Source organism: Spermophilus citellus, assembly GCF_964194105.1.
Source record: "Spermophilus citellus genome assembly, chromosome: 6".
Taxonomy (NCBI): Eukaryota; Metazoa; Chordata; class Mammalia; order Rodentia; family Sciuridae; genus Spermophilus; species Spermophilus citellus.
Window position 1 is genome coordinate 143279191 of NC_138187.1, and position 72089 is coordinate 143351279.

The 72089-nt window shown below is 32.5% G+C and overlaps 1 protein-coding gene across 2 annotated transcripts; it reads right to left on the minus strand.

Annotated features, from left to right (window-relative positions):
* Positions 1-23821: 23821 nt before the first annotated feature.
* Positions 23822-48084, minus strand: RGS18 (regulator of G protein signaling 18). 2 transcript variants are annotated; one of them, XM_081297864.1, is made up of 6 exons: positions 47787-48084; positions 47237-47338; positions 46123-46184; positions 29108-29274; positions 27002-27286; positions 23822-24786 (listed from the first exon to the last, which is right to left on the minus strand). In XM_081297864.1, exons 1-5 carry the CDS (start codon positions 47906-47908, stop codon positions 27029-27031), a joined length of 711 nt encoding a protein of 236 aa, XP_081153990.1. In that variant the 5' UTR covers positions 47909-48084; the 3' UTR covers positions 23822-24786; positions 27002-27028. The 2 variants fall into 2 exon arrangements, with proteins under 2 accessions (XP_081153990.1, XP_081153991.1); XM_081297865.1 differs by lacking the exon at positions 47237-47338.
* Positions 48085-72089: the final 24005 nt, after the last annotated feature.

Sequence of the window (72089 nt, forward strand, 5' to 3'; positions counted from 1 at the left end):
AGATATTTAATAGAGGATATTTCTAAACAAACAGTTGAAGGGGTGGCTTGGTTCCTTCTGACACTTTCAGTAAAATGTTAAAAGAGAGAAATGAGTAGAAGAAAGAATTATTAAGCAAAAGGGAGCCAAATTTTAAAGATTTTTAAAAATCTTCAGTTAAAAAAAAAAAAGAAGGCATGTTCTCCAGGGAACTGTGTAGGTGTAGCTAAGCAAAAACACTTGAAGATGAGACTAGTTTGAGTTTGAATCATGGGATTATTGAGCAACCCCAGTAGCAGAGCTATCCATTTGAATTGAAGGGAAGGAGATACCCGTCCGACAGAGCTCAGGTGTGGACAGCAACCACTGAGATTTGAGAGTAACAGTGCCACTACAGTGGGCCTAGAGAGCAGAGCATCAAACTACAGAGTATTACTTTTTTTTTTTAGAGTACTTGGAATTCTTTCTATCTATCTATCTATCTATCTATCTATTTATCTATCTATTTTTATTTCTTATTACTCTTGATCTTTAACATCTCATGAGAATTGCCTTGCTACTTTCAACCTTCTTTCTTCCCTATCTTTTCCTTTTGCAATGGACATACCTATCCTATGCCTGCTTGACAATTATATTTGGGAAGCATATCACTCATTTAGTTTCAATTGTTCATAGCTAGGAAGAAATTTTGCCTCAAGTCCCATCCATATCTTTAGACTTTAGAGTCACTAGAATATGTTGAGATTATTGGGATTTTAGGATGGAATTAATCCATTTTTTCAGGAGGGCAGAGTAGAATACTATGCACTATATGTTTGCATTCTCCTAAGAATCTATGACAAAACCCTAATTCCAAATAGAATAATATCAGGAGATGGGGCCTTTGTGAAGTTAGATGAGATCATGAGGTTAGAGCCCCCATGGTGGGATTTGTGCCCTTATAAGAAGAGAAAGGGGATAAAGCTGATATTTCTTCAGTCACAGTGATAAGATGACCATCTGAGAAGCAGGAAGAATGCCCTTCCCAGACACCAGATCTTCTGTTTCTTTGACCTTGAACATCTCAATTTATGGAAGTATGATGAATATGTGTTGTAAGCCACCAAGTCTATGGTTTTCTTGTTAGAACAGCCTATACTAAGACAATAGTTAATATGTATCTTAAGGTATTAATAAGTTATAGAATTTTATTTTTCTTTCATTTTATGTAAAAAAGACATAGAATGAAAGAAAAATAAGTGGAAAGAAAGATGAATAAAGGAAGGTAAGGATTCTAAATATATTAGAAACAAAGAATAACAATGATCTATGAAATAGATGCTAAGAGCAAAACCTTTGACATTGTAGTAATTAACAGAAGTGGTAGTGATTATGTCTGTCAATCTAAAATAAAGCAATCCAATGAGAGGTCTGCAATTGGAAGGCCTATCCCTAGATCTCATGACCTGGTCTGGTTGGGATGAGTGCTACGTTAACCAACATTCCATATGGCAGATCAATTTCTCCATGTGTACATCTTTCTAAAATAACGTGGCTCTGTCCACTGGCACCTCTCTTTTAGCATTTGATAAAGGACTACGCATACATATTTGCACTTTTACCAGGACTCTGTGCTTTTCATTACCTACATATTTTGTTGAGATTCTACTTTTAGCTATAATTCTGAGGTTATACATTTATAGTAATGTACTTTTGATCTGCATTTTACTTACCACATATAGCCTTCAACACATTTTGTGTTTATTGCTCTTGTGAGTACCGTCTACTATGTCTGTATGTTCACCATGTTTGCCATTGGATATTGAGTTCTCAGTCTTACTGAACTATGATTTTTTTTCTTTTCTTCTTTAAAAAATATATTCTAATTGTTAGTTCTTTAACCCTTATGTGCCAGAAGTTTGTTCCTTATACTTTGACTTGCCTTTTCACTCTTTTGATGATTCTTTTTGATGAACAGAATCTTAACTTACCAAGATGAATTAACTTTAATGTTGCCCAATATATAAATCTTTGGTATAGTTAATACTTTTTGTTCCTGTTTAAAGTATATTTTTATATATTTCTCTATACTAAGATCAAGTTGATATTCTTCTGTATTATTATCTAGGAGTTTTAGTTTTACTTGCCACAGTTGATCTACAAAGAACCTGGAATTATTATTTTTTTAAATATTGCACCTTGAACTTAACATTTTTTCTTTAAAAGGAGATTCATTAAGTACAGGTATGAAGATATGAATGGGGTGAATATACTTTATATACAACCAGAGATGTGAAAAATTGTGCTGTATATGTGTAATATGAATTGTTTTGTATTCTACTGTCATATATAACAAATTAGTATAAAAAATTTTAAAAAATTCCCAGGGGGAAAATAAAGAATGGATTTGAGGTCTTTTTACTCTATAACATTATCACTTGTCTCTACTTGTGTTAATACTGTAATATTTTCCTCATTATACTTTTTCTTGAGTACATATTTGGTAGGACTCTTACAAATAACATTTTTATCAAATAAAATAAAAATAAATTTTTTAAAAATTCAAACTAGTGGGCTGGGGATGTGGCTCAAGCGGTAGCACGCTCGCCTGGCATGCGTGCGGCCCGGGTTCGATCCTCAGCACCACATACCAACAAAGATGTTGTGTCCGCCGAGAACTAAAAAATAAATATTAAAAAAAAAATTCTCTCTCTCTCTCTCCTCTCTCACTCTCTCTTTAAAAAAAATTCAAACTAGTCTTCTTATTTGCAATATTTAATTTTTGTGCATAATTTAATTACTGATATATGTGGATAAAATTTATCCTGTTATTCTTTGCTATTTGCCCCCTTTCCCTTGGTATTTTTCTTTTTATATTTCTGATTGAGTGAAATATATACAATTTTTACAATTTGGTCTTCTACTCCCATTACTATAGTTATGTATTTTTTATAGTTTTGCAGTGATTACACTATAATTATTTTCACGTACAATATCATGTGTTAATGTAGTTATATGATTTCCATTTTGTTGATAATTGGAAACTGAAAATAAGTGCTCATTATAGTTTGCATAGTTGATATGATTTTTGTTTGCCTACGTATTTATCATTTACTTTTGATTTCTACTAACGTATTGATGGTACCAATTATCAGTTTCATGGTGCTCAGTTCCAAATCTACTCATTGATTTCTGCAACTTAAATTTCTTACTCCTTTAGCTTTTTATCCTTCAGATAAAGATGCTTAGAATATATTAAAATGTTAAAAATAATCGTCAGTGTTTATGTACAGTATCTCTATTTTCTGGTCACTTGTTGATATGCTTCTATTGTCTTTTCTCTGATGGTGCTTGATTCTATTAACTTCTTGAGTGTCTTGTTATTATTTTTTTTATTGAGCATTGAAAAGTTTATCCCAAAACTTACCAAGATGAATTAACAGTTGAGATACTGCTTCTAAAGAGGATTTATTTTTGATTCTGATCTAAGGTTAGATGATGAGTAATATCTGATGTTCCTAATTCAGTTTCTGGGATTGAAGCATCTATAATTTAGCACTCTCTTTGTTGTTAGTCAGTTTTGCTTCTGTGGCAGGTGTAGACATTCAGGGTACAAATTCTGTGTAATTGGTTTACTACACCACTTCTCCTTTAGGATCCTGGATTTTGTTTCTGTCCCTTAAAGGACATGAAAAAATACCAGTCAATATTTTGTCATCATACCAGGCTTGAAGTTCATACAAGAAAAGACTAACATTGTCAAATTTATTGCTCTAGAAGTCCTTCATTTTATGGATCTTAATCATATGTGTGTGTATAATTTTTTTCATGTTCTTGTTAAATTTTCCATGTCTACAGGCTGATATATTTTATACTCTTCTCTAAATATTTTCAGAGAAAGCTTTCTGAGTTTCGCAGCCCACCATTACTGTTTGGTGGCCATATTTTGCTTTCTAAGAATCATTTTTAAATTCTTAGAAGAAGCAAACAAGAAAGCTGTTCAAAAATGTTAACATAAGATTAGTGTCAGATTTCTTTTTTGCAACATTAAAATCTAGCAGATGAGCAAGCAATATTACCACAGAACTAAATTTAAGATTAAATAATTATAGGTGTGATTATATAATTTTAGGAGATAAAACTAGAAAAAAACTTAAAACAATAATTAAAATTATAGCAAGATACTAAATGATTTCTAATATGTGGATTATTTTTTTTCATAGAAAAGTAGATTATTTTAATTTTATGAAAGGACTATGTTACAGATAAACAAAACATGCAAAAACAATAAAAATATTTGAAAATGTAACGAATACAAACATTAGTCAAGATTCAAAGCATTATTTACACACACAATGAATATGATTCACCAGTATAAGGCAAAAATTCTCAAGATTGATTTGAATAGAAAAACATGTTTGCACTTGTGCTTATATAAAACATGCTCAAAACAAATACAAAGGAATTTTAACAAAGAGAGATAGAATATACTTTATATATACTAATTTGTAATTACATATGATAGCAATGAGCACATTAAAATTATAAATATTTAAAACTCAAACATTTTTGAAGGTTGACAGTATATAATTTTAACTTGATAGTGAGTATATGCAGTTTTAGGCATGTTACTTTGCTGACTACTTTGCATTAAGTGAAAAAGAATCCACTCTAGGATTTCCTAGAACTATAACCCTAGAAACATTTTCATGCCCCGAGGGCAACTTGATCTTCTGAAATTCAGGAAGGAAGGGTAGTGGGTAAATATTGCGATTATAACATAATTATTTTCCTAAATTTCTGATTCTTCTACTGTTCTCCTCTAGCATTAGTTTCTTTGACTGTAAAATATATACTTCTTTCGGGGTTCTTGAGAGGATCGGGAATATATACCTAAATTATCTGGCTTAATTCTTGGTACATAATAGATGCTAGTTATAGTTTAGAGCTGGAACAAGACCCATGTTAAAGGCTTAGTCCCCAGGTGGGTGCTGTTGGGGAGTGATGGAAACTATAACAGGTGGGGCCTAGTGGGAGATCTTTTGGTAATTGGGGTCATAGCCTTGAAGCAGAGAGTGGGACCACATTCTTCTCTTCTTCTTTTCCCTTTCATGTCCCAGCCACAAGGTGAGTGTCTTTGGCTCTGCCACATGTTTTTGACATAATGTTCTGCCTCATCAGAGTCCCCAGGATAATGGGACCACTGTCTGTGGTCTGAAACCTCTGAGCAGGATGAAGCTTTTCTCTTTATAAGCTGATTATCTCAGCCATTTACCTATGGAAAGCTAACAGTGCTCAAATGATTTTATTACTATTTAATTGTCACTATAATTTGCAGTTCTTATATGGCAATTAATTTATTTTCCTAAATTTTAGGAAACCACTCCTATTCAATACTTACAATTAATCGGTTTTTTTTGAAAATGCAATTACTTTTATAGTTTTATTTGAATTTAATTCATTTAATAAATGAAACTCACTTTTTAAATATTTTTCTTTCTTTTCTAAGATACCCTGTTACATGGTGATTACCCACGTTTACTGGTGAAGAGTAATCAATGTTTTTAATACCAAATGCATTTCTCAATTGGGAAACATTTTTCACCATTTTTTTCATCAATTTTTATTTATAAAAATGGTAGAGATCTAAATGAGATAGAATTCTATCTTATCGAATAATTCCCATGCTCAATATTTCACTTAAATAAGTAGTAGTAACAAAAGTTTTTTATATCATTTCAGATAACTAAAATGTTTGATATATATTAGATTTACAGAGAAACAAATAGTTTTAAGATTCATATGAACACTAAATATTCACTATTGCCTACCTAGATACTACATGTTGATGTTAACTTGTGAGATGAGTACTTACACCCAATAAAAAGAAACTTAAATTTGCAAAATGCTTTCTAACTACAAATAAAATTTTACTGATTTAAAGATTTATTTATAACAGTATTTATAAAGAATAATATAAAATATTAAGAAGTATGTTAAACTTGAATAGATGATGATAAGTCCATGTATTTTTATGAAGAGTAAAATTTATAAATGTGATTTTATAAATATTTTATAGGTTTCATGCACTTCTAAGGAATATGCTCTGGAGACATACAGCCAATTTTCCATTTTAGCTATACACTGCTTATTTAATAGGCACATAACAATTAACATATAGATCTATGGGTTTCTTTTATCCCAGCCTTACAGCATCTAATCTCCCCAATTTGGTGGAATTATATCAGTATCTACCCCAATATTCAAGCCAACAACTAAAGTGTAATCTGTATATTTTTGTGTGTGCTTCTCACAGTGCATTCTAAGGACTTGCCAAGTCTTGTGTCTGTGTCTGATTCTAAGCAATTCTCCAACTCATTTTTTTTTTCACCTTCACTTCAATATGTTAGAATGGCTCACTATCATTTTTTCCTAGGTCACCGTTCAGCATTCTAATGATTTGTTTTTCTTCCTATCTCATTTTTGTCCAAGCTATGCCCCTTAAAACATTACCTATTGACCTTTGTGGGAGAAAAAGAAATCCAATGAACTCATTCTCCTGGTTCACCAAACAATTGTTTTCTTTGAATATTAGAATAAAACTCAAACTTTTTAACATGGTTCATTATTCTAGAAATGTGTGACCCTTGCTTGCACATCTAGTGTCCATTGGCCATTCTTCTCATATACTCTTTTTTTTTGTAACTGCCCTGAATTTTTCTGTTTCTTGAAGGACTCATGTTTTATAATTTTTCCCAGTATTGTGGACTTTCAATAGTCTCAATAACTTTAGTGAGATATAATTCACATATCATATAATTTACTCAAAGTATATACTCAAGTGGCTTTTATTTTATTCATAGAGTTGTAATCATCAACACAATCAATATAAGAACACTTTATTTATCCTCTCAAGAAATCCTCTACCCATTAGCAGTCATTTCTCATCTCTCTTTTGTCTTTCCTACCCTCACAACCCTAGTCACCCACTAATCTAGTTTCTGCCTTAATGATTTGACTATTGTGAACATGTCATATAATGAATTCACACAATATGTGGCCTTATTTCATCTATAATTATCAAGAATCATTCATGTTTTTTGTAGCATGCATTAGTACTCCATTCCTTTTTATTGTCTCATAATATTTCTATGTATGCATATTATCACCTTTTATTTATCCATTTGTAAATTGATGGATTTTGTGGTTGATTCCACCTTTTGTGCACACGTTTTTGTGTAGACATATGTTTTTAATATTTTTGGATGCATAATTTACAGTGGGACTGGTAGGTCATATGGTAACTCTATATTTTACCTTCTGAGAATCTGCCAGACTATTTTCTTCAAAGTGGCTACACCATTTTACATTTCCATCTGCGGTGTATGAGAGTTCCAATCTCTCCACATCCTCGCCAATACTTATTTTTCCCCCCTTTGCGATAGTTTCTTTTCTTCCTGGAATACAATCTTTTTTTTTTTTAACGGTAGACTACTCTTTCTTTTTCTGGAGGACTATGATTCATCCTTCAAATCACTGTTTCAATGTTATTTCCTTGGGAATTTGTCCCTGACATCATCAAAGATCTTTATATTACTGGTTGTCATGGTTCCATGTATTTATCATAATTTATTGTAAATCATACTCTAAAGGTTGGTCATCCCAGTCACCATACAGCCTCTCTGAAACACTGCAGCTCTCGTCTTTACTGCTGAACCTGTTTCTGGATTAATACCAACTACCTAATAGGTGCCCAGAATACTTGCTAAGTGACTCAATGAAAGAAAATCTGAATCAAAAAATTCTTTCTCTTTCTAAAATTCATCAATGATTAAATTCTCTTTACAATCTGTCCCCAAGTCTCTTTCTAGCCTTATGTCCCACAGTATTTCACTTACGAATTCCCGTCTCTACCTTCTACTTTATGTGCCTTTATGATACAAGATATTAGCCATTCTCAGAACATGACAAGTCCTTTCATATGCTGATTTTGTCTTTTTTTTCCTATGCCTGAAATGCTCATTTGCCATCTCTTCCTCTCAGTATAATTCTGCTCCTTCTAAAAGATCCATCTCAATGTTGCCTTGTTTTTGAAAAAGTCTTAAAAGTAAGTGCCATGTATCTCTAGGATTCAAGCAATGATGACACTGATGTCTGCTTTATAATATCCAGGGGATGTTTAAGATAAGTGTCAAATATTTCTTTGTATAAGCATCTGATAGAGGATTTTTTCATGTATTTGTGAAAGCAGTTTAGTTGTGATTACCTCAGTGAAAACAGATTCAAAGGGCAGATATTGTGATCTAGAATAAAGAAGACAGACAGTTTAACAACAATCTACATCTGTCCATAATAGCTAGCATTTTCTTTTTTATTGTTATTTCCAAGCCTTATATCCATAATGAAGGCACTATCTTGTTTGCATCAGTTTGCCCTGGTGCTACTCCGTTACGTAATTTTATTATCCTCTTGGTAGATTTAACGTATAATAGGATCTTGTCTTCACCTTGGGTTTGAAATCTTGTAACTTTTACATCAGAAATATAATTTAATTGGTTATGGAAGTATATAGTAAGCACTGAGAACAAAGAATTACACAAAATGGTCCACAGATAAAAGAGAAGGCAGAAAGAAAACATGATCTCCTCAATTCTGAAGGCAGCAACTGCTCCAACCTCTATTACACAGGAGACTCAGCACACTGTGAGAGCTTACTAAATTTTAGCAATGACAACAAACTCAAGTGCACAGTGTCTATGTTTTATTCATTCTTTGTTTAGTCATTCTTATCATATTTTTATGGCTTAAACAACTTGCTCTTAGATTAAAAATAAATCTTTTTTCTTTGATTGAAAGAGAATTAAGTCTTGATTTTTTTTCAGCAATTTGTGCCTATTAGCATATTTGAAATAAAAGAGAACTGTGTGTTGCTTCCTTTGATATTGTATAAGGTAATTAGATTATTTGCTAAGAAATTACTTTTCCGAATTAACTCTCTTTGTGGTTATTATTTTTCCCTTCGGCAGGACTTAACTGATTTAATGTGCTTCCAGTACCTTTGGCAACTGGGTAAAAATGCCATGGTGGATGAGTCAATGTTTGCATAAGTAGAATTTTAGAAATTTTAAGAACAGATATGTGAATTTCTGGAATTGTAATTCTAGGGAAAACCCTCATTTTAAATTAACATCACTATTTATATTGTGCTGTACTTCTCCTGTTACTTTTCTAAACTAAGAGTAGGATGTCATGTGAATGGGGGCATTACCAGAATAATGTTGATCGTGTCTGTAGAAAAGTTGAATTAGAATAGCTACTATGTGCTCAGCCATCTTGTTCTTCTTTTGCCTTCACTTGTCCCCACCCTCAAGACACTGAAGCTGTAAGTGTATGCTTTTTAAAACTTCAAATTAATGTAGACATCTAAAAATTTGTTAGAATAAACTGCCATCACTATAGCTTCTATACCAAGCCTTGTTGACCCGACTGGTTTTTGTATACAAAGTCCTTTCACAACTGTGAAAGAAAAAACAAAGTGTTTAATCCCTTTATGTTTCTAAAAATATGTATTATTTTTGTGGGAATGGTAGCCATGCTGAACCCAGAGCCAGCACAATCTGTGCCTACCCCAGCTTTGAGATGCCAATGGACGCTGCTTGAGTTGTCCCTGAGCAACTGATGTTGCAGAAGCATCCAGATGTTTATATGAATTAAGTATAATCTTGCCTTCAGTAGTAAAAGCATTGAAAATCTGATGGTATCTGGGTCTCTTCCTCAGAGCTGTTATGACCTAAAATTATGGTCTTAGTATTGTCATCTGTGGATTAACAACTTGGCTTCCAGGAGGACATGCCTATGAAAATATAGATATTTACCTGTGCCTGTTATGGACTTGAACTATTCAGCATATTGCAAATTATATTATGCATGTTCATAAGAGATTTTGTGGGTTTGGGTGGGAGTAAGAAACAGTGCTTAGTGCTATTTACCTTCTCACTTTGACACATTTTTTAACTGCCAAGCAAAGGTGTGGGTGACATTTGAAATATGGTTAACTGATTTGGAAGGAATTTTTTTTTACATAATTCTCAAGGCTTTTAAAAGTATGAGTGGGCTTTGCATAGCAGGTGGTGAATGACAGCTGTTGGGCAGAATATGAATGAGAATATCAGACACCTCCACATTATAAAAGTTTCAAAAACAAAATATGTTGGGTCTGATCTATACCAATACATATGAACTTATTGATGACTTCATTTTCTTTCTGTTTTTTAAAGTTCAAGTTATGTTTTTGTCATTTTAATTTAATATAAAGTTAAAATTATTTAAATATTTAATAGTTTGAATTTAAAACCCTAAATATAAGTCTTTCCATCAATGATATAATTATAGCATTAAAAATTTTAATTCAATGTGGTTTTTAAGACAGAAGAGAGGATTTTGAATCTTCTCACCACAAAGAAAGGATATTTAAGGTGATGAATATGCTAATTGCTCTAACTTGATCATTATACAGTGTATACCTGCATTGGACATCATATTGTGCTCTATAAACATGTACAATTATTAGGTTTTAATCACAAGTGAAAATGAAGTCACTGCAAAAATTAACTTAATAGAAAAATTTTAAAACACCAAACTTGGTAATTTTTACTTGTCCTTATGAATGAAAGTAACAGGGAACAGGCATTGTACTTGAAAACCTCTAAATCTAAAGTTTGGATCTGACTTCTGAGCTCATTTCAACAACTCTTAAGTTGTTAATACGGAGTTTAATATCTAAAAAAATTTTAACAGAAATTCTTGAAAAATCGATGTCTGCTTTTCAGCTCAAAAATTCATTCATTCTCTCATTGAGAATTTTTTCAGTTTTTCTTGTGACTTATATACTCTGATGAATGCCAAGATAAAAGAAACCGTGTTAAAGTATGCAATGAGTCTTTTACCTTGGAAAAGCTATAGGATGCAATGTAAATAGCTATGAACACGTGCAGAGGACAATTGCCTCATAATGTTATCAATGCAGTCTTATAATTTAGAGTACTCTCAAGTGTCAGTTGTTAAAGTGTAGAAAGGGAAAGATTCCTATGATGTAGCTTGAAGAATGGCTAATATTTTAACAAAAGAAAAATTCTCAAAGCATGATATACCCATATTTTGGGGCAATGAGAAGTACTGAGTATCTATAAACAGGGAACAATATTCATTTCAGAATCAAAGAGTTTCAAGAGAGAATAGCATTGACATAGGATATGGAAAGAATATGAGAGTTCCACCTGTACATAACAAAGATCAAATCCAAAATTTAAAAATATAAACATAAAAACTTCTGTCTATAAGTACTTTTAAAACTTTTGATCATATTGAATATTGAATAAACATTAATTTGATAAATATGTTTTTATTCCTCAATTAGATGCAGTAGGAATAATTATTTTTATTTTATAGATGAGAAAACTGTTAAAGATAACAGTGGGATAAATCTGACCTAACTTTCCTATGTGCATATATGAATATACGACAGTGACTCTTACCTTTATGTATATCCACATGGCACTAATTTTAAAAACCTAGTTGAGTTTGGTGGCACATTCCTCTAATTCCAGCAGGCTGGGAGCCTGAGGCAGGAGGATCCCAAATTCTAAGCCAGCCTCAGCAATTTCGCAAGACCCTGTTTTAAAATTAAAAAATAAAATAAAAAGGGCTAGGGATGTGGCTCAGTGGTTGAGTGCCTATGAGATCAATTCCTGATTAAAAAAAAATAATGAACAAGCAACAACAACAACATAAAAACCCTGTAAGTAAATAGCAGAAAGATCAGTAGAGTAGAAGGAAGGGAACAGGAAAGGATGGAGAGGAGGAGAAGAAGAAAAAAAAAGACAATCAACCACTTTAGCAAATTTATATAACTAATATAACTTCCAAGTTTGGGATGTGAGATTTAAAATCAGCTTCATTTGAGTTTCTATGCTGGTAACTACTGTGCATTGTTACATGCTCCAAGAAGATAAGTCAAATACCTTACTATATACAGGATAGAAGCTATAGTTGTCATTAAATAACTGAAGTCCAGAGAAAAGAAGCCAATTGAGAGAAATGATGCACCAAAGGCAGTGTCAGAACTGTCACAAGAATGACTTGTCACCCATCTGAGGTTGCCATTCCACCAGTTAGTTACAGCCGAACTCTGGCAAGGGGACTATAAGCTAGACAGGCAATCAGGACAAGCATCATCTCTAAAAAATATTCCACACTGTATCCATTAAAAGAGTTGATGTACATGTAAGAGCTTAAGTCACTCTTCCTGTTTCCTAATGGGTTCTTCTTCTCTAGCCTATTCAATCTACCCTTAATCTATGGTTTAGAATCCATCTAGTGTACATGTAAATACATTTATTGTGACCTGTGACTTTCAAAAGACAATACTAGCAAAGATGAACAGAATCCACATTTTGACTTAAAAAACTAGATACTGTTGTACCAATACATATCTATAAAAATACATATGTATAGTAATATGAAATTATTATACAAATGAGATATTCCCATACACATATATGCTAGTATCTCAATATGTACATCTTAAGACATCACCTCACAATTCAGATGTGCATAATTTTATCTCAGTTACCAATAATGTTGTACAGCATGTATAGAACTTTACTGACTGGCCCAAACACATTATACACTCATTAGAAATGTGTATTTTGTTTTAGATAGGCTACTCAATGAATTATATGATCAAGAAAATCTTTTTATTCCTACATAGCCCAAATGGACAGATGAAATATTAACCAGCATAGCACCTTCTGAATCCCACTTTAGCACCTTGAAAACAAAAAAACAAAACAGTATTTCAGCAAATGTTTCTAAGTAAGTATAGTCTTTGTGTTCATTCATACAACCAATATTCAGATTTTTCCAGTATGAGTCAGGCACTATGATAGACTTTTCATAACACAATTAAGAGCCTTAAACAGTGCTTTGCTTAAAAATGAACTGCAAGTAAGATGATGACCCCATAAGATTATATGGCCCAGTGACATGGTGACCATCTTAGTTAAAGTGAACTCTATGATCTCATGACAAAGAAATCACCTAACAACGCAGTTATTAGAACATTTTCCCATAGTTACAAGATGCATAGCTGTATGTTAAGTCATTTAATTGTCATTTATTTTAAAATTGTAAAATTTAAATTCCAGTACCAGACTAAGCTACCAGAGTCCATGTAACAGTTCTCTGGGGGAAAAGATGTCTGTCCAAAAAGGAGGGTGGTGCTTCATTAGGAGGAAGTCCAACTTCTGCATTTGTACTTTTCTTCTCTCTGTTGAACAAGCAGATATAGTGCCTATAGTTGCAGCATATTGTGATCTCGAGGACAAATGACAGATGAGACGAAAATAAAACAAAAGGATAAAAGGAACCCAGACCACAGATATCAGATTGAGCTACCAGTCCTGCCCAGGCCTGCTTATTATATAAGAAAAAATGAAGCTGGTATTTTCTTAAGCCACTGTTAGTTTTTGACTGATGGATTTGTCACACAGAAAGTTGCCAGGCAGGGGTGACTACAGAGGCAGGTTGTTTCCTATTTTGCCAAACCATGTTCGTGTTCTTAAGGAACACAAAAATTTTATGGAAAGATAAAAGAGAAAGCAGCTAGAGTAATAAAGCTAAGATAGTATTGCTGTAATTATTATTGGCATGGCTTCATATACATGCTCTATTAAATTTGTTTTAGTTGTACATGGACACAATAACTTTATTTATTTATTTTTATGTAGTGCTAAGGATTGAACCTAGAGCCTCACACATGTGAGGCAAAGCACTCTACCATTGAGCCACAACTCCAGCCCCACACATGCTTTTTTCTGTGTGATTCTTTTCACAAGTTTCTGGGTTTCAGAGTGCCAACTTGGCAGAATTCACTTGCCCTTCTATTGACTTTCAGTCTTTCTTCACTCATCCTTTAACAATGTGTGGCCTAGTAGGTGGGAGAAAATTTAGGTCACAGGATGAAGAAGAAAACTTTCAACATTTTGGAGAGAACAGGCTTTTACATGAAAGATGTTCACTTCCTAAATTTGAATCTGTTTATATTTGTTCTCAGAAGTCAAAGAATTATTTAACATAATTTTAATATATATAAAATAGTTGTTTAGAAATTCAAATACTTCATGTCATGCATGCTACTTATATAATAGCTTTTAGTATGCATCAATCTACAAATCACAGTGGCAGTAGATGTTTCTAGAAATGTCAAATGCTTTCTGGTTTAGATTCGCTCTGTAACACCAATAGCTGCTTCTAATTGACATTTTACTATTTTGCTTCAAGCTAAAGGCAGATGGCCGTATATATATGTATGATATAAAGACCAAATGTTTTGCCAATGTCCTTTCTGAAATCAAATCATAATAAGGTTGCACTGGACTTCTGAAAAGGTGTGTGTCTGTACTTCAGTTGTAGTGTTTTCTTTTTCCTCTGACAATTGCAACTCAACTCAAGTATCTTATTTTTTAAAGTATATAAAAAAGCAATTAGAAATAAGAATGCTAATATTACAATTGTCCCTTTTGAAGGTCTGTAGGAATTGGTGGTAGAGCAATAATAGAGTGATTATTAGACATATTCTAGTCTGACATCTGTCTCTGGTAACTCTAAATCTGAATATTAAAGCTGAGATCAAATATAAAGTTGTATTTTAATTTATAATACCACTTCAAATTATGAGACCATAATCATCTGTGAGCCTAGTAACTGTCCACATTGAGGTCAAAATAATACTTATAAAATATGCCATCTTATTCATTTTTAAGGACTAGTTTTCTAGTATGTTTGACAAAAGGAAGAATTTGGTTTGATGAAGTAACTAAAATATTTTCAATAAATAGGACACTATGGCAATATATTAAGAGGAAGGAGATTCTATAAGTAAGATCATCAAAATGGCTTTGTTAATACCAATCCTCTTTTACATTTGCAAAGTGAGCCTCCTTCAAGAAGCTTAATATCTTTGTACTGTTTCATAGTACCTCTATGAAAAATGAAACAGATCACTTCTCTAAAAATGTCAGAGCAAAAAGAATTTTCTCTATGGGAATAAATGACCTAACAATGAATAAATAACCAAAAGAAAAAAATCTATTGCTACTTTCTCTGTCTCAAAGTATATAGTCAGATCAATGGCCTCACTGAACTTTGCACTAGTCTGAAATAATTTGATATATTGGATCAATAGTGGGCATAACATTTTCAAAGAGAGTTGTCAATGAATGGGCATGGTGGCACATGCCTGCAATCCCAGCTAGTCAGTAAGGCTGAGACAGGAAGATCGCAAGACTGAGGCCTCACCTGGGAAATTTAGCAATATCCTGTCTTAAGATAAAAGAAATTTAAAAGGACTTCCTCCCAGAGAAATTGCTTGTAAATGAAAGACCCTGAAAAAAAAAGCTGTCTATCATTTCTAATTTATTGGTTCATGTATTCTCAGTCCTTCTTATGTATGTATGTATGATCATGTAATACTTGTTGAATAGTCTTAAATACTTGAATTACTATCAAATAACTATACAAATATCTTAAAAGAGGTACACATAGATTTTTGGAATTTTAAAGAAATTCTTTTTGGTTGTTGCTGTTGTATAATAAGTTACCACAAGCTTAGTAGTGGGTTTGGAATCTTGGCAAGGTTCAAATAGGTTCTCTGCTCACAATCTCACCAGGCTGGAATGAAGGTATGACTGAGGTTATGTAAACCTGAAAGTGGACAACCCCATCACAGTTTGCTACATAAAAAACCTAACCAAGAGAGAAATTACCCATGATATGCATAGGTTATGCCCACATTCATAGGTAAAGGGTACCAGAGAGAAAGAATCTTGAGACACATGGAGGCCATTTTAGAATTCTGTATAGCACAAGAAAGAGGAACACACACAGTAAGGAGGAATTGAACAACTCATTTGAATATTGCTACTGTTTCTTTCTTTTATCTCCTATTAGGAAGAGGGATGAGGAAAAGGATTAAAATTTCCTTTTGACCTGAATGTAGTTCAGCTATCTGGAAATTGACCTTTTTTTCAAAGAATAGTATAACATGCATTGAGTGAATATTGCATGTTATCCTTAATTTATTTTTAGGTCTTGTAATTCTACAGAAATTGTAAGACAGGTAATATTTTTATAGACTGTCATTAAAACACATTACTTCTCTTACAATGTAGATCCTCTTTATAATTGAAAAAAGTGAGGCACAAAAATATTAAGTTGCTTATCAAGGTCAAAATGCTGGTGAGTGTTGCCAGTAGGATCATAGACTCAACATATTACATACTCAATAAATGTTATTAATTTGAGTATTGTTTAGGATTATTAGAACAGGAAATTTTACAGGAAACCCTAGAGGACATGAATACATACATATACTCAGGACTGTTGCTGTTTTAGGTTAGAACTGAACTAGATTTGTATCTATCTTGAGGGAACATAAAATTAAATTGAGAAAGAACTAATTCAAAGTGCCTTCTCTTTAGCAACGCAGTCTCATGCTGTCCAACTTCTCAGTGTACTGAGTAGGGAAACACAGAAGAAAAAAATAGACAAAATATTATAATGATAATGAAAACCAAATCAGAATTGCCAATCACCATTCCTGGAATCTCCATTATGTTTCAAAAAGCTAGCAGATGAAAAGCATTCAACTTGGGTTTCATGTAGTGGCATAACTAGAATTTGACCAAATAGAAATGACACCAAAATCATACAAGTAGATTCTCTGTCTCAAAAACCTGATTTTGACTTTTCAACATGAATGTGGGTCATGTCCTCTCCATACTTTAAGGACCCATTGTGAGGTAGATACAGTTACTTTTTTTCTGATTCCCATCACCCTGTTCTCTACCTCCAAGAATTTATTGTCATCTAATACTCTTTTATCACCTGGGCAGAAATGACAACGTCTAATGAAGAGCTAGGAATCAGACTCTAAGTCAGGGTTACTGTAGAGAGTGGAGGTGGGTATGCAAAGACTTGCAGCAGGCAGAGATGTTGCAGAAAGTTTAACATGCAAGATGCAAATGCTGTCAGAAGAGATGTGGGACTGGAGCAGAGCAGGGATGTCGACGTGATTTTTTTATCTGTTACAAAAATTCAGACAAGTGGATAATAGGATCACATCCCCGAATTCATATCCTGTAGAGCCCATCATTAAATTTGAAGAAATTTCAAGAAGATTTGAGAAAAGATGATTTCTTTATCAAGAAAAAAGAAAATTCTTGGTTACTTTGATTTGAAAGGAACCAGATAGATATCAGTTGAGCAATCCCTACAAAGATTCTACTTCTATGACACTTTGATTAAAATAAGTTGGTTTTAAGTTAAAGAAGCATTACATCAATGGATGCAATCTAGAGTATTCTGAATAAGAAGGCAAGTTCAATATGGTTCAAATAGGTAAGTTTGACATTGGTATAGAGTCAACAAAAAATCTGTTGGCTAATAGAGTTAAAAAACACTAGCATAATTTTGGTGAGATACAGAGATAATCAGCCTATATACATATACTTGACTTGATTAATAAAACTGTATACAGGATTGTTAGTGGTAGATGAACTTGGCACTGCTAAACATATTCTAAAACCAATGACTGTATTAACGAGGCAGTACAAAATATTGTTTATTATTAGAGTTTCTTAATATCCTACAGAACTCCCTCTTCATGTCTCTCAGGAGAGTATATTAGTTGACATCCTCAAATAAAAAGTTTGTTGTAATCGTTGAGACATTTCCTATAATAATCTTAGCATTGAGGTTGAACATAAAAGCTTAAAGTATGAATATTTTATATTATTTTAATATTCCATGTGCATACCTTATGCAAATTAACTTTCTTATAGCCTCATACTGACCTTTACTTCATTGAAGGAAATTAAATTGTACATTGAATCTGCTTAGGCTCTTTCAGAATGTACTTTCCCCTCTATAATGGTGAGGCTTAATAGAAAGAAGGCTTTAGTATTCTGAGTTATCAATTTTTCTATATAATGAAATAAAAATATAGATAATTGGTAAAATATTAAAATACTAAATATTTTGTTTACTAAGGATGAAAATGAAATACCAATGTTTGAAATATTACAATATGGCAGAAATTTAAATGTCTACTACAATTATCTCTTAATATTTTAAGATATAATTATCTTAATTATCTCTTAATATTTTAAGGATATAAGGGGTTATTTCCTTGTATATTTGACATTTTTCTCTGGCTTCTTAAAATTGGTGAAACAAATATTATAATGCAGATAGTTTGATTCAGTAAATATTTAAAATCCTAAATTTTTACTTCTGATAATATATTCATATATTCAGAAATAAAAATACCTTGCATATCTAGAAATGAAATAAATGTATTTTTCTGCATGTAGTTACAAAAAAATAAACGATTTTCCATTTTATCTGAGGATGGTTTTATTTTTTATATCTTTGATGATTTCTGAGGGAATTAAGACTGTAGGTTGTATATTTTCTGATCATAATTTTGATAAAATTCAAAAACATGACTTTATCATGATTGGTAGCACCAGTCTCATATACTGAAGAATAAGAAAAATAACTTTGGTTTTCCCAAGCATCATTTATTTTAAATTCACATTGCATCTTATTTTCAAAACTCTGAAATCATATTTCATGGACTGTACTTCTTTTATCTAAACATCCTGATTCAATTTTCATATTAAAATGTTTTTGAATGTAACATCATGCATGCAACCAAAAATAGAAGTTTGATGTTTAATTTTGCACCCAGAAATACTTTTGTTTGTAAGATAGGTTCAAAAGAAAACTCATCTATAAAAAGAGAGTTTATAGATTAATGTCAATAAACTATACTTAGTTTAGGAAGATGAAGACAAACAAACCAAATCTGAAATAAATAAGCCAAGTCCATGGGATCACATGGATATGAATATAGACTTCTTCACTGATTCCAAAATGAAAAAGACCCAAATGATTCTTTCAGAAATTTTAGCTTTAAGATAAGTAAAAGAGCCAGGCACAGTGGTGCACACCTATCATCCCCGCAGCTCAAGGGCTGAAGCAGGAGGATCCTGACTTCAAAGCCAGCCTCAGCAAAAGTGAGGTGCTAAGCAACTCAGTGAGACCCTGTCTCTAAATAAAATACAAAAAATAGGGCTGGGGATGTGGCTCAGTGGTTGAGAACCCCAGAGTTTAATCACCTATACTAAAAAGAAAAAAAAAAGTAAAAGAATAATAACACATGAAGTACTAAGGTTGTTGAATCGAGGGACTGTAAAACAAAAAGACTCATACAACATATTAGATAATGCAGGAATTTATTGTCATTCAAAGAACTTTTTATTGGAATAAATTTTCTACTTCTCCAGAATCCTCTAGTATTTTTTAGTCTCAGTCTAAATTTCCTTCTGTATGAATCACTGTTATGATTTTTTTGGTAATCCTTTATTTTATGTAGTATAATTAGAATTTTAATAAGGAGGACTTTCAATAATAGCTTGGGAATGTATGATCATGATTTTATCTCTTATCTGAACATTTTTGTTGTTGATATCATCTGGTCAAAATCATCTAAACCATCACTTATCATTTGAAGAGATTTCACCAAACAATCCATTTTGCATCTTGCCAAAGACTCAGCCATATGACATGGAAGAAAAAAAATTAACTTCTTTGATTAAACATAATTAACATTTTCATTAGTGTTAGTCATTCCAGTATTTATCTTATGGATTAATTAGAATATTACAAATGAGAAATTATTAGGTACTCTTTAATATGTGGATATATGTACCATATATGAAACATTAACAAGAGGCAATGAGACATTTTATGAAAGAAAATAATAAGCAGTTTAAGTTTTACAAAAACGATTTAACAAAATATATACAAATTAAGGTAGCTTACATTTAAAAATGAATTTAAGAAAATCATTTATTTTAATATATTGAACATATCTTTGGCATATAAACCAAAGAAAGATCACCTTAAATTTTTTAAATTGAATATTTATTAAATAAAATATGTGATTTTAATACAAACCAGTGGAGTATCTTAATCTTCCAAAAATCTGGAAGTCTAGAATTATGTTCACAGAATCAGGACTTCCAGATTTTTGGAAGAATTTAGATAATTAATTTTAGTCACATACCTATGTAATTAACTTCCTATTTTTCAGAAAATTAAATTTTCTGATTTCTCATTGTTCTACAAAGATTGCCATTCAATTAAATAATGATTTATTATTTTCTAAATAAAACTATGCATATATACATATATTTGTTGGCATGTATAAACATGGTTTTGGGTTTGATCCTTAGCACTGCATAAAAGTAAATTAAAGATATTGTGTCCATCTACAAGTAAAACAAAAAATAAAAATAAAAAAATGTTTATTTCTGGTGTGTTTGATTTCATGGAAAGAATAAATTTTGTCTTATTGTGTCACCCCAAACATTTACCTAATGAATTTTTTTATGAGAATAGTGATACTATGTGATGGGAAAAAATGCACTCTACCCACTAGATAGAATAATTATAACAATTATGAATTATTATCTTTAAAAGTCAAATTATTTGTGTTTGGTGGGTTTGTGTATGTGTTTGGGTGTATAGTACCCTGAAAATTTCTTTCATTTAAAAATTTTTTGCAAAATAGCCATCTGGAGAAAAGAAGAAATGGACAAAAAGCAGAAGAGAAGAAACTAAACTGAAGTAATTACTAAAAAGAAATTCATTTCATGGGACTAAACTGAAAGACCTCCATTTCCTTCATGATCATGTGGCTTATTGGAGAATGTGTTTATTACTGTATATATCACAGTATACAGATATTCAAATAATACAAATGAATAGAATTTTATGGGTTGGATAGTGATTTGAATAAATTTATTTATTCCATAGTTTCAATTATCATATATTTGATTTTATAGTTGATGTTCATTTGTCACCATCTCTTAATGTTCTGTTTTTCAATTTTACATTAAAAAATTTACTTCCAAAGCCTCCATGTTAACTAATTTTCTCTGAATAAAACCTAAATACATTTCTGGGAGTTCCTACTTTAAGGGAGCTTTAAATGAGGGTGATGCCTATTTATTTATTCTATGAAATCAGTGCAAATTTCCAAGTATTGACTTTTTGAATCAGGTTTCTTTTTTTTTCTTTTTTTTTATTGGTTGTTCACAACATTACAAAGCTCTTGACATATCATATTTCATACATTAGATTCAAGTAGGTTATGAACTCCCATTTTTACCCTGTATACAGATTGCAGCATCACATCAGTTACACATCCACTGTTTTACATATTGCTATACTAGTGTCTGTTGTATTCTGCTGCCTTTCCTATCCTCTACTATCCCCCATCCCCTCCCCTCCCATCTTCTCTCTCTACCCCATCTACTGTAATTCATTTCTTTCCTTGTTTTTCTTCCCACTCCCCTCACAACCTCTTATATGTAATTTTGTATAACAATGAGGGTCTCCTTCCATTTCCATGCAATTTCCCTTTTCTCTCCCTTTCTCTCCCACCTCATGTCTCTGTTTAATGTTAAACTTTTCCTCCTGCTCTTCCTCCCTGCTCTGTTGTAAGTTGCTCTCATTATATCAAAGAAGACATTTGGCATTTGTTTTTTAGGGATTGGCTAGTTTCACTTAGCATACTCTGCTCTAATGCCATCCATTTCCCTGCAAATTCTATGATTTTGTCGTTTTTTAGTGCTGCGTAATACTCCATTGTGTATAAATGCCACATTTTTTTTTTATCCATTCATCTATTGAAGGGCATCTGGGTTGGTTCCACAATCTAGCTATTGTGAATTGTGCTGCTATGAACATTGATGTGGCAGTATCCCTGTAGTACACTCTTTTAAGGTCTTCAGGGAATAGTCCGAGAAGGGCAATAGCTGGGTCAAATGGTGGTTCCATTCCCAGCTTTCCCAGGAATCTCCATACTGCTTTCCAAATTGGCCGCACCAATTTGCAGTCCCACCAGCAATGTACAAGAGTACCCTTTTCCCCACATCCTCGCCAGCACTTGTTGTTGTTTGACTTCCTAATGGCTGCCAACCTTACTGGAGTGAGATGGTATCTTAGGGTGGTTTTGATTTGCATTTCTCTGACTGCTAGAGATGGTGAGCATTTTTTCATGTACTTGTTGATTGATTGTATATCCTCCTCTGAGAAGTGTCTGTTGAGGTCCTCGGCCCATTTGTTGATTGGGTTATTTGTTATCTTATTGTTTAATTTTTTGAGTTCTTTGTATACTCTGGATATTAGGGCTCTATCTGAACTGTGAGGAGTAAAAATCTGTTCCCATGATGTAGGCTCCCTATTTACCTCTCTTATTTTTGAATCAGGTTTCAATGGAAACCCAGTGAGTCCATACTTGACCCCATTATGTAGACTACACTGAGACATACTCTGATGATGGGACAGCAGACACTGGCACTTGACTACATTGTGTCAAAACTGCCTTGCCGTTCTTTAGACCCAGGTAAGGCAAGATGCATCTGGATGTTTAGCTTGTGATACTGAAATTATTGTTTCATGAATTTACTCATATAGGTATTCCATTGGGTATAGTATACTTAATGATAAATTACACTGTTTTGTTCATCTTTGAGTTTCTGCTATTCTGTTGAATAAAACAGAGGTGAAGCATGACAAATGCTTTTGAACTATGGGGAATCTGTATGATTCAATAAGAATAAATGAGGTATAAGGTATGCTAAGCTACAGGTGGCTAAGTAAGTGTGTTCCTGATTTCATTTATATTGCTTTGATCTCATTTGAGTTCATGTATAAATGTTACAATTTCTTCACATGCAACAACAGTTTGGTGTTGAGAAAATAATTGTTGGATTTCACAGGTTGATGACAAAATTTCCATCTACTTCCTTGCTCTAGTTAAAAATAGAGTCTAGAAGCAGAATTGTGACATTTTTTGATAGGTCGGAATTTAACAGTGATTCAGTCTTTATTTTCCCCCACAATTTTTGCTTGTTTGTTACATTTAAGAAATCAGAGATAAAGCTATAAGTGGACTATCTAAAAATTAGTAGGTTTTTTTGTAAGTTTCTGATATTTAAAATATTTTCTTTTAAAAGTTTCATTTCTGCTGCAGAAAATTTAATTAGTAAGTAAAACACCATATAAGCATGTGTATTTACTGTGAAATGATTTTATCCTTTAAAATCAGAGCTTGTAAAGAATTTTATATTTTTCAGATGCAATATTTTACTACTAATGCTGCTACTTTTTTCAGCATTTTTTATAAACTTTTAAAGATTTTTTTTTCTAAAATATTATGAGTTTTAAAAGGCACAACCAATAAAATGAAATGAACCAAACCAAATCAAACCAAAGAAAAAACAAAATTTAGGTAAAATGCATTGATTGATACATGTGCATATGCTTTGAATTCTGTTTTGTTTTATTATGGAAAGTGCCCAAAGATTTTGCAACTTAGTGAGTCTCTTGTGTATGTCTTTCTCAAACAAGTAAAATTAGCTACCTAATTCCTAGCAAAGAAAGGTGAGTGATGGTCCACGTGATCAGTCATAGGTGGATTTGCTCTCTGAGGTAAAGATGAAGGATGATTGGTTCAAAGCATGGCTTTCATATGGCTGTGAGTTCAAACTATCAAAAACTCTAGTCTTTCTGGAAAAAGAAAAGTTTCTTTCTCTTTTCCTTTTTCTCTATCACTCCTGTTAGATTTACTTCTGAGCATCCAGTGATGATCAGTACCAAATAAAATTGTTCATTAAATATTTGTCCATTCATTAAATATGTTGCAGAAAATTTATTTTAACATATTACCTTTTATTTTTATGGTTCAGTTAACATAGTTGAACAATATTGTGGAATAAATTTGTGTGGTTATATATTTTTTCCTAAGATAGATAATAATTACAAAGTCAGGACACTAAATATAAGACCAGTAAATATAGCACAATGAAAATAAAATTGATGTGTTTAAACTTAGTTAGCAGCATAGCTAAGTGTGAGCATTTTGGAGATATATATCTTCAATATGATTTGTTCTTTTTTCTCCTAAGGAAGGACTGCTTTGTAAAAATTAAATTGTTAAGATTTTTCTTTGTGAATTTAGAAAAATATTTAAACTTTTAAAATGTTTTTGTAGTTTTTCATTTAGTTAAAATATCATGATTTACTTTTCTATGCACTGCAAAATTATAAAAGTTTTTATGAAAGTAATAGTTATCCTCATACTTTGTTCAAGGAAATCTTATTATTCTCAAAGAACATTTGTTTGATGTGTAACCAAGGCAAAAATTATAATTAAAATGTGATACTTAAATACAGGAAATGATTTCCATAATCTCATCCACACACTGAAGTCAATTAATCTATATTTGGCACTTTACAAATATTTCAAAATTTAATCATCATAAGAACATTGTAAAAGTTTTATTCTAATATTAAAAATGAATTGTGAAGTGTAGAATATTTAAGTAACTTTCCCAACATATATTTGATAAGTAAGCGGAGCTAGAATTAAATTTAGTGAGTCTCTTTGTATGTCTTTTGCCTCATGTTAAAGCCTTTACTCTGGCCTTGCAATGTACTACCATCCTCATAATGCTTCATTTTGTAGTTTTGTAGTATTTAATGTAAAAGTCACTTATTGAGCTTCTATTATGTACAACACTTGGTAATCTGGTAGGCAAAACTTGAAATCCACAAGCAAGGTAGTAGAATGATCTAATTCAATCCACCTCTGTCTTCTAATGTCTTTAAAGACATTGTGTTAAATTGATTTGACTGCAAAAAGAAAAAAAGAAAAAGAAAAAAATCAAGTTATTTTTCCTTTTATGTATTTGTAAGTTTTCTATAAAAGTGTCCCTTTTTCTTAGAGTAGCACCCATTCCAATTTTTATTCTGCAGTTTTCCTTCATCAGTCATAGTTTTTGACTCTCTTTTCTGCTTGTGCACCAATCGGAAGGTTCTTTGGAGAATATTCATTACAATACTTAAAATCAGTAAATGTGGGGACCATACAGAGCACAAGAAATAAGAAAATTTGAGTCCTTCTATAAAAGATTGTAGAGGGCAAGGGTCTGTGCAGTTATATGAATTTCTGAGGATCAGACATCCAGTTAAGAAGTTTAGCCTTGAGCTTCTAGAGTCTCAGTTCATACATCTTCACTGTTCTTTCAGCCAGAGCTCAGTGCTGTCTATGTTTTTACTTGGCTTTTTTTTACTAGTTCCATTATTGACTCTTTTTTTTTCTGTATTTGTTCATGTTATTCCCTTCAGAGATCAAAGCTCTTTGAAGTCAGGCATTAACTGTATCAAGAAATCCTGGTACATTTTGGAAGCACCTCATTGAATATTTCATAATTCAATCAAGAAATCGGACAGTTTTGAAATAGATTACAAATGGAAAAGCTAATAACAAATGTTCATGATTCCAGGACAAAGCTATTAAAATCAGTCCATGATTTTCATGATAAAATCAGAAAGCTTGTATGAAATCTTAATTCAGTACATGAAACAATCAAATTTCATGAAAAGAGACTGCCACAAAAAAATGAAAATACAAATCAGCCAAAGAAAATTTAAAATTATTTTCCTAGATGATGCTTGCAATGTATGATTTTTGTTTTTATATTGACAACAATATAAAGAATTGAGTTATTATTAGAGTGAACATTAGTGACACAATATCTCAATATTTTCCATATTAATATCATCCTAAAATAAAAAGATGTGGTTATTTCTTATTTGATAACAGGAAAGATAATCAACAATTAGCTAGAACTTTTACTGGCTAAATAAAAAATAAACTGTATGAAGAAATTTAAAATGTTTATTATTTTGGATAGCCAAAAGTTTTTATATTTTACACTTCAATTAAAATGATAACATTTGCCAAAGCCAAATGTTTATCTTTAAATACAGACATTTATGGACCATGTAATACACATTTAAAATTAAATATTTCTGTAATATATGTATACTTATTAGATAATATTATTTGAATTATATAGTATTAAATGAAAATTATAATAAGAATGTTATCAAAGGGAGAACATGCTTTGAAGATGAGAGAGGGTGACAGATGCCTGAGTCTTAAGCTCATTGCTTCTTTGCCTCTTCTAATTTCTTATTTCAACCCAACTTCAAAAGTCTGAACCTGAAACCTATTTACTCCTGAGAAAATTGTCCTCTGCTCATCATTCAAACCATTGATTGCCTCCTGTTTCAATAGTAAGTTCATTTAACAGGCAAGGATATAGTCTACTCAGTCCCAATCTGGACATATGCATCATATGATTAATTTTTAATTTCTTTATCCATTTTTTTCTCCATAATCTGAATATCTTTCTGTGACCAGAAAAAAAAAAATGCACCGTCTAACTGGGAGAGTCTAGGCCCACTTAGGAATGAACCCAACTCTGGATCTCATTCTCACTTATCAACCTAGCTTATATTTAACCTGGAAGTTCTCTGCATATCAACATGTCTTCGCAGAAGGCCCTATTGTGGGCTTAATCCTAGAAGTAATCTATGGTTTTTCTTGAGCTTCCTGTCCTCTCACAATACAAGAACTAGATTATTTCACTCTATTACTAAGAGAAAGAAAATATTCATTATTATGGAAAAATGCTCTCCAAATATATGGATATGTAAGTACTATGTTGTAAGCATCTTGAAAAAAAAATCTAAACTAGATATTTGGTGAAACTCTTAATAATTTTGCTAAACCTTAGCCTTTACTTAACTTCACAGTCTTGTAAAACATTGCTCCTATGTCTTTGTTCCCTTTTAACTAAAAAGAAAAATTTTCTGGTTATGAATGGGGTGATATAAAATGGAAAGTTTTACAGAATATATTGAAAGATACATCATACATTTTTAAATATAAAAGCTTTGATTTATATTTTTTAAATTCTTTCATGTGGTACATTTTAAAATATAGAATAATTTCTTAATGCAAACATATTATATCTTAGAAGCTGAGATACAAGTTTACCATCAAAATGAGATCAATCAATTTTCCTTATAGCCAAATGGCAACATCTGATTTCACATCCTGGAATTCATTATAGGTAAATGAGCGTGATCGTCTCCTAAGATTTGTTGGTCTCCGAGGTCTTCCTTCTATCAATTCTAAATAGATGTCAGATTTCAGAAAACGCGTGTAGCTGTCTTGTTCCATGAGCTGATATACTCTGCTTTGTGCAGCATCAAAACTGTGGAGGGTAGGTTGGGTGATGCTCTTAGTAATGACTTCTTTGGTGTGAAAATCAAGGTTAACCTGGACAAGCAGGAAAAAAAGTGCAATTACAGTCACTTTACTTAAGCAAACACCTAGATTGATGCAAAGTTAGAGCAGGCCTAGCAAGATTGGATGCATGCGTGGTTTTCCTCAGGGGGCATGGGGTGATTTATTCTGGCCTGGAATTCCATTTGGCTCTTCTGTCTATGCTCCTCACCCTTCTTACTTTCTAATTTAGAAAAATGCAATATTGCAATGGATGTAGCATACACAGTGTTGGTTGAACTCGCTGACTTTTTAAAGTGGGGAACTAAACTACATAGACAACATTGAGTGATGGAAAACAGGGATGTTAGGGAATATCTAGAATTTTAATGAGACTTCTGTTGATCCCATTGCTTATTTCGTTACGTTATGACATTTCCTACAAACAAATGTATGCTGAAGTATAGACGTTTCTTAAAGACAAAAATCCTTTAAGACCTTTTATTATAGTACCATTGATATACCTGGTCTGGTGGTGGTGAGTTTTCAAGTAGGAAATCAGTGTTTTTTCCTCCTGTGTAACAAGATACCATTAGCTACCCTCCTCTCTGCTTTGAGATATGTATAAATTTGGCCTCAGGGAAGACAAAATAATATACTGAAACACAAAAAAAGATTGAAAAATACTAAAACAAGGAAAATAACCATCATTTCTAATGGTGTAACATCCACATAGAAAATGCTACTCCATGGGTAATGTTATGATTTGGATCTTATATGGTTCCCCAAAGCCCATATAATAAAGGCTTGGTTGACAGCGTATAGTGTCATTGGGAAGTGCTGGAACCTCTAAAATATGAGGCCTAGTTGGAGAAAGTTAGATTAGTGGGTGTGCCCTTGAAATAGATATAGGAACCCTGGCCCCTTTTCTTTCTCTTTTTGCTTCCTGGCTGCCATAGTTGAACAGTGTCCCCTGCCATGCATCTCCACCATGGTATTCTGCCTTGCCACAGAAGAAACAGGGTCAAGCAACCACAGGCAGAAACCTCTGAAGTGATAATTCAAAATAGACTTTTTTTTCCTTTCAGTTGATTTCTCTTAGCTGTTTGTCACAGCAACTTCTAGAAAGCTGATTAATTAAGACAGTATTAATGTACAAACAAAACTTTTAACAGCGACAGACCACCAATTCCACCATCTAAATAAAGAATCACCATTTATCGAATACAATAGAAATTGTAGAGAAATTTATAAATATAAACTCTAATTAATATGATAATATTGGCTAATCTCATAGCCATTTTAGCTATTGAATCACAGTTACCTATTGAGTTTGCAGTCAAAGAAAACCATGTTTTGTTTTGTTTTGTTTCCCATTTGATCCATTGCCAAATGTGTTTTACATCATCTATTGGGATATTTTCTTTTAGCTTATTTTAAAACAGAGTTGTAATTCTTTGGGGCAAACAAAACTTTATATAAATAGATAACATTAAAATGGTACATGTTATAAACACTTCTTGGATTTTCTTGTTTTGTCACTGTTAGAAATCTTTAGTTTCTATGAGGTGCTGCTTGTGTTAAAGTGATTAACATGAATGCGTGAAGAAATCACCAAGTTGCAGTTAATTGTATTCATTCTTAGTCTACATGAAAATAACTGAGGAGGGACTTAACTTTACCCTCTCTTCCATGATAATATCTTACAATGTGTTCTATTTACATACAGGAATCTTTATAGACTATATTAATAACCACTTTTGCTTCAACAAAAATTTTGAACTTTCCAATAAAATGTATGGGGAAACCATACATTTTTCTCAAAAAATTTTCAAGCAGTTGTAAAGTTTTCCAGTCATCTTTACTATACTATACCTCTTGGGGAGCATCACTCTGTATAAATTTCTCATATATTGCTTTTGCTTTAAGTGTAATTTGTTGAGGTTCCTTGTTTTTCTTGAAATCTTCACAGGCTATCCAAAATTCGATATTTTCTTCACTGAATTCAGTCTTAAGAAATCTGGTAAAAGCATCCAGTCCATCTACCAAAAATACATATAAATATATATATTATGACTACAAAATGTCAATGTGGGGAATATGTGCTACTTGACATTAAAACAGAAGTACAAACACTAATAGAAATACTGCACCTTCCCTGTAATGCCACAGAGCAGCACACATCTGGTGCAATTTATGAGGGATATTCTATAATTTAACTGCAAAAGTGAAAGCTTCATTCCTGTTGAAATAAGGCTAGTATCATACTTAGATCTAAGTCCTTAGACCTAAGAGTTAGGGGAACCTCTACTGTGCACTTAATTTATGTCTGTTTTTATTTGTGCCTCTCCCAGAGTGTGAGACAAGAAGCCTTTCACTTGGAGCCCATCTTGCAGGGCTCTAGACTGTGTTTCTGGTTCTCGGGACCTTAGAATTCTCTGTACAGTTTGCTAGGTTTCCAGGATTTGCATGACCCCCCTATTCCCAAGACCATCCACAAAAACACACTGACTCATTGTTGAGTCAAAATAGCTGGTGGAAGCATCTACTCAAAAGTGCAGGGAGGCCTCTTTACAGCGGGGAACTAAATTACCCTGGATGGAAACATAGTTCACCATGCTTAATCTTTGCAACTGTGAAAGGGCTCAAGACTTTAAATTCAAATATAACCCTTCAAATGATTTACAAAGTATCTTTGTCTAAGTAAAAGGATAAAATGAATATTTAAGCAGTTTTTGGCTTGATCTCTAACTCTTAAGCATTTAGACCTAGTATGAGGCTTTGGTTTTTTTTTTTTTTTTTCTTTTTACCTGAGTCCCATAAATGTTAGGGGGAGGTTTTAAGTCTTGTGGAAGACTGCTTGGGCTCAAGTTCATATTTAGACATTCACCATATGGCCCTGAGTGAATTACTTTTTCTTGTACTCTAGTTTCTCAATATTTACAATTAAGACAACAACAATGACATCTTCCTGATAGGGCTGTTGAGAGGGTTAATTGTGGTAAAATATGCCAAGGCCTTAGTATACAGACTGGTACATAGTAAGGACTTGATAAGGATTTCAGTGGTGGTGGTGAGGATGGTGATAACATTCTTGATGATCAATTATTGAAAGCTCAGTCAGATAAAATCATGTTACATAGATTTAAAATAAAAATGTGGCAGACTCAGCCATAAGAGTGTCTGACTTCAAACTAGTGTTCATTTAACTATTTTCGAAATTCTATTTTTTTTATTACCTCTAGGTGTTTTTAAAAGTCTTTTTTTTTCATTTTAAGAAAGTAATAGATTTACATGTACTTATAGGAAATAATAGAGAACTCATGTACCTTTTATCCAGCTTCCACCATTAAGAACTTGCAAAAATATAATCACAATTAGGATAATGACATTAATTGATAAAATCAAGGTTATTTCATGTTGCTCTTTTTAAGTCATATTACTGTCTCTCCCCCCCCCCCCAGCTCCTTTTTTACCCCAGGAAAATATGTATAGACTATTTATATTAATAATCACTTTTACTTCAACAAAGTCTTGAACTTTCCAATAGAATGTATGGGGAAACCAATTCAATAAAGACAGATTCTCTCAAAAAATTTTCAAGCAGTTATAAAGGACATCTGTGTTATTTGGAGTTTGTTGTTGCTCCTGCTGCTGTTGTTTTTATATATAAAACTGCTACATAAATTTATGTACAGGTTTTTAAGTGTAAACATAAGTCATCATTTCTCTTGGATAAGTTCCAAGAAAGTGAAGTTTGTTGATTATATGGTGGAAGCATTGTAGAAACATTAAAGGAGGGAAAATATGTGTTTTTGTGGACTTCCAATTAAACTTCCCCAGAGGAAATCATATTTGAGTTGGGTTTAAGTCATTTTTAGCAATATTCAGACTTATTCTCAGTAATGTGATTCTCTAATTGTGGCCTATTTCTGTTCCTACTACCACAGGTAAGTTTTTGCACAGGAAAACGTCATGAATTCTACTTGGACTTCTAACTTGTTGTTGTACTGACTCCCTTTTTAAAAAATTAATTTTCTGTTGGTGCATCATAATTATACACAACCCTGGGATTCATTGTGATGTGTTCATAAATGCATGTAGCACAATTTGGTCGATTTCATTCCCCAGTACTTTCCTTTTCCTCCCTCCATCCCTGCTCCTCATCTCCACACTCTACTCCTCTACTTTGACCACTTCTTCTTGAAATACTCCTCTTTGCATGATTCTAGGGTTCCATATGTCCAAGTTCACACTGTTCACTTTTCTGTGCAATTATCTGTATAGGTTTAATTTTGCTACATATCCCATTGAATGCAGGCATCTCCTTTTCTCTACTCTTCTATCGTCCCCTTCTCTTTGCCATCCTCCTGTCTTTGGGCATTTTTTTTCCTTTAATCACTACTATACTTTAAACATATTGTCGACACCTGCAGGCTAAATGAGGTATTACAAACAATTTTGAAAAATAGTTTTTTCTGAGTTAAATTTTGATATCTTTAAAAGATCTCTCATTACAAGAAATATTCAAAAGAAACATCTCTTCATCTCAAAATTCCTCTAGCTACTGAAACATCTTTTCTCCTTATAAATATAAAGTCTTCTATTAGTTTTCTATGCTTGGTGTCTTAATCTTCTCGGCCTCATTTAATCTTAATCTTCCCAACACATTGATATGTGGTTCTTATTCAACACTCTACTTAAATTATTTTTTGCCAAATTTCCTCAACATTATATTCATTAAACATTTTTTTCCAGTCCATATGTTATTTCTTCTCTCTGAAACAGCATCTGTGGTAGAGATTAATCTGAAATTCTCTTCCATGGCTCCTACACTCCTGAGTTTTGTCTTACACCTCTGTCTGTTATTTGTCTGAATCCTTCTCAGTTTATCCTTCTTCGTCATTTCCTTAAATTCATTTTTCTGTTAAATCACTTTAACACTCAAATATAATCAACATACTGACAGTTCTCAGAACTCACTTCCAATCTCTTTCCTGTACTGCAAGCTTATCTGTACTAATATATGGTAAGCATCTCCACTAAATTTCACACAAAAATAGTCATGTGATAGCTGAATTCATCATCTTCCCTCAGAACTTTTTCTCCATATCTTTCCCATTCAATGACACCATCCACTCAAGAATTTAAACCAGATAGAACCCTGGCACTCATTCATCATCATCAAGGCTAACATTTTTTTTTTCTCATCTCAAACCCATTCATAATCAAATTTTGTCAATTTCCCTCTCATGTCCTCCATCAGTCTTTTTATTTGTATGATATCTGTAACTACTTCATGCAGACCAGAATTATCTCTCATGTCAATTACTATAAGAACCTCCTGATTGATAACTCTCCCAACCCTCCCAGCTTGTTATTCAGAGTCTAGTCAAACTTCTCTTTCCATCATACGAATTCCATGATGATTCATCACTGGTCAAAGTTTTTTAGTAGTGCCCTTCATCTTTTTCTACTTTTCCCCCAACACTCAAAGCTCCAGTCACAGAGAAAGACTCAGTTTGATGTGGGTGCCATGTTCCTGCATCTCTTTGAGTTTAGCCCCTGCTATGAACTCTTCATCACTTCCGACTCCAACTTCACCACTCTCTAATCCACACTGTCCTTTCAGGTTTAAATCAGAGTTTATCTTGTTTGGAAAAATTTCTCCAATCCCTCAAGAATAAGTTGAGCGTCCTTTAATTGTGACTTCCTAGTATGCTAGATAACACTTAAGATATCATACTGTATTGCCTGTTTTTTCTTCTGCTACATTGTGAAATTCATGAGATGAAGACCACAGTTTTATTTTCCACAAAATCTCTAGTCCCCACAGGAATAAATCACTCAATAATTGTTTGATAAAAGATGTAAAATATAATTGGATTGATAACATATCATTTAAAATAAAGCTAGTTAAAAAAACAGTTTTAGGATATGTTTTCATTTTAAATAAAAATGTTAGAAATATAATATTTATAAGAAAAACTTGACGATGAGATCCAGTTATTGTAAGAAAGCAAAAAGAAATGTGAAACTAAAGAATCTTGTTCTATTGTAAGTTCGGAAACATATATGTAATGAAACAATATACCAGTTTATTAAGGAAGTCAACCCTTTATCTGATGTTGCTAAACATTTAATTAATATTCTAATTTTATGCTTAACAAGCAAGATTTTTCTTATGATTTGGCTTCTTCTTTGGGTATATATAGAGAAATGGCTATTAGTGAGAGCTTTATTTCTGAATCTATATTACTAAGTTGTAACCCAGCTCATGAGTTTTGCCAGTATAAACTTTCTACTAAGAGTCGGGTCCTTTTAGTCATACAATCAACATGACACCACAAATTTTGGGAGCCTTCAAAGTTTGATGTCAGTCCATGTGGCTTCAGACAGGCTGGCAAAGTTTTCTGGAGGTACACAGCTTCCCCCTGGATATCACTGTGGGTTATTCAAGCATTTCTTTACTGCTATAATGTTTTCTTCACTTAGGTCAACTAGCTTATAAATAAGTTTTCATCTTGATCTCTCCACTGAACCATTCATTCATGTATTGAAAACCAAATTTATTGCATACTGTATTTCGGACACTGTTCTACAGAACAGCAATTTTAAAGGCTGATAAATGCTTAGATGTTTAATCTATAGAGTGTTATCTTAAATAGAAAAAAATATTACTATTAAACTATACAGGAAGACCATTACAGAGTAACAAAAACAAGACTTTCCCCTTGATGATAAATAGCTATAAAACTAGGCCAAAATAAATAGTAAGATGTTAGATGCAACCCCCATCTACATCAATGATGACTTTACACTTAAATGGACTCATGTCAATTACGAGTCAGAGATTAAAAGACTAAGTTGAAAACTAAAACCAGACTGTATATTGGCTACAAGAAACATTAAATATAAATCAGGAAGATGAACAAAAGTGATTAAAAAATACACAATTCAGAGATTAAGCATAAGAATACAAAATCTGAATAAAAAAACTTATATGGTCTTAGAAGGTAACTGTTAAATAAATACTATTCCCATTTCATAATTATAAAATGGTCAGTCATTACTAGCATATAAAAATGCTTAATATGAACTCAATTCAGAGTTTCAAAATATATAAAGAAAACTGATAGTTATTAAAGAAATAGAAAAAATACAATTATAGGTGTAGGTTTTAGTTTTGCACCCTAATTCATTGGTAGAACACATCTACAGAATACGAATTACAATATAAAAAACTTAAATGTATTAATTGACAGTTGACAATTATAAAACACTCTAACAAACACATCTTTTCAAGTGCACAGAAGATTATCCAAGATACTCTACATTCTAGAATGTAAAATGAGTTTAAATAAATTGAATTTCAAAAGTTTGATGTCTTCAAGACTTTTCCCTACTAGGAGGTTTGAATTAAAAATCGACACTAGTAATACAGCAAGAAGAGCCCCTCAATACTTGGTAATCAAACAACATACTTATAAATAATGCACAGATTAAGAAGTCCTGAGGGAAATTAGAAAATATTTACAATTGAATTAGGGTGGAAGTACAACATAAAAGTTTGTCAGATGCAACTTAATCAGTAATTAGAGTGAAATCATGTACAAGTAAAAGAAACTGGGTATCAAAATCAAGATCCAAATTTCTACTTTAAGAAGCTTGAAAAACAGCAAATGGATCTCACATTGAGCAGAAAGAAAAAAAAAACAATATTAAAACAAGAACAAATGTCTATAGCATAAAAAGAAAATGAACGATGCCCAAAGTGTTTCTTTGGAAACAATAAGAACCTTGGAAAGTCAATATTATACTAGGAAGAAATCATGGATCTTACAAGTATTGCAGAGATAGCAAGTGAATATCATGAATAACTTTATGCTAATACATGTAATTTATGTGACAGAGGGAAATATCTAAAAAATGATAAAACCTACCCAAAATGACACTGAAAACTTGGAAAATCTGATAGTTTTAACTAAATTATTAAATTGATTTTATAATCAAATATCCTCCCCTGAAAAAAACTTTGGATCCCGGTTAAGTGAATTTTATAAGACTACTGAAAAAAAAATTCTAATTTTACATATCATATGGAAAACAGAAAGATTGATACTTCCATTTCATCTTATGAGGGCAGCATAACTCTTAGACCTAAAGGTTATACCCATTATACCCATTTCACCCAAGACAAAATTAAAAAAATTAAGAGAAAAGAAAAAGGAAATTACATAGCAATATTTCTCCTGATGATAGATGCAAAGTTTCTGAAAAATATTTTAAAAATAAATCCAACAATTTATAAAAGAGAAAACAAACATTCTGGAATTATGGCTGAAAAAATTGTAAAATGAAGTTCTAGCTTTCTGTGCCTGCACTACTCATTGTCACTTCTGTTTCTTACACTTGCTGGTCTCAAGAACCGTTCCTCATGATCTGTGATTATTTCTCACATAAAAAGTTCCATACAGATTAAGTAAGAAGAAGGAATCTCTGTTGGTAGCAAGATAGCAATAACTTAGTGGTTTTGCATCTTTAACAGGGATAAAGATTCTGAGAGCTAAGTGCTATCTATGTGTATCACTTCATTTAATTTCAACAGGTCCCTGCAATATATCTTATATGCACATAGATAGGGGAGGAGACTGAGCTTCAGTTGCTCTAGATCTCATTTCTAAAGCAAAACAAAACAAAAAATTATAGAAGTATGTCTTACTTAGGAAGAGAGTATTTCTTAAGGAAGACAGAAAAATTTCCCTAAAACCCACCATCTGTAACAACATTACCTGACCCTGTTGAAGGTACTTTGCAGATGTGACTGTAGTTAAGGACCTTGAAATGAGGAGATTATCCAGGCAGATTCAATCTAATCATGAGTTCTTAAAAGAAGAGGAAGTCAGAAGAGTGGGTCAGAGAGATACCACATGAGAAGGAGCTAGCTGGCTATTGCTGACTTTTGAGATACAAGAAGATGGTCACGAACTAAAGCATGTGGTAAAATCTAGAAGGTGGGGCTGGCCCTAAATTCACAGTTGCAAGAGAATGGAGATCTCGGTCTAAAACTGTAAAGAACTTGATTCTGCCAGTGACCCAAACAAGCACAAAACAGATTGTCCCTTAGGCCCTCCAGAGAGGATGGGAACCTGTTGACATCCTGATTTCATTCTGACAATACCCATACTGGACTTCTGTGCTACAGAAAATGTAAGATAATAAATTTTGACTTAATTACTGAGGTTGTGGTAATTAATTGTTTATAGCAGCAACAGAAAACGAAGGCAATTGTCAAATTTTGTTTTAAATATTACTTTTGATTACTCTTATACATAGAATTTGTCCTCCTTGTCATAAACAATTGGTTTTCTTTTCATTTTTAATGTTATAAGTGATCTTTAATTTAATTTAATTTTATTTTGTGTGTGTATGGTGCTGAGGTTTGAACCCAGGACCTAGCACATGCTAGGCAAGTGCTCTACCACTGAGCTATATCCCCACATCCTATAAATTATCTTTTTGAATAATTAGAGTTCTGGGAGTTCATGTGCAAGACAACAGCAGTCAGAAAGAGCTATGGTACCTCACACATCCCTAAGCATTAGAGTATGGGATGACTGCCCACTACTGCAAGAGAGTGGCCTAGGGCTACCAGTCTCTCTCTTCCATGGGAGTTTTCATTGGGGCAAGGGAGGTTTTGCTATTTCTTTTCCTCAGTAAATTGACCCTAATTATTAGATGTTAGTAGTTCGATGTTAGTGAAGAGATTATAAAGGACAGATCAGGCTCAGCAAGAATTTGAGAAGGCATTTTCTGCATCTATAGTGGTTAGATGCAGGTAAGATAATTTCTACTTAAGTACAGCCATTCTATGGTGCTCTTGGCGCTAAGGGGTTGTGGAGAGAGTTGGCAAACCCTGACCACTGAGAAGCAAGCGTGCTCTGCTTATTTCTTGGAGCTCAGTGGGTGTATTATTTTCAAGACATTTCTCACCCTGAGCAGTGTGCTTTTCTCACAATAAATAGGGAAATAACAATGGACAACAAAGTATTGTGATACATAGCAGATTTTCTCCAAATACTGAAAAATATATGTTTCACAGTAAAGTAAATGATCTGTCTCTGGTTTTAGCATTTTTAGGCCAAAATAGCTGCCAAAGAGAACAACAGGGAGTCAGATGTGCTGGTGGTTTCTTGGCTTATTTGCACTTAAGCATCCATAGGGATTGTTGTTCTTTAGTGTGTACTCCTTTGATTTTCCTCCCATAATTCCTTTCACCACCTGCATCTCAGTGCTTGAACTTAAAAAAAAAAAAAAATTCTTATCATTACTATTGTCCAAGAATATGCTCCTTTAATTTTTGAATACCAAATTCCAATGTCCTCTCAAGACTTCAGGTGAAATTGGTGCATTAGGCTGATGTCTTGAATAGGCTGAATGAGCCTCATTCAGCTATTGATTAACAGCAGCTTGATGATTCCTTCCTTTTCTATTTATGTAACTAAAAAAAAAAACAACAGTTTTTTTTTTGTTGTTGTTGTTTGTTTTGTTGTTGTTGTTTGATTGTCTAACCTCCGGTTTTACTTTTTCATCTTTGTCTTTTCTATAATGATCCTGGAAGGAAACAAAGGAAACTAAGGCCAAACATGCTTTTCAACCTCTCAGCTGAAATTGAAGTAGAATTTGAAATGTGGGACACAGTTAGGTCTGTAAAAGCAAAAGCAACACTCTGTACACCAACTGACTTGAACCAACTTCGGGTAGTTAGCTCCAGTCTCTGGCTACAACTTAAAAAAAAAAAAAAAATTCTTCTGAGAAATTTTCCCTTGATGAATATTTAGCGGGATGCAAAATAGCTGCTCAGCCCTGTATTTCCTTCCTCTTTTAAATTTCTAAAATGAGTATTCTTTTTCCCAAAAATTGATATCCATGTTTTATTGGATTGTATTCTTTATATATATATATATATATATATATATATATATATATATATATATATATATATATATATATTCTCAATTTGTATCTAATAACTAATTTCAGAACTGTTTCTTTATATTTTCCAGTAGAATTCTGAAATGTCTTAGTTCTTATTACAGGGTCAGTATCCTGGCATGCTTTGCTTGGTAGTTGCTATAAACTAGTTTCCTATAGAGAATTTCTTGACTCAATATTAGGAAACACTTGGAGACAAGACCACAAGAGATTATGAGAACATTTTCAGATAACACTAATTAAAAAAACCCCACAAAGTATTCATATGGAAATGTGCCCTCTGCTGATAATAAAAAGCATGTCACTAGGGGGTTATAGTGTAACATCTAACTGCAACTAGATCTGTTGCAGGTCGGCTCTAGTTTGGAAAAAGGGAAACTAAATATCTTCTTTGGTTTATGAACAAAGTTGCACTGATCTCAGTATAGGATAAACTTTTAAAATTTCAATTAATTTATCCATATGTCATGTATAAGCATAGATAGAACAGTTTAAATATTATTTATAAAGTGAGTTGATAAAGAATGGTCATGATTTCAGAAGAATACAACCATTATTTTTTTAATTAAAAGATTTAAAAAATTATAATAAAATGGTTTGTAATGATATCTAAAAGGAACTGTCCTTATGCCGAACAACTGAAATTGTGACTTACTTATTAAAAATAACTTCTTTTATGCTTTTATTTATGAATATTTTTATAAAAGTTTTTACGAGTCACCTAATGTGAACCTGAGGACTGTGAATAATGAATGGCATTATATTAATTAAAATTATGATGCCAAGAAACTCATCGTTTGCTGAATTCTTCATACATTGCTTGTATGACTTTTTTGTGGCACAATTCTATTAACTTTTCACATCAACCATATGAAGAAGCACTACTATACTCGTTTTTATAAGTGTTCAGAAACTTAAGTGTTTTAAATATTACAGCTAGCGAAAGATAGCAGAGAGGATTGAACCCAAGTTTATCTTTCTTAAAATGGTAAGGCCTTGACCTCTAAAGCACCACACAGATAACAAAGCCTCTACTGTTGAGGAATATGAAAAGAAAGGGGCAAGATGAGCACATCTGTATGTACTAAGGACTGAGGAAAGGCATTTGCAAGGGTGACTTATTCTATCTGGAGCAGGAGAATAAAATCACCTTGCGTGGAATTCAAATAGACGTCTTCCAGAAAACAACATAAACATTATTTTAAATATAGTCCTTCACTAGTTCACAAAGCTGGAGTGTTGACTCTATACCAGCTGCTCCTCTCTGGAATATTATGCAAAAGCCCTTTGTTACCATGGTTAGTTTTGCATTTCATACAGACTTCATACAGTTCAAAATGAAGTCAAAGTGCTCAAATCAAGAAAAAGTGTTGTGTATGCTATGAAAGCTCTTGATGAATTAACCAACATGAATGGATTTTGTTGGCATAATATGAATATAATAGAGAGGAATAAATCCTCATTCAAGAAATGAGTGAATGATGAATGAGAAAGGAGTTCATGTATTTAAAATGTTAAGCAAATTACTTTTTAAACAGAGGATGCAACCTTGTACACAATTATTCTAGCACATTAGTTACTTCCTGTTTCTCTTACTGCGTTAAGTCAGGTCACAATGGAACCATTTCTGACACAGAGGCAGTAACTTACTAAACAGTCCTTCAGAATGCAGCAGTGGGGAATGCAGCTGCCAAGAGGGCTTGATAGAACCTGGGATTAGAATTCACACTGGAAGAAGCTGGCTCAATGTGTTCTACAAATATGAAATGCTTGTAATTGCATGCTTCTAAATTGAAACTCTGGCATCTGTTGGAATATTTTTATGATGCCAAGAAACCAACTGAAACAAAAAGTCAAGAAACTCTGAAGTTGAAAATCCAAGAGCAGTATAATATCCTAAGTATGAGGTTGTGTTGTTTCTCCTTTAACCTTTGGTTTCATAGCTCCAAACTACCATAGAATATGTGGCTTATGTTTTATTTGTATGACCCATTTGCCATTTAGACTGGAATTTATTAATTTTTATTCTTTAGGTAGATGAAGAAACTGTTTGCTGTGGGTCAGCTTGAGTGAGAAATTTAACTTTGTAGAACACTGGAATCCCTTATCTTAAAGAAAATTGTGAACCAAAAATTGGGAAGAGTAACCTGAAAAGACGTAAAGTAGAAACTATGAAGAGAAGTACCCATTTCCTTCAGAAGTACCCATTTCCTGCATTTCCTTACAGGCCTTAATCAAAGCAATAATAAGTATTTTTTTTGCAGTATAATCAGTTTTTATTTTTAAATCAAGGGAGTATAAGACTTAAATATTCTATTACTATATTTACATATTATGAATTGTCCTCAGGAATGTACTTAGTGGGTCCACAATTCAAAGTGCCAAAAGTCCAAATAAATAGTCATTAATAAAAACGTTGAACACCATTATTTACAATGACTGGGAAAAAACAGGTGCATAAGGAGTTCTATACTAATGCAAAGATTTCTTACTGACAGAGATTCCTCTTTTAGGAAACAACACCCTCTTTCTACTCCTCAATCACCACCATGGGAGGTGGCTAGAAATCTATATCTATACATCAGTTGCACTTCCATATTTTAGGCATGCACCTACCAAACCCTGCAAAACTTCTTATAGGGCTTCAAATCAACTAAAATTCAAACTATAACCTGTTTTCTTCACGTATGTCTTCTCCTACAATTCTGTTTGTCATTTACAATAGGAAGCATTATCTTCCTACTAACATGGAGTTAAAATCCAGAGAAGTGGGGCTTATCTTGTTTCTTTTTCTCTTGTACCTTCATCTTTTCACCCTACAATATATGCATGTTAAAAAAAAGCAAGTTCATCTATTTTTCTTTCAAAAAGGTCCTTACCTGAGGATAGCTTTTATATTTGTTAGAACTTTGTAGGAAGTTCATAGTAGTCTATCTTTCTATCTATCAAATTTCATTTTCTTACACAGTCTCCTGAAGTTTGACTCCAACTTGATTTTCCAATGTTATTGTTCACTATTCTCTGCTTTAGTATAAATGATCTTCTTGCTTTTCCAGAATACATAAAAATCTCTTATTTTTCATACCCTTCTCACTCTTCCTTTTCTACTTAGGAATGACCTTTTCTTCTGCCTGTTGAATTCTTGAATACATTGATTTAATTCCACTTAATGGTTTCTAAAGCCTACAAGATAAATTGAAAATGCTACAGCATTTTAAAAATCATTTTGCCAATTGCTCTTAAAGTTGTGTTTTATTCAGCAGTATTATGTGCTTTCAAAGGTGTTTTACATGGATCCCTCGAAATATGCTTCTACAAATAAACACACATGTATGTGTACAATATACATATATAGTATTTTACTTTCATTAATTTCTTTCATATGTTCACAGTGATAATTTTTACTTTTATGAAGTCAATCAATAAGAAAACCAATGAAGACTGAAATTGAAATCAATGATTAAGAATGGCAGATAAAATCTGATCTGACAATAGTTTTTGATACATTAGTACTTCTTCCTTAAATAAAATTTAGAAAGTACTATATATTTATACATATAGATTTAAATTATAGATTTTTATGATTCATTTTGCATTTTCATACAAATTTACCAATAAATAAGGATGTGGAAAGAACTTATCCTAATAGCTATGAGGAAATGAATGAGGAGAAGTTACTCATGGACTTCATTATGTTAAAATTTATTATATAACATATTTCAGTTCATATTTTTATTTATTTTTATTTATTTATTTTTGTTTATTTGTTTTTGTGGTGCTGGAATTGAACCCAGGGGCCAGCACATGCCAGGAAAGTGCTCTATCTCTGAATTATATACCCTGTCTTTTGAGTCCATTTTTTAAAGTAAAAAAAAAAAAATTAGTATAGATTTAGACTTATAGAAAATTATAAAGATAATACAGGATTGCCATATACCCTACAATTTCCCCATTATTAACATCTTACATTGAGTTACAATTAATGATGGTGCATGAGTTATAATTAATGAATCAATTTTGATATATTAACATTAGCTGAAGTTCATATTGCATTCAGATTTCCTTGGGTTCTCTCTCTCTCTCTCTCTCTCTCTCTCTCTCTCTCTCTCTGTGTGTGTGTGTGTGTGTGTGTGTGTTTAAATTAAGAATAGATAAACTGTGTGAATGACATTTGAAGAGAATAGTAGAATTATCAAAATACCTCTATAGATAATACCTAAATTTCTGTGAAATATAACAAAAATCAGTGATTTTTCTGTTTTGATCTCATGGGTCCTGTCTGTCACCCTAAGTTACTCTTCCTTTTTCAAATTATGTTTCTCAATAAAGAATTACTTTGTTTTTAATTCCCCAAATAAATTACACTGTTTAATGCCTCCTGCCTGTATTAGCTCTCTGCTTGGATGGTCTCTTTCTCTCTGTCCAGCTAGTGAATGTTGATGAATCCCCTAAATCCTAGGCTAAGAGGCATCTATTCTGTGTTCCTGTTCCTAAAGCTGCTGATAACTAGTCTATAAGATTTTAATTTCAACTGCTTTTGTGCAACTAAATACTCAAATTTCCATTGTATTTTGTTTGAGGTATAACTTAGTTTCCTGTTTGACTAAGTTTAATACAAGTTCTGTTTCCTGTAGATACGACATATAGATTTTGAGAAATGTACCCATATTAACTGAAGGGATAGAATATAAAATTTAATAGACCAAAGTATTGAAATGTGTATGTACATGTATATGAATATAGAACCTCTCTCTTTTTTAAAGAAATGTGCATATATATTTCTTTCTATGAAGTCAGTAGAAATGAACTAAATTTAACCATTGCTATCAAGATTTAGGTGATTATTTTAAGACTTATAATTTAATATTACAATTAGCATTCCAATGAGAAATATTAATTCAGTAAAATAATACTAATAACAATATTTTGTGAATTCCATATAATTATTTAGCACTTTGATCATAACAGATGGTATTAATGTCTAAATTTTTCAGTGCTGTTTTTATTCACATTTTCTCATTTTGGTTTAAGTTGGTGATAGTTACTATTCTTTAATATTTCTATCAGAAGAGAAAAGAGAAAGAGAATATCAGTCAGGTTTAATTTTGTCCATTTGATTTTGACTTCTTATAAAGAATAATTACAGAATTCCAGGTGAGGATTTTTTTGTAAGACTAATAACCTTGCTGAATATTTCTTCACTTTGGATAATTAGAACATGCTAGAGTTGTTATATAAGAAGTTAAAATAATAAATCCAGTTTATATACTACTTTCAATTGAAATTTTAACCCTCTAACTTGTGACTATCTAGGTGAGAATATACTGGAAATAGAACAAGCTTTTGAAATGTGTTGATAATTATTATTTTTCATAATAGCAGGGATCATTGACATTTATGTAGTGTCTAACATTTATTGGTTTCCTATTCATCATCTCATTTAATCCTGACAGAAATCCATTTCTATTGAAACTAAAAACATTATCTCTATTTATAGTTGAGGAAGCTGAAAGAGTGATTAGGGAGCTTAAATAAGATTATATAATCATTCATGTTGCAGAAGAGATCACAAACTCGAATCTCAAAGGAACTCTGAAATAGCATTTTCCTACAAACAAGTTCAGTTTTATTATGTGAGCACTTAATATTTTCCAGGTTACATACTGCATTTGGGATCCACTGATACAAAAATAAATGCGCCTTTTAATAAATAGTCAAATTAGAAAAAAAAGATAAAGAAAAATAATTTCACTTTTTTATCTTTTTTCCCTTTCTCTCAGTGTTTGACTAGAAAAGAAGATGAAAATAAAACAAAACAGGTTTTTGGAAGCATGAATTATAAAGGAAAGTTTGATACAGATTGCTATGAGGAATAGATTGGATCTGATAGCAACAGAGTTAGCAAGATAGAGAGGATGGCGCCATTCTTAATAGCCAAGATATGGAATCGGTGTAGGTTTCTGTCAAGGGATGAATGGATAAAAAAACTGACTCATGGACAAGGTGGAATATTATGCTTCCATGAAATAGAATGGAATCATTTTATGTGCAGCAATATGGATGGAACTAGATGACATTATGTTAAATAAGTCAGGTACAAAGGCAAGTACTACATATTATAAAAGCTACATAAATTTATTTTATTAATGTAGAGAATAGAATAGTGGTTACAAGAGACTGGAAAGAGTAAGATAAGGAGATGTTAGTAATAAATAGAAGAAAGAAATATGTAGGTTTCCAACACAAAGCAATGATTAATGTTTAATATTCTGCTTATGCTAATGACCCTAATTTGATCATAATATTGTATACATGTATAAAAATAACACACTGTACTACATAAACATGTAGACTTATTATGTATCAATTTAAAATGATAAAAAGAAAAGACAGTGAAAATGGAATAGGTTTGCCATATAATTGGCAAGAATTTTAATAGCTAAGCAATTATAAATTATGAGTAAAAGTAAGTAATCGAAGAAACCTGCTTAAGTTACTCTTCCCCAAAACAGGAATTGATACTAGTTTAAAGTGAAATAAGGAGGAAGGAGTATCATGTTATATTTTTATCAGCACAAACTTCCTTTCTTACCACTGCTCTCCATTCTCAGTGGCTACATCTTCACCAAAATTCAAGCCTTGATTTCTCCACCTATATTTTCTTTCTCTGAGCAAATATTACAAGTCAGAGGCAGGTATCTGATTTATCAGAAGAGGGAAAGTTTTCAGGAATAGTGTGCAGAAGTAGAATTCTGATGTTAGTAAATACAGGGGGAAATGAACAGATCACCAGCAGCTAATGAAGAGTTGGACAATTAAGGAGATAAATACAGAAAACGAGAACAAAGTAGGTGTTTCATTAACTTGTTGACTTACATACAAGTACTCTACTCCCAGCTTCCCTGGGAAAGCTTCTTCCAGCAAACACAGAATGTGAAAACCACAGGGCATTTCTCTAAGTACTAGTCAGAGAAGCTGGCTAGCAGCGCCTTGGGATGGACTGGGAAAGAGCTGGGAAGTGACTGTGTTTCAGATACAGAATAAAATAAGGAACAGGAAAATGTGAGGTGCAAACAAATCCTGTGGGTTTGAGGAAGTGTAGATATTTGGTAATGATGAAGGGTTGCAGGTTCAGATGACCAGTTTAGTACTGAGAATAATAAACCCTGTGGCTTCCCATTGCCTACTCAATACATATTTTCAGTTTTGCTATTTGAAAGAAATCATGAACTGAATAAATGACAAGTTTGTTTGCCTGCTACCTAATGTAAACTGATTCTAGAGTATCAATCAGGCAGGCTGCCCTCTAGCCCTGGCTTTACAGTGTTGTTGGAGAGTCAGACAGGGACTCAGTCTTGTCCTCATCCTCCACCTAATACACAGAGCTCTGTCTTCAATACAGACCTGATTCTCAATTTTTCTACAAAATTCTGCTTTAAAAATATATGATTAATATGACATGCAGAGAAAAGAATATACAAAATAATTGTTCAAAGCTATTTTCATTAGTTCCCTGAACATCTGTCAAAAGAACTTCTCTTAAGTTTTTGATCATTTAACAATGAAAATAACATAGATAATTTGTTAATCATATATTAAATGAAACTGAAGATCTCCTCCAAAAATCAGAAAATTAAAAATTTTGAAATTGCTGACAATAAAAAGAAATAATTAATATTTCAATAAGCAATTCTTAATAAAATGAGAAAATTTTAAAAATGCTTTCTATTAGCTGACTATTCTGTTATTTAGTTACTTTTGCTGATCTGAAAATTAGATTACTATAAATTACCAATTATATCAAATTTTTATGACAGCTTGTTTTGTATAATTACATGCATCCTCTATTTAATTTTCCATTAAGGAATAAAGTGTTTGGTGAAGATATCACTAACCTCTATGGGATAGCAGTTTGTCAAATGATTCACCCCATTTCACTGCTTCTTCAGGGGAGACTCTGTTCAAGAGAAACAAAATGTTTTATAATGCAGTGTGCACAAAGTCTGTTTACGAATCTGTTTGAACATATGCTTGTATTACTGCTCTTTTCAGTTATATTTTTCACAGGGTTTCCCTTTGATTTTTATATAATGAAAGTTCCATTTACATTAGACACTTCAAAAACATTCGTCAATTCTCTTCTGGAATTTGCCTATTGAGCAGTGGGGTAAAATGACATTACAGATTTTTCTCATGGATGTGTGAATTGTTTCATTTTTTTTAAGGAAAAATTATTTTTAATTAAGTTGAAAAGTTCATGCGCACACACGCGCACACACACAGAAATGAGGTCAACTATCTTTTTTATTTATAAATTCATAAATAGATGAACTTAAACTAAGAATATCTTTCAAACTCTCTTTTTTTTTAACTGCGATTTCCTTGAAGCTTTAACCACAATATGCTACAAAACCTTTTTCTTAACAGAGACAGGAAGTTTGACTAATGAACTTTCAGAGCAACAAGAAATAAAAGCCATCTTTAATACAAAAAAAAATATTTTAGAGATGTTGAAAATATAGACAGTAGAATTTTTTGTTTTTGCATCTTGATTGTCATATTTAAGTTTGGAAGAATTTGTATTAAACTAGTTAAAAGGCTATTCCACTTTATTTAAATTAAACACATAAAATTATAAAACATCCCTATGTATATACTGCTTGCTGTTATATGAAGAATATTTTTTAAACTGCTGATAAAGATAAATAGCTCTTTTCTATGATAATATTGCATTGTGAAAACATATTAATGATATGTCATCAGTTTATAAAAAGTAAAATATGTCCTTTAAAACTGCCAGGCATATAAATTATAAAATTTAATTATTTAATTCAAGTTATAAAAGTGGCTTAATTTTAGAGATATTTCAAATTTCTTGAAACAATTTCTCTATTTTTCCTTATACTACCATGTAATTTCCAATAAAATAGAAATCCCTAATTTCCTTTCTTAAAGCTTTAATTATGGAATAAACAAAATCCCCTCCACCCAATAATGAAAGTTATTCACCTCAATTCTTTGGACAAGGCCCCAAATCTACTGGAATGGGTCTCTTCATGTGAGTCAAGTTTCTGTACAAGAAGACTTAGCCTATTTCTTTTTTCCTTGGCTCTGTAAAAAAGGCAGTAGCTTCAGGACAATTTAGATGACAGGCAAAAATCTTCTTCTGACTACCAACAAATCTGGAATTAGTAAATACCCACTCACAGTCCTCCCTCCCCATACATGCTCTCAGAAATCCTATTTAATTACTATATTTCTGGAGGAATTAGGATAGCATATATTAAATATGTTCCTCTTTTACCTGCATGACAGACACACATTTGAGATTATATTTCAATACAGATTATTCTAGTTCTTCTTGTGTGGCTAATATTCCTACATCTTTTAAATTGAAAACTCTTTAGGTTTAACAGTTGTTTAATCCAAGTAAGAAAATATTTTTCTTTAATTGTGACAGAACAATCAATACATTTTCAACCAGATATTTTAAAAACAAATGCTAACAAATATTCATTAACCATGATTTTAAAAGTATAACATTGAAAATAATTTTTACCTGGTTTTGGCCTCTTTGCTTGCTTCTTCTTTTCCTAGACCACCATGTATTAACTTGAAAAAAGCTTTTTCTTTTGTTTCACACATATTTAATTGAGAAAACAAGACAAATGATGTTTCCATGTTCCCTCTAAAATGAAGAGATGTCTAGTATCTTACCATCCTTCTGTAGTTCACTGGTGAGTGCTAGTCTGTAGTTATGCATGGTAGAATACAAAACTGTCTCAACTCTTTCAGCAGGGCTTCCAAAAAAGAAAGAAAAGGGAAACAGACAAAAGAAAAAAAAGTTCAGAGCTGTGTTTCTACCTCTTTAAAAATGTAGAACTGAGGAACTGAAGTATAATTCTGTCCTGAGCTGTTGAGGGAAATGATACCACACATTTACAAAATGACGCTGGACTCCAAGATAAAGATGGTATTACCACAGAGTAACTTCTCTTTTGAGTTTGTGCAACCAGAATGATGCTTTAATAGACACAAATGGAGCTGTCATTTCCACCAGGAACTTTCTAAAGGGTTCTTTAATATATATTAAAAGCATTGTGGAAAGTGTAGGAAACATTTGAAGATATTTCCCCTCATCTTAAAAATATAATTTTATTTATTTTTATTATATTGAGTTAATTAAATTACATTTAATTCACATAGTCTATGTAGTCTTAATTTTATTTGCTTAACATAGTACATCCAAATAAGACTGTGGATTCAAATTTTATGGTTGAAAGGGAGAACAGAAAGCACTTACTTCAATAATTTTTAAACACAGGTCCACAGAATAATTTCAGATGTGTTTGAATTTTTACCACTAACTGATAGAATGGAAAACATATGGATTTTTTTCCTTAAAACTCTTAATCTTTTTAATATAAAGGATTTTATATTAAAAATAAAAAATTCATTGTAGTTAAAATATTCTTTTTAATGAAAAAGCATAACTGAAAATGACAGTTTGTGTGTTGGTATATTTTAAACCCTTATTCAAAAATAAATGTTGTCAATAGCAAATTAGTTGAGTTCTCCTTCTTTCATTGTTGCATGAAATTTAAAGATCGAGAGATACTGATCTAATTCATGATAAGAAAAAAAAGAAACCAAAGATCACAGACTTTAAGTGACTTATTCCTGCAAAGTCCCAAAGAAAGGTCAGTGAAAGATCTGGAATTATCAAGCCTTTGATCACCAATAGCATGTGCTTTAGTTTTTCCAAGAGCTTTTGATCTTTAATGGTGAAAACTTTAATTCAATCAAAAAAATCACTTGTTGCATGATGTTTAGCAGTTAGCTCACTATAATAAAAAGGTACCAAGTTCTTTAAAAAAAGTTTAAAAAATCAACTTACATAAATGCAAAATACAAAATTTTATGTTTAATCTTTTTGAATTATTGATTTATCAAGACAATTGTTATCAGCTATAATAACTAGGTGTTCAAAAACATTTACTGATTTGAAAATATAACATACTTATTACAGAGTCATACATACAGCCTCATGGTTCACTGACTTACTTTGAATATATTTTAAAATTCTTCACCTTGATTTAAAATTGGCTGTTAAAAATATTACATATGCTGGCATTTTATGGCAAATTAGTAGAACTGTATGTTGAAAAGGCATACTCCATTTCCACCCTGACATATTCATGTATTGATTAGCATTCCCTGGTTCCTATGTGAATGACAGAGAGAGAAAAATCATGGGAACATGAACATCATCTAATCCTAAGGACTTTTTTTGAGTTACTATATCCACAGGAGTGAGATACATAAACTTAGTAAATTATTCTTTGTGATATCCATTGACCATGCTGAGGAGATAGCCCAGGGGTGGAGAGCTTACCTAGTGTGCTTTAGGCCCCAGGTTCAATCCCCAGAACCACACAAACACACCCTAAATGATCTGTTGAGATTTTGTACAAAATGTGCTATCTGCACAATGATAGAACTATGAAGAAAGAAATTTAGAAAATATAAGCACCAGTAAAACATTCAAAGGCCTGTGTAAAGGTCTAAAACAGAATCAGGAAGGATATGTAGTTCTAACTCTATGTGGAAAAGAGGGAGCTCAAGTACCAGAGGTAGTCAAATGGTGACTTCAGCTAATAATTATTCTTTTAGGAATTATTATTTCTGGAATATGATAAAGCAGAGTCTTTTTTTTTAATTTGCCTTAATATTTCCTTTCTAGCTCTCTTTTGATCTCTTTTGATTTGGTTTCACTTTCCTTCGCCTAAAAGCCTTTCTTTATCATTTTCTGTTCTTGAGTTCTACTGACAACAGATTTTCTCAGCTTTGGATTTTCTGAATTGTGTAGGTGTGCAAAGTGGAGGGACCAAATCAAGCTCTTTAACATATGTATTAAGGATATAATCTTAATTACTTCCTGTCTTCTACTGGTTTTGAAATTAGTTTGTTCTTCCTGTTCTGGGGCCTTCAGTTATAACATTAGATTACTTAGGATCTTTCTTTTTGTTTCAACAAAGGTACTCAATGATATAACTTTTCTCTAAGTAAGTTATAGTATACTGTGCCTCATGCTGTACCAGAGATACTGATGTGTTATATCTCTGTTCTCATTTGCTTTTAGACACTTTTATTTTTACTCTGATTTCTTCTGTGATTCGTTGCTCATTCCAAAAATATTTAATCTCCAGGTATCAAATTCTGAAGAATAGTTTTGTCTAATACAGCAATGTTAGTTGGAACCCATTATCTTTCATGGCTTGGGATTATTCCAAGGCCAACTGACTTTTAGGGTCTGGGCTAAGAAATCAGTTGAAGTCCTAATTGGCTTACCTCAAAATATAGCTTGCTGTTTTTCTCTTGTGGTTTTAAAATTCTATCCTTTTCTATATATTAGGTGTTTTAATTATAATGTGTCCGAAGAGGATCAATTTTGATCTTGTTTATTTAGGATTCTGAAAGCATCCAGTATTTGGATTTCCATATCATTCTTAAGGTTTGGAAAATTTTGGGATATTACTTTGTTAGAAAGTTTGTAGTTTGTATTTAGGTCTTGAAATTCTGCTCATGGTCTCTTAACATCTTCTCTTTGTTGTCTTTGAGACCCAAGAATCTGTGGTCTAGTCTATTGGTGATGCTTTCAACTGATTATTTATTTATTTATTAAATCTTTTATTTCTAAGATTTCTGTTTGGTTCTTTTCAAGAATCTCTTTCTCTTTCTTGGAATGTTCTTTTACTTCCTATATATAGTCTCTCTTAGTTTATTTCTTAGCTCTTCCTTTAATATTTTAATTATCAACTTTCTAACTTCTTTCTCTGGCATTTTCTCCACTGTGGTATCAATGGGGTCAGTTGTGATGTGAACAATTTGGAGTGGCTTGTTCCATTGATTTTTCATATCACTAATATCCTTACCCAGCTTTGGGGATGATTCTCTCCTTTTCTTTTACATAAGAGACTTTTTAGTGAGCTGCTCTTTTCATAACATGTGTCCTGGATTAGGTGATTATCTTGGTGTCAATATTTTCACTCAATTTGTACTTGCTACTATGTTCAGACTCTAACACCATATTGAGAGGAGATAATAAATTCCAGTAATTATAGTCCCTTCAGAAAATGCCTTATACTAATAAATCTTTTTTTAAAAAAATACTAACAATGCTCTTCAGCAGCCCACTAATCTATTTTTGCTAATCAGAGTTTTGAAATAGGGTTTCTATTTTCTGGGTTTTCAGTTATTGTGCAGTTTTAAAATTCTCAACTCTGACGCAAAGTGGTCAAAGTATGCAGAATTTCACTATAGGGATCTCTCGTGGCTGGAAAGCTCAGGTGTACCTGCCTCTTCTAGGCATGTCAGATCATGTGCTGGGTTGAGAAGATGGGAATGTATTAGCCTATCCTCCACCCCTTCTAGATTTGGATCACTAGATTTGGTTTGAATTTAACTGTTCTCTGTCCCCAACCCCCATGTCAGACTGGCTCCTAATCCCAGAGTTTGGATTGCCTGTTTTAAGTAAAATCTTTGTTCTTCTCGGTTTTGTAGACTCAATTTTCAGGTGCTGAATTGTTGTTCTGATTACTCTTGGAGAACTGCTATGATAGTGTGGCTTCCTTTGAACATCTTATTCCATTCTGCAAAGGGACAGACTACATGGATTAAAAGAATTTTTAAAATATAGTTAATTAAGAGTAAAGAAGTTGGGATATGAAGGCAAAAGGAGGGTTCGAATATTCAAAAAAAAAAAGAAGAATGTAGAGACAAGGACATGGGTCATGCATGGAGGCCTAAAAGAGGGAAAAAGTGAAGAAGTAGAACAGAAATATTTTTTATTTCCTATTAGAGGGAAAGGTGAGAAAGGTAAGAGTAATTAAACAAGCGAACAAGTTGAGTGGAACGACACCAACCCCTGCCCATAGCAAACGATAAAACTAAAAATTAAAAAATAATAGAAGAAAACCCAAATTTTTAAAAAAATGTCTCTTTTAGAAAAACAGAAAGAAATACTAAAAGGTCAGTAAGAGGGAAAAATGCTAAAATAGGGGAATAAAACAACTTAGAAATATGTGTAGATGTTTATACATGAATTAATCTGCAAGTATAACCCAAATGACTAAAGAAATTAATAATAATAAGGAGAAATTCTTAGTTAAAACTGCATAAAATTTTCCCAGATGTGAAAAGTTGAGCATTTACATCATATTGCAGACTGTTCTGTCCTTTACTTGTTGAGCTATGAACTTCTTAGAGACAGCCAGATTGGGTAAAATTAAACCCAACCTTCTTTTGTGATTTTTGCCATGACATTTGTATAGTATATTGAGGGTGTAGCAGATTGAATAGCTTCTATGCTCAACAGTACATGGGGGATGGGACTCAAAGTACCTGCTATTGGAATTTTGTTCCATTGTCTTAGATTGCTGCTCTTCCTGGTTGAAAATAGTACAGAGATCTATTTGTGAGGTTCTAACTGCTGGGGGTAAGTTTGAAACAGAACTTTGGGCCTTTGTTTTGGGTATCTACTCTGGAGCATATTAATCTCTACACTTTTATGGCTGAATAGATGTTCATCTCAGCTGGATGTCTGGATTACTAGCATCTCCCCAGAATTCTATTCCTAGGGCAGGGTGACAGACTACTCTGGGTGGATGGTACATGGCATGTTTTCTGTAGCCCACCCACCACTCAAATATAAATTTCCAATTCTGCCCGAGAATATTACTTGCTCACCTGATCAATCTTCCCCGATATCTCTCATCTGGTCTTTTGTACCACAAAGCTCAAAAGAACACTCTCCTGTCTCCAGTGTAATCACACCTGTCAGAACAATTTCCCTGAGCCTTTCCCACCGGTTGCTTGAGTGCTGCAGGGCTCAAAGGAAGAGCATATTATAATCTCCTCTGTACCTCTGTCTTGTCCTCCTGGATCCACTATTCTTCATAACTATTTTGGGATCCTGATTTTCAAAGTGCACTTTAGGTCACACAGTAAGCACTCATTGTAACACAGTGAAAGGATTTGTTAAGGAATCTTGGGTTCCCATAGGAATGAGATTTGGCATAAAATCCTTGAGTTGGATCTCCACCTCAGCTCTTCACTCAGAAGTTCAGAAAGATGGAATAACCAATAAAAAAACAAAAATAGAATGAACCGGACATAACTTTCCTGTGTTCATATATGAATTACACAGCCATTGTAACTTCACATCATGTACAACCAGAAGAATGGGAAATTATACTCCGTGTATGTATGATATGACAAAATACACTCTACTGTCATGTATAACTCAAAAAAGCAAATAAAAAATTAAAATAAATAAATAAATAGATCTTTCCTCCTTTAAAAAAAAAAGATGGAAAACATGTGGACTAAATTTGTCCACTGTATTTCTGATTCCCTTTGTGTTGCCCCTAGCTTCATGGTGACACTGTGATCCCTGCTGGGCTCTAGTATATTTCCTTATATCTCCATTCACTGCTCTAGTATCTGAGTTTCTATGAAATCTCTTGACAGACAGATAATGATGTTTATTGGTTTTCTTCAGATCCCCCCATCTTCATTAAGTCATATACCTGTTGTTCAAAACCCAAACAGTAGAGCAAGTGAGAAGTACCTCCTTCCCCTCCTCTGTCACCTTGCAACTGTAAGAAAGCAAATTCTTAAAGTGGAAGGAAGGACATAGAGATGAGTGAAGTTATATTTAATTGGAAGTTCTTTAGTCTAGAAATTTGATTACAAGTATAGATAAACTTGAGGTGTTACACCTGGATTGGTCATTGCTTCTAGTCTTTTATGGTGAATGAAGCTCAGATATAAATTTTTCCTACATTTAAATATTGCCTATCTTCTTCCAGTAGAAAGACCTAGAGCAATAGTGATGAGAGCAAGATTGTCATCTTGAAATGTCACTTCTCACTCAAAGCCACCTAGTTTCAGTGGAGACATCATTGCTTCCAGGTTTCAGATACTTGCAAATTGAGCCTGGGAAATCTTTCATGTTAGTTAGCAAGAAAGCTATCAAAGACTAATGGAGTCAATTTAAAATTATTCAACAGCCAAATTTGTGAATCTTTTATTAACCAAAATGAGTCTATTTAAGCATCAATAATTTTAATGATTATGATGGATTAAGCAGATTAAACTTATATCCATGGGTACATTATGATATTAAAAAACTGTCCATTTCCAGAGGATTATAGAAATTAATTCATTGTTATGAAAATTGGTTAATAAAGGGGAAAATTGAGCTAGTATTCTGCATTTCCTATTCATTTTACCATGGATAACAAAACAGTAAATGAGAGGAAATATTTCTTTATAAAAGTATTCTAATAATCCAATAAAAATGAAATTAAAGGGCTGGGGTTGTGACTTAGAAGTAAAGAGTTTGCTTAGCATGTGTGAGGCCCTGGGTTTGATCCTCAGCACCACATAATAAATAAAAATTAAATAAATGTATTTTGTCCACCTACAGCTAAAAAAAGAAATTAAAGCATTAGAATATTACTGTTTTGTAACCCCCAATAAATGATTAGACACAGGGATTAAGCTTCAATAGTTACCAAGATCACTGAGAAACCAAGCAACATTGTGTTTTTCCTATAACTTTAGTTTACCTTACTTATAATTTACCAAACAGAACAATTTAAATTCTAATCCACTTTCTAATTTACCAAACAGAACAATTTAAATTCTAATCCACTTTCTGTACCCAGCCACCAATTATCAGGACAACAGAGGACGGAGGAACATCTTGAGTTGTACCATGAATGTTCAGTCTCCAAGATCCAGCCTATGGGGACAACTATAGTTCATTTCTTCAACAGATGAATTTTAAGAAAAAGAAAGCAACTGAAATAAGAATGAACTAGAACTCTCTCTCTCTCTGTAGATTTAATGAAAAAAAAAAAAGCCTGTAAACCACTTTTGTCTTGTCTAATGTCTATTGAGTTCTACCTGAAAGTCTGAGCTTTTAAATTTTTTTAGTAAGCCCATCTTCTGCTACATATTTAGTAGTCCAAATTAACATTATATTTTACTAGCTATTTTGAGAGTTAATTGTATAAACAGCATGAGATAAGGGAACTTGAAACAAAGCTACATGCTGGAAAACTAATCATATCTCCCTTTGTACAATTATCCCAATACTATTCTCAGCCATAGTAATTTGGCTATTTTTTAACCCAGCAACACAATGCAAATACTGAATTACATGTGGTTTTACCAAATTTCTAATAAACCAAATAATTTAATTAAATTGAGATATCTTCCTGAAGTACAATTGTGATTTTAAAAATCAAATAATTGCTAATATCAGTAATGACAGTTTTAGCAATAATATTTGGTAATAATAAATAATAATAAAATCAAATGCAAATCAATTTTATTGACTAATAAAGAGGTGAAAAGATCAAGCAAATTTCTAACATTACACTGTGAAATTGTTAAATATGTTTTGATGGGGAAATTCTTAGGCAGAGAATCAGCAAAGCACATCTTATTTTTGACACTTGCATTATTCAATACAAAAGCATGCTTGTCACAGGCATAGATACACTTGACACATCATCAGATTCCAAGACTCAGATTCCTCAGACTCCAAGAGACCTCACTGGAGCCATTTAAAATATTTGTAAGGAGAAGCAGAACAGGTAGCATCTGCTTAACAGTGGCATATCCTGGTTGAAAAAATGCCCTTATTGGGAAGGGTGGAGCTGACTATCTGCTGTTACAGAGCTAACTCAAAGTGTTACGCAAGATGCTTCTTTAGCTCCAAAAGCTAGAAGAGGAAATGACCATGAGGGCCCTCAGACTTGTCTCTGCTCATTACCTAAAGCTAAGTAAAATCAAAGGCTTCATTTACCTTCTGTGCCTATCTTTTCAGTCTTATTTCTCAACCTGTCTCTTTTATCCTTTTAACTCCAATTACACATTATTCTTGCTGTTCTTACAGTAGGTCATGCTGTTTTTCAATACCAGCTCTTTATAATGCTAAGAAAAGTACCCAGACTTTGAAATTGGGGAGAAGATGACTGTTCTGCCTGGTGAATCTTTTGGAGTCATTTTTCCTTTTCATAATCTTTGAGGTATATCACAACTCTATAAATTGCCAAACACTGACAGTAATTCACATAAATATTGTATAGTCTTCATGATAATGAGGAACCGAATGTGGAATCCAATGAGGATGTATTTGATTATTGTCTTGTGCATATTGGTCAATTTTTTATCTATTTATAAACTCATTTCAATATTTCTGATGACCAGTATGTGTGTGTATGTGTGTGTTTAGATTCTCTCGAATCACAGTGTACTTCATTAATGAATTAAATAAAATTTTATAAATATTCATTTTACATTTTCAGGGAGTTATGGGTTTTACCTTTTAAAACTACCCTTAAAATAATTTTCCCCTTCCTTCTAGATGATCCCATCATTGTGTACACTTTTAAATAGTGATTAATCTTTAATATTCAGCAAAAGCAATGAGTTATCTTTGCAATCATTAACTGGCATAGGTAGGCAAAACTGGCAGCCAATCACACATTCTATTCCATTGTTCAAGTATGTTTTTGATCATAACAATTGTTAGATTCTGCTATATTAATTTTATCACCTGTAGTGCTTTGCTTTGTCTTATTCTTATTTTGATTCTAACTTCAGACTAACTGGAACACACAGCGCTTTGCAGCAACACATGAAGATTTTATTACACATTGTAATGCAAATGAAATGTTGAGAGTCACAGATCAAACATAAGATGTGAAGAATTACTATAAAGTTAACACCTTTGTAACTATTATTCATGTCAAAGGAATTGTATTTTGCCAGCCACTCATGTGTCTAACTACAATGAGAAATCCTCAATCTCCCCATAGGTAACTATTATCCTGAATTTCATAACCATCAATTCATTTTATTTGTTTTAGAACCCAGATATACTGCCTTTGATATTATATTTATCCTTCCCCCTATTTAACTTCATATGACTTTTATGTCTCTTTAAATAGGTCCCCCATCATTTTCCTTCTTTCTCTTACAATTTAACTGTTGAAAACTGAGCTATTGTTTTGTCTATAGTCTGGATCTTGCTGGTTACACTTTCATGGTGCACTAATTTTAATTGATATTTGCAGGTAATAGTATATCAACTATGACAAATATTTCAGGAATTAAAGGTATACTATCTATACTCATTGTAATTGATCATATATACAAACAAATAATTTATTAATTATTTTCTTCCACATCCAATGACTTGTTCAAAAGTGTATTCAAAACATATATAACAGCCCAAATAATTTTCATTTCTTTTATGTATTGCAAAATATATTTTAATTTTTTATGTAGTTGTTACATTCAAAACTTTATTCAACATCTATAAGGAGATATAAAAACTTTACCTTTGTAAAATTCATAAAATTAAAGCTGTGGAGAAACTTCAACTCACAGTTGAAAGAGTTCTGAATGAGAAAAATTAATGACTTGCTCACTGTCAGTATATTATTGACAGAGCTGAAACTAGAATAAGATTTTCATAGGTCCCTGGCTTTCCTAAACTCTGCTGTGGGGTTAAAGATTTTGGCTGAGAAATGTTGTACTCATGTACTATGTTCTACGTTCCTCTCTTTGCTTGTGCTTATGACTTTATTAGACCTCTACAAGGTTCCTTTTCCTCTTCCTGTGGGGCTTTAACATCTCCCTAGTAGAAGATACCAACAGCGTCTCTCACCTGGCCTCTAATCCTCTGGAAATTCCCCCACCTTCCATGACTGACAGCTGATGGAGCTTCTCACCAGGGTCTTCTTTTCAGATACTTAACTGCTGATTTTGCTAGTATACCAAGAATATGTACTTTTAAGTGTGATCAGACATTTTATTTAATTTTAATAGTATTTTGTTTTAGCTCTTTGTGCTTCTATAACAAAACATCAAGCTTCATGACATGGCTTATAAACTATAAGCATTTGTTTTTCATACTTCTGGAGTTGTTGAAGTTCAAGATCAAGGCACGAGCAGACTTGGTGTCTTGTGAAGGCCCACTTCTCAAATGTCTGTCTTTCCCTTATTGTGACTCTTGTGTTACTAAGAGCCAAACTCATCATTTTTTCATTGTTTCCTTTCTTTCTGGCACAACTAGAAGTTCATGTTCATCTATATGTTTTCTGTGCCAGTCCTAGAATCAGTCATATTCCTAAGAGTTCCTAATTCATATCACTCGGAAATAGGTTCATAATTTAAAATAATAGTACAATGGATATTTTATGCCATAGTTGTTTTTGCTTCTAGAACATAATATGTAATTTGGAAAAATAGAAAATAAATCTAAACTTTAGCTTTCTGACTTTTCCTTCCAATGTTCCAATAAAAATTATTTCCTAGTTGGGTGGGGTGGTGCATGCCTGTAATCCCAGTGGCTCAGGAGTTTGAGGCAGGAGGATTGTAAGTTCAAAGTCAGCCTCAGCAAAAGTGAGGTGCTAAGCAATTCAGTGAGACCCTGTCTCTAAATAACACCAAATAGGGCTGGGGATGTGGCTCAGTTGTCAAGTGCCCCTGTGTTCAATTCCCAGTAGCCCCCCCAAAAAATTATTCCCTAAAATTATATCATTTGATATATCCTACAACATACATAAAATAATTTCAAAGTTAAAGCAAAAATATCTCCACCAGCATAAGGTTAGGAATGACATTTAAATTTTCTCTGTTATTTTGTCCCTACAATATTAAAAATAAAATATTCTTAATTTTTTTCCTACATGTTCTCATATGATTCAATAATATTCAAAATTATATAGAAAAAATCAGGAAATTATTGCTTCTGTTCCTGCCACCATTTCCTTTGTTTCCATATAGATGTATTTTTATTGCTATTTAGTTTATATTCTGAGTATTTATTTTTATGTGTACAAGCACATATGTATATAAAGTTTCCATCTTATATTATAAAATGCAACATACCACCTTACCATTCAAAATATTCTATGTAGAAAATATCCTATAAACATTGTCATTCATGATAGCTTTACTTAGCAAATATATAGCATATCTCTGCATACCAGAAAATACAGATATACATAATTTTCTTTTCCACTCTATTCTGTGAACATTTTATAGATAATGATTATTTTAGTTGTTTCCAATTACTTGCTTGTGTGTAGAGGACTATAATGAAATCCCTGTGCTAATGACATTGCATTTTTTGTGCCAATGTATTTTGGGGTAGACATACGTTTGCTGAATTTAATGATAAGTAGTTTGTTGTCAATTTTCCTGTCTAATTATAAACCATTTTGTGCTTTTATCAATAATGAAGAAGAGTGTCTGTCGTTTCCCAGCATTACCAACAAATTGTGTTGTCAAACTTTTGGGTTTTTGCCATGCAATAAGTATGAAGTAGAGTCTCATTATTTTGTTTTGTTTTGGTGTTCATAGCTTGATTTTTAAATTATCTTTTAAAATTGTGGAATAATTGTAGGCATACAGAAGATTTACAAACATAAAAAGTGAGTTTATATAAATTCTTCACCTAGCTATCCCTAAAATTAATGTTTTAAATATTCATAATTATTAATGTGAGAAAATTAACATTGGATAATACTATTAACTGAACTGTAGGACATATTTAGATTTCAACATTATTTCAGTTGATATCTAAATACATAATTAATACCTTTTTATGTAGTCAATGTAGTAGAGATCAATTTCAGCTTTCTTTTCTTGATTTCCAAATTGTCTTAACCTGTTCTGTTGGAGAAATTTCAAGTGACTTTCTTGTGTTACTAAAAGCCAAACTCATCATTTTTTCATTGTTTGCTTTATTTCTGGCACAACTAGAAGTCATGTCCTAATTGCTTATTTAATTTGTCCATCTCTCATCCCTTATGACTAAGGGTGAGTAGTTTCATAAGTTTAAATCCTAGCTGCATTTGTTTCTCTGTAAATTCTTTTTTATAGCTTTCACTCATTTTCTGTTCAAGTTTTCGTCTTTCTCTTTTTGATATGTTACTACATATCAAATTTTATAATTTATTACTTTATAAATTTTAGGGATGTTAGTGCTTCTTGTGTGCTCCATGTTTTATTTGTGCCATGATTTGTCTTTTGTTTTCTGTTTATGATTTTCTGGTTTAAATTTTACTAAAATTCTGTTTTTATTTTAATATAGCCAATTTACTAAATGTTTGAGTTCTTTGCTTTTGCATTTTGAGGCATATTTAGAAAGTCTTTTATATTTTCTAGTGTTTTAATGAAATATACCCACAGACTCTGTTAGCACTTTTATAATTTCAGTTTTAGTACTTAAATCTTTGGAATATTTTGAACTTACCATCTTTTTAAATGACAGGTCAGGACCTAGTTTTATAATTTTTTAAATATTTATTCCTTTGTCTCAACACAATTGATTTTAAAATTCCATCTTGTCCTCACTGATTTGAGTTAAAACTTTTCTAGATATCAAACTTCTCCACATATTTAAGCCTAATTCTAAATATTGTATTGGTTCTAATGGTCTATCAAAAAGGAAGGAATAATTTTAACTTGTGGAGATTATAATGTGATAAATATTTTATGAACTAAATGGTCACTATTTGCTACATGGTTTTTATAGTCATTATTATTTTTCTATTTTATTGTGTAAATCAATTGGTCTGGAGTTGTGTTTGGGAGCCAGGTACACAGTATCTTTAAAGAGATTTCATTAACATCATGTCTAATTTTAAAATTAAAATTAGGTTAGGAATGACATTTAAACTTTTAAAATTAAATTTCTTTTAATTTTAAAATTAAAATTACAGTGTCTTTGTGCATATTTCAGGAGTATTTTAGAATTTTCTCCCAGATGCATTTTGCATATTTTTGTTATTACATTTTCACTGAAGGGAAAATAGAACCTAGGGGATATTTCTTGTAAATCATTGTCAAATGGGCATCTAGCAAATTGTACTACAGTGTTAATATGTAGAATTAAATACATTGTGACTTTTAGTTTCTGCCCCAACAAGTAAAGAACTTGGACATTAGCACTCTCATCTTCATAAGAAGAAACTGAACCATGATGTCTGAACCCCAGAGAATCAAGGTCACATGGCAAGTTATCACCCAACATCTAGAGAGATAAGTGTACCCAAGAGATGCAGCAACTGAGATCTGCTTACCTGGAATCAAAACGGCAAGAATCACAAACTGGTAGGAAGATGTAAGTTATCATTTTGATGAATTGCTGGAGGCCAAGTGGAGACCCCTGTGAAGATGAGAAGCAGTTCCCAGAGGCTGCGGTCTCTGGGGTCCCCACAACTTTGTGGCCTTTTCTTCTACGAACCCTACCCCAGATTTATAATAAAGACTCAAAAAAGTCTTGGCTTTGGCCAGGAGAGGGGAAGAGTAACCCTTAGAGAACATCCCAGAGACTTCTCTATTAAAAATGCCTACTTTGTAGGGAATAGTATTTTGCCAGAGCCAAATTCTGAAAAGAATTCCTCTCAGTCTTCTAATCTAGCACATAGGGAAACAGGCATCAAGCTTCATGGAAATAAATTTGCAGCCAGAGAAAGGAATTGGTAAAAAGCTCAAGGTAAAAACCTATAAAAAGCAATGCACCTGGAGAAAGACTGAAGGGCATAGCCCCTGGACAGCCTACAAGTGGATGGGATTTGATCAGAAGCTGATAGACTGTTCCTTACACCTTGCCACCACACTCACAGGATATGGTGATAGAAGTGGATTGTAGATGAAAGATCCAGACTCTTTATGAACAGAAAGACTTAAGGAGGACTGAAGTCAAGTGCAGAGACAGAAGCCAGGATGCTAGAAGAACCTGGATTTGAAATCTCATAGTCTCATCATGGGAGAGGTTGGATGTGTGTAATTAACATACCCATGCTTTCATGTTATGAGAATTTAGACAGAAAGAGAGAATATCCAGACTCTTTGAATCTTGATTTTAAAAAAGCATATTTATTATTTCGTTCAAAATACACATATTGATATTTGTTCTTGTACACATGATTCACATTTATTATAGATGAGTGGGTAAATCAGAGCAACCCAGTAATGACTAAAAGTTATAGGCATCTCTGCTGGAAGTTTTTGCATAATTTTGTTGTAATTTTTAATTTTACAAACAGTTTATACAGAGTCCTGGAGAGTTTTATAATTAAACTCCCTCCAAAAATCCACATGCCCATAATAACTCACACCATTTTTTTTTTTAACTTAGAGGGAACCGCTGTTTTGGTGATGTTTTTGCATTTCCTTTGTGGTCTTGATGGAACACGCTAATATTTATCAGCAATTGCCTACGACTGTAAGTTTCCTTCTCCATTGAGTATATGATTGTTCTTAGGAAATGTGTAAAAGAAATGACCTTTAAGGAAAGACTTAAATGAGACTCTTCTTTGGTTATAGTTTTTACTCTGTTCTTTGAAACTGGAAACTTCCATACTCATATTCCTTAAGCAATACTCAAAAACGGTTTTGGATATTTTCTTTTTAAGAAAGGATACAAAATAGGTAACTAAAATAAGATATGTCTAAGATAGAATAATATTGCCAAAATTGAGAAGGAAACTAGTAATAATCAAAATGCATGTGTGTGTGTCTATGTGAGAGAATCTTAAGAAATGCTTCAATTGAAAATATTGCTTGTAAGTGGATTGCCAATAAAGACAGGAAATCCTCAAATTGCAAGTGCTTGAATTTGTCTTCAGGATAGAAATGACACTAAGAATCAGATACATGCACACACACACACACACACACACAAACACACACATACACAGATATACATACAAAAGTATATATAACAGATACATGACATTTTTGTATTTTAAACCTTTTTTATAACTTTGTATTTAAATGTTTCATACAAAGTTCATAAAAATGACTTAAATACTAAAATTTGACATTTTCTTTCCAGCTCAGTTCAAAAAATTGAGAGAAATAATATTTCAAGTGACATTAGCATTCAGCTCACTGGAAAGAAGTCAGATTTGGATTTGAGTAAGGATAGTTCATCAGGGTTTTTCATGATATGGAGAAATTAATTTTTAAGGCTTCTATAGTTCTAAATCTGCCTGAGAATTCAATATTAAAGCTTAATTCTCATTGTGGTGGTATTAAAAGTCGTGCCTTTTAGAAGGTGATCAGTTATGAAGGGCCCACCCTCATGAATGCATTAACACCTTATAAGAGGCCAGGGACTAGTTCAGACCCCTTTTTGCCTTTCCAACGCTTCCACCATGTGACAACATCTGGATTGATGGCATCTCTGAGGAATGGACCTTCAGACACAGCATATGAAGGTGCCTTGACCTTGGAATGTCCAACCTCTGGAACTGTGAGAAATAAATTTAAATTATTTGTAGATTGCCCAGTTGTGGCATTGTGCTTTAGCAGCACACACACAAAAAGGATTTCCTGTCTTCATTGGCAATCCACTTATAAGCAATACTTTCAGTTGAAGCATTTCTTAAGATCTTCTCACATTGACATACACACACACATGCATTTTGATTATTATTAGTTTGCTTCTCAATTTTGGCAATATTATTCTATCTTAGACATATCTTATTTTAATTACCTATTTTGTAGCCTTTTTTAAAAAAGAAAATAATCCAAAACTGTTTTTGAGTATTACTTAAGGAATATGAGTGTGAAAGTTTGCAGTTTCCTCTTAACACTTTTTCTCTTTTGCTTGGTTGTCCTGGTACTGAGGATAATGTCCTTTTGAAAGAAGACAGAAGAGACACTGCTTGTTTCAAACATATAAATTATATTTCTGGTTCATCGTCACTCTCTTCTAAGTTTTTCCAGTTTAAAATTCATGATTTCCTTTCTAACTTCAGTCTTCCCTCTTCGTGATTTCTCCCTCCCACCCTGCACAGAGTCCTAAAATGCCCAGGATTTCTCACACTTGCCCATATATCATGTCCTCTCATCAGTTGTTCTATGTATTTCTGTGCAGAATCAGTGTTGTCATGAGAAACACAGAGGGAGGTAGTCCTGAAATGCCCTGAGTGATACTTCCTGTTAAAGTGCTTTTACTCACCACCATCCTCCTGATGCAGATTTCTGCTACAATGTTCTCTGAAGGGTAGTGGGGCATCTCTCTTCATTACATCATATTTAGCTGGACAAAAAAGTTATACACAGCAATTATGCAAGGAGGGCCTGATCTAATTCATTGTGATTGCACTTGAATTCAACTTGTACATATCTATTCTGTGCATATATATTGACACATTGAATTAGTTTCCTGATACTACTCTAACAAATTATCACAAACCAATTTACTTAAAAAATATGAATGTATTCTCTTATAATTTTGGAGATGGAACTCCAAGATGTGTCTTATCAGCATAAAATCAAAGAAACATGGCCATGTTCCTTTCTGAAGGCTTGGGGAGAGGTTTTATTATTTTTTATGCCTTTTTTAGTTATTAGAGGCTGTTCATATCCATTGGCTCATAGGTTCTGACCCAAACCTTCAATGTCTGAGTTTTCCTTCCCTGGCATAATTCTCTACCTCTTTCTTCCATATTTATGAATGCTGTTATTGCACTGGTCCAACCTGGATAATCTATGTTAATCTCTCTATTTTAAGGTCATTTGATGAGCAATCTCAATGACATCATTTGCCTAAATTCTTCTTTGCAATGTAACATAACATGTCCATAAATTCTAGAGATTGGGGCTTGGAAATTTTTGAAGGGTCATTATTCTTCCTATCACACATACATTCATAACAATAAAAATTTAGAAAACAAATTAGCAGAATTAAATCATCCTGGTAGTTGAGAGTTTGGTTCTATGACAATATATCTTGTCCATGGTAAGAGTGATTTTTGAGTTCACATGTATTTTTGTGTTCATACAGATATCTAAACTTTAGAAATCAAATTGATAATGAAAATCTAATGTAATTGTGGAAAAAAGAGAAAAATGTGTGTTTTATTGTTCCTTTGTTAGTGTGCTTTGGTCTGATCTCCAAATCCATTCATGTCCTTTGTCCCTAACTCCTGGTATAAAACACTTTTTTTTTAATATAGTGATATCTAAAAGTTATTCTCTGAGTCTCAGTCAAATGAGCAACAGATGATATGAATAGTTTTCCCATAAGTGGAAAGACTTCCACAGTGGTTTTTTCCAAGTGTTCAGAACACAATTTATTTTTGGGATATCAATATATATTTATATCATGCCAATTGTTATTCTTTCAACATCTGTTGGCTGAGAAATAGACCATGACAAAAACTACAGTGATTTTACTAAGGCTTTTAAATAAATATGTGTATTGCTCAATATATGCATATACATACATATATATACATACACCCATATATATATATATTTCAGACAATGTAGTATATTGATGCACAGTACAATACTACATACTAATCATATATATTAATAATGAACAATATCAGTACTACATATTAATAATGATATTTGTGGCTTTGTACACATAAATGTTCAGGTTCATAGGACTTTTATAATAACTCTGAACTCTAGAAAGCCATAATAAACCAGATATTAAACTATTTCATAATTAAAATGTCTCTTAAATCTATCTTTTTAATCCCCATGAATAATGACAACGATTTTTGTTCAGGAATCACATTACCTCATTTTAATACTTCAATAAAAGAAGCAAGGACCTAAAATCTACATGGAAAAGGTGTTGACAATTCTAAAGAAGAAATATTCACATAAATTATTGTTTTCATCCTCATATCTAGCAGTTATCTAGGATAAAAGATACAATTTTAAACTAATTTCCAGAATTATAAAAGCATGTTCATTAATACTAGAAAGTAATGAAGCTCACTGCTCTCAGAATAAATTTTTAAAAACTCTTGGGCCAAATGTACGTTAAGTTTTGCTTCTGATTTAAGCCTTCTGGAAACTGTATGTGCACTTGTAAAAAACCCAACTCTGTACAGGTAAAGAACGTTGGTAAAGCATTCATATTAAGCTCTCTACCCGAAACCTCAAGTACAGTGTTTCATTGAATTTTCTGTGCTGGGGAAACATCTGTGATTTATGGAGACATAATTGGAAAACACCTCTTAAAAGGAGTGCATTTGATGAGATTCACAACTCACAATTATTAATGGGTAAATATTGTATTTGGTGGATTATCATAACCTTTCATTTGATTTTCCTTTTTCTTCTGATTTCTACTTTTTGGAAGAATTACTATTTACTAGAACCTTTATTGGAAAAAAATAGGGAAAGTTAGAATTTTAAGTAATTATTATTTAAAAATCCTTGTTTACATATTGAGATTTACTTAGAATAGGATAATGGAATATGAATTGTACTCCTATAACCAAAATAATGGGTTAAATTAGATTATTGAAAATTTAACTTAGTAAAAATAAAGGTCAAATTATGGGGTTTGTTTAATAAAATAATTCTCTCCACCTTTTCTCATTCATGAGTACCTTTAGAAGCTTTATATCTCAGTTGGTTGAACTGAAGTCCTTAGATTTTATAATCAGTCTTCCAAGTTTGCATAGACGATGCATTTACTTTTTTCTGACTTGCATATATTTTAGATGTGTACTGTAGACTTTTTTGATCAGATAACTGAGGAAAGAGTTCATTTTGAAATAATTCCTTATGGATCTAAGATTGTTATTGTCCTATCAGTGCAGAAAGAATGTTAACAATTTGTAATTCCATAACGGTTAAATTTTCCTCAAGTCTGGAGAAGGGGAATTATGTAATAGAAAGACACTGGCATATTTCCATAGCTAAAGGCTAAGGACATGGAACATTTACAGATTAAATAGTGCGTAAATTTTAGTTTATGTGCCTATTATAGCCACTGTCGACAGGAAACAGGATACACACAGTGTGAAACGTGGCTTGCAGCGCCACTGGAGGCTTGTTCTCTGAAATTTACCAAGTTTACTGCCATTAACAGCATGTATATTAGGAGCCTACCATTCTGGTTTATTTACATAGCTAAGCAATGTATTGAGAATTAAACATTTATCATGCACCTTTCATAAATTATTGATAAATATTTTCTCAAAAACGATATTAATCTCTAAAAACCATTCATGCGTAAGCAGGGCATCTTTTTTTTTTCATAGTGTATTAAGTATATTTTTGGAGTAACTTTTTTTGTAAACCAGAAAATCTATACCGTTGGTTTATAAATTTAGGTTTGCAATAAAAATATTACCAGTGCTTTAAAATATATTGTGTGATTTGAGAATTTTAGTGTCTTCCTTTGAAAACTATGTGGAAGCATAAAGCCGAGTTGAGTCTAGATTAGACATTGAAATGATAAACAAAATAGGTTTTAAATTGGTTAGATGCTTTCATTTAATATTTAGTTCAAGAAATGCAATAACAGATATAAAAAGCATAGATTCTAGCTTTAGTCTGCCTGTGTTCCTTACTGTGTGACTATACTGTGTGACTGGGGTCACTTAGCCTCATTCTACTTGTTTCTTCATTTTTTAAATGGTGATAACAATGGTACTTACCACAATTGGCTGTCATGAGGATTGAATGAGTTAATATAGGTAAAGCACTTAAAACATTGCCTGACATCTTATAAGTGCTTTTTTGAAAAAAGAGTATTAACTCATTTATTATAGTAAGTGGCTGGTGCATACCAGGCACTGTGTTATCCTAGAGTCTCAAAGGCAAAGAATTTGTGCTTCCTGTTCTCAAAGAATTTATAACGTAGTCTGGGAGAATTGATCTCACATAGATTATGTCAATATAATGTGTTAAGGGTCATAATGTGAAATTTGTGCTGGATGCTGTGGGAGAAGCTTTGTTGCTTAGAGTTAGGGGAAGGTATCCTGGAACAGTGGATCTGAGCTGTTTCTTAAAGATAAGTTATTCAAGTGAAGAAGCTGGGAAAGGGCATCTCTGATACAAAACAGCATAAAAGAAAACACAAAGGCCTGAAATAATATGATGTGTGCAGTTTGGAACTTCTAGTAATTCCATGTCACAAAGGTTGATCACAGGTATAGATACCTCTACATGCTCCCCCCATCCTTGGCTTGCCTAGGATAAATCAAATGCTTTTAGACTCTCCAGCTCAATATAGTGCTTACTTCTCCTTTTAAGATAAGCAAACCAGAAAACAGAGATTTTGATACAGGTACTTTGCTTTAGAGTTGATCCCAGTAAACACAAAGGAGAAGGTGCTGCAAAGGAAACATTAAGAAAGAAAAAGAAATATGGTGTGTGTGTGTGTGTGTGTGTGTGTGTGTTAATAAGTGGGTCTCTATTTTGGACAACTGGGACTCAGTCCTATTGGGACCTTATGACAAACCATGTATAACTCTTCCATGGAAAGCTGGATAGTGATATTTATACAGCAACCTCCTCTCATCCCCTCACACAATATGTTGACATTTGTCCTTGAAGCAACCTCTACCATAAACTTCAGTTGCACCTGCCATAGGCAGGTAAATTCTCATGGGACTGGAATTAGCTCTCAGGCCTGGAAGGAGAGGAGTGGAGCTCTATCAACATGACAAAAGCTGTTCTCTATGGTTGCAGATGAATTCAAAGGCAAGCTTGGGAATTAGGGTAGTAAGGACCCACAGCAGCCAAATTTAGGTAAGTTCCCAGTCTTTCAAAGACTTGGGATTCTGTTGTTTTGGGTATGAGGAATGAGAGGAGGGTGAGTGGAGATTTGATATAAGTATGGAGAAGTGGAAGAAGAGAGATTATTGAACATCTCACAGACCATGTAATACTTCCAGTTTATCTTGTATTCTGAAGAAAGATCTTTTTCTAAATTTTTAAAAATTTGTTCTAGTTAGTTATAAATGATAGCAGAATGCATTTTGATTCATTGTGCACAAATGGAGCACAACTTTTCATTTCTCTGGTTGTACACCATGTAGAGTCACACCACATGTGCAGTCATACATGTATCTAGGGTAACTATGTTCATCTCTTTCCACCATCTTTCATACTCCCATGCCTCCTCCCCTTTCCTCCCTCCCCTTTACACAAAGTTCCTCCATTTTCCTCATGTCCCTCCTACCCAATTATGGGTCAGCATCCACTTATCAGAGAGAACACTAGGCCTTTGGTATTTTGGGATTGGCTTACTTCGCTTAGCATGCTATTCTCCAACTCCATTCATTTACCTGCAAATGCCATAATTTTATTCTCGTTTAATGCTGAATAATATTCCATTGTGTATATGGACAACAGTTTCTTTATAAATTCCTCTATTGAAGGGCACCTAGGTTGTTTCCATAGTTTATCAATTGTGAATTGTGCTGCTATAAACCTCGATGTGGCTGTATTCCTGTAGTATGCTGTTTTTAAGTCCTTTGGGTATAGACTAAGGAGTGATATAGCTGGGTCAAATAGTGGATCCATTCCAAGTTTTCTAAGGAATCTCCACACTGATTTCCAGATTGGTTGTACCAATTTGCAGTCCCATCAGAATGTATAAGTGTACCTTTTCCCCCACATCCTTGCCAACTCTTATTGTTGCTTGTATTCTTGATAACTGCCATTCGGACTGGAGTGAGATGAAATCTTGAGTAGTTTTTTGATTTGCATTTCTCTAATTATTAGTGATGTTGGACATTATTTCGTATATTTGTTGATCAATTGTATCTATTCTTCTGAGAAGTGTCTGTTAAGCTTCTTAGCCCATTTATTGATTTGGTTGTTTAGTTTTTGTTGTTGTTGTTAAGTTGTTTGAGTTCTATAAATCCTGGAGATTAGTGCTCTGTCTGATGTGCATGTGGCAAAAATTTGCTCCCAAAATGAAGGCTCTCTCTGAAGAAAGATCTTTAAGAGTTTTCAATAGAATGTAAAATGTTTCAATTTGCATTTTGGATCATTTTCTTAAATTTTAAACATCATCTTTAACTGGAAAAATTATATATACTTAGATATTTGGTTGAACATGATTTAAAAATGGGATTTGGCCCATACATGGAGATCTAGATTTAGCAAAAATCAAAAAGAATTGGAGTCTGCATTATAATCTTTATAAAACTAAACTTACTTTTTAACATATTTTAATTGGGTTTTAAGACTAAGTAAACTTGTCTTTTTCAAAGCATAGAGTAAAATTTGAATAGCATGAAGTTTATTGGTCTTAATCATGATGTCATGGATTAAAATGCAAAATTTGTTACCTCTATTGCTTAATGTGTACATTTTGGGCCCTGTGTTGTGCATAATACCTGAAGAGGACAAGCAACCTACCTTTTAAATTATTATTATAATCATGTTATTTGGGATCCAAGCATTACAGAAGAGTTGCAAAATATTCATTCTAGCTATAGTCTTCAGACAGTGGAGACATACCAGAGAAATTAGATCTAAAATATAAATTAATGATTTCTATGTATTCTATTCTCAGTTTGGGGATTTAATATTGTTTATGTGAGAATAATTGTGTAGATTTAATAATAAAGGAGTCATTGCTTTGAAGATGATTTTCAAACAAAGAACTAGGAATATGTAACAAGTGTGAGCCAGGCACTTTAATTTAGTATTTTGAACTTCTGTTGACAGTCCCTTTAATAGCATTGTCCATTTTCTAAACGTTTCATAAAAGTTCTGCTTATTACTTTCTAATCTTAAATGCAAATCCATTGCATTTTCCTTTGGCAAGTTTAGTATGCACATTAACCACATTGAATAATTTCTGTGAGTGGAAATAAGTCAAATGAGAAATTCATGCATAAATCAATCCGAATAAGTGTGGACACATTCACTAGAATATCAGTTATTGTTGTACCAGACCCATTATATGTTCGTTTACATTCATTATATGTAGTACCTAAAATACTTTACTTCTGAGAAAAAAAAATGTAATTTCACATCCATGTGCATGTGTGTTGTGTACATATGTGTCTTGGAGTGTGTGTTAATATGTATGCTACATGTGCCTCTATGGAGAGATAGACACTATAGTTATTTAAGAAGGTAATTCACTTTTTGTCTATTTCTTAAAGTGTTTTTTAATTCTAAGTACATATTTTCTCCCCATTGGTTGGTTATTTGAACCCATAAATACTAGACTTTGACCACAAAACTCACATTTCCTAAAATCCCACACTGTGGAGAGAAAGTATCTAAGTCTGTGAACTTAGCAGTGGCACTGCAAATTGCTAACAGGTAGAAGGAAGAGCTGCTAAATAATTAGGACCCAGATAGTTTAGCATTGTCCTCAATATGGCTTCCTCAGGAATGTGGAGGAAATTTCCACTTAAGTCTCTTCTTTCAGGCATCTCAGGACATTTAACCACATAAGCAAAGTTCAGGGGTCATTTCTCTCTATAAAGCATAAATGAAATAATGCAAACAAACTCTGTTATAAAAACAATACACCAAAAAGTGAAATTTGTAATGTTATTATGTTGTATATAATTAAAAATACATTTTTTTTAAAAAAGCTATAGCATTTCCATGGCACATAATTCACGTTTTGCTTTGTGCTGTCCTGATGACAAAGAAAAGCAGCCAGACTTAAATTGCTCAATTAAAAAAAAAACAGCAATAATATTACTACTTATCTTTTCTTTGTCATTATTGGGTAAATTGAAACTTCATATGGAAAAGAATTGTATAATATATCCCTGGTGTTTACATGTTTATATTCTCAGAGGAAGACTACTGCACGTACTGATAATTCTTTTCTACTGTGATTGGTCCTTGACTCATTCAGCCTTTCTCAGTTATTTCTTCAAGAGACGTTACCACTTTGGGTGCCATATTGTAACACAGGTTGAGAGCATCTAAAGATTTGACCAATGTAGAGCATATGTCTACTTTTACTGAGATAAATATTTATAGAGCTTACTTTGATTTGTTTATATTCCCATGG

What these genes read in the sequence shown, in the direction of transcription:
- RGS18 (XM_081297864.1), bottom strand. Translation starts at nt 47,908, where the DNA reads ATGGAAACATCATTTGTCTTGTTTTCTCAATTAAATATGTGTGAAACA. An exon ending in CAAACTGCTATCCCATAGAG is followed by an intron (nt 29,275 to 46,122) that starts GTTAGTGATATC and finishes TATTTTTGGTAG; the next exon opens with ATGGACTGGATGCTTTTACC. An exon ending in AGAGTGATGCTCCCCAAGAG is followed by an intron (nt 27,287 to 29,107) that starts GTATAGTATAGT and finishes CTGCTTGTCCAG; the next exon opens with GTTAACCTTGATTTTCACAC.